Consider the following 72,089-nt stretch of genomic DNA (forward strand, 5'->3'; position numbering starts at 1 on the left):
GACAGAATTTTGCATGAGAAGAATAAAGCGAATGGACTGAGAGCTCAGTGTACTTGGAGTCATTCCCTCAGATTATTTCTTGCCCTTGGTGGCATCTCTTCTGGAAACCCTGGGAAAGGACTATTAGAGGCTGGGCCCCAATTAATAGTCTTTGATAATCTCCCTGACTAGTAATTCACAGGGAGGTATCCCTTGCCTTATTCTGCGATTTTCATCTAATAACCCACTTTCTGGGAGTGACATTGTCAGCCCATGCAGGGTGATACTGCTTGACCTATTTTTAAAAGCTGTATTTTGAAACTACTAACCAATGGGTATCTGTAAGACTTTTCATAGATCCTTGGTTTTGGTTAACCATCCACTATATGGCTTCTTTGTGGCTCATCATGCTCCCTTCCTTTGAGGTAGCCCTCCCCTTCACTCCCTGACTTCCCCCGAGTGCCCTTGACTGTCCCTGCTTATGTGTTTTGGCTCCCAGAATTCCACTTCCTTTAGTATGACCCCAAAGTTCCCTTTATACACTTACACTTATGCCTGTGGTTAAAAACACAAAGCTGGGGATCTGAAGCTAGGCTCTATGTGTGAGAGAGAATGTGCCATATTTGTCTGAGTTTTAGTTACCTTAATATAATTTTTTCTATTTCTGTCCATTCACCTACAAATTTCATTTTTCTTTAGAGCTGAGTAATATTTTATTGTGTATCTGTGCCATATTTTTTTTAATCTGTTCATCTGTCGATGAACATTATCCCAGCTTGTTTTTTGTCAACTTGACACAAGCTACAATCATTTGGGAAGAAAGACTCTCCATTGAGAAAATACCTACCTAAGATTGTCTGTGGGCAAATCTGCAGTGCATTTTCTTGATTATGGATTGATGGGGGAGGGCCCAGTCCACTGTGTGTGGAGCCACCCCTGTGCAGGTGGTCCTGTGGGTGTGTAAGATGTCAGACTGAACTAGCCATGAGAAGGAAACCAGTAAGCAGTGCTTCTCCATGGCCTCTGCTTCAGTTCCTGCCTCAACTTCCTTGGATAATGGTCTACAAGCTATAAGATGAAATGAACCCTTTACTCCCCAGGTTGCCTTTGGTCATGATGTTTTATCACAGCGATAGAAACCTGACTAAAACAGATACGATTGATTCCATTTCCCAACTATTATAAATAAAGCCTCAACGAATGTGGCTGTGCAAGTATCTCTGCACTCGGATGTAACGTCTGCTGAGCACACACTCAAAGTGGTGTGGCTGGCTCTTGTGGAAGTTCTATTTCTAGTCATCGAAGAAATCTCTAGACAGATTTCCAGTGTGGCTGCACTAGTCCACATTCTCACCAGCAGTCTGTGGACCTATTTTTTATGAAGGTTATCTTCTCTAACTGTTACACCCATGCAATTGTTACACTAGTATATATAAGCTTGCAGAAATGTGATCATTGCCTAGATTATTATGCAGTTGTGCCCTGTGAATTTGTAGTGTTTTAGATGCTTCTCAGACAAACCCCCTTTAAATTTAAATATGTATATTTCAAATAATCTTTAATTTTTTCTGTAATTGAGCTACTGGGATTTTAGATGGAACCAATTTTCATTTTTGGAAAATATGTAAGCATAGTTGTGGAGGTGTGGATTCTCTTTCCCTATAGACACCCTTTTGCAAGGAAAACCTGTGGGTTGACTCAAACAGTTAAGGTGATGCACCTCATTCCTCATGTCCCACTTTTGTTCACTTATGTTTTTATGCAGACTCCTCTTACTCCTTCCGGCATTTTGTTTTACCCCTCTGGCTTTCTTACATTAGAGATGATTGACAAGCATATATCCCCCTTAGATGGTACTGGATTTTGTTTTACCCCTCTGGCTTTCTTACATTAGAGATGATTGACAAGCATATATCACCCTTAGATGGTACTGGATTTTGTAATGTCTCCCTGTTAGCCAATGTCCCATCTTGCCCGAACTTAACAATTCTAATTGCTTTAGCCTCAGAATATGTTAGAATGATAATTCGAACACCTGCTAGGCCTGTGAAGGGCAGGTCTTCTACCCCATCAAGGAGACCCTCTTGTGATTGGGGTAGGCTGGGAATTGAGCCCAAACAGGTAACTCCATTCACGTCCATCAGAGCTACAATCATCACTCCATTCATGTCCATCAGAGCTACAATCACTCCATTCATGTCCATCAGAACTACAATCACTCCATTCACGTCCATCAGAGCTACAATCACTCCATTCATGTCCATCAGAGCTACAATCACTCCATTCACGTCCATCAGAACTACAATCATCACTCCATTCATGGCCATCAGAGCTACAATCACTCCATTCATGTCCATCAGAGCTACAATCACTCCATTCATGTCCATCAGAACTACAATCACTCCATTCACGTCCATCAGAACTACAATCACTCCATTCACGTCCATCAGAGCTACAATCACTCCATTCATGTCCATCAGAGCTACAATCATCACTCCATTCACGTCCATCAGAGCTACAATCACTCCATTCATGTCCATCAGAGCTACAATCACTCCATTCATGTCCATCAGAGCTACAATCACTCCATTCATGTCCATCAGAGCTACAATCACTCCATTCATGTCCATCAGAGCTACAATCACTCCCCACAAGCTACTTGAGCTTGTGAGGAGGCAGACGGAGACTTGCAGCACTCTGAGTGTGAGCATCTGGCTGCCTCCTCCTCTACACCACCTTTGTCTGTCTCTTCTTCACTTTTAGCCACAGCAGCAGTTGCCATTTATTAAGTGCCTCAATGTGGGGGGGCATCTTACACATCTTCTCCAATCTTATTAACACTCCTATTAATGGATTTTGAGACTGAATTGAGAATTAAATTAAAAGCCAGACAGCCAGCAAATGGCAGAGTAGAGGTTCCTACAGGGTCTGTGTGACAATCCCTCCTATATTCTGCTCTCCTTTAAGGTTGTCTGGAGATGTGGGAAAGCAGTAAGATTAGTTATTGTGCTAATACACACGTGAAGAACAAGGCTCAGCAGATAAGCCAGCTAAGAGAAAAGCAAGCCTCTTATCGAATAGATGCTATGTTTTAGAAACAACACTAGGTACTTTCACAGTAATCTAGTAAGGGAGACAGACTCTTAAGAAACTGAAGGCTAGAGAAATAAACAGTGTCCACAAGCCACACTAAGCTGTGAAGCTCTTGAACGTGAAACTTACTTGCTGGAAGTGTGGAAGGCGGCAATGCTTTCTTATCTGCTTTAGCGCTTCATGTTGGGTAGAGCGAGGAAGGAATGAGAACTGACAAGGAAGCCATATTCACATAGGTGCTAGGAATAGAGACAATTTAGCATAGAAGGAAGTCTGAGATAAGAGCAGAGAGGCAGGGCAGCAGCAGACAATAAGCCTTGCCTGGGTGCCAGGGCTAAAGATGGAGGGCGGGGGGGGGGGGGGAGGGAAGGCGCGCGCGGGGGGGGGGTGCTTAGCTACTCTGAGCATCAGTGTTTTTAATGTGTGAAAACCAAAACCAAAACCATGTGCTTTTAATCCTGGAACCATCTAAAATCCTTCTCATCCCTAAAGTTCTGTGCCTCTAAGTTGCCCCTCCCGCGCGAGGGGCACCAGCGGCGTTCCTCTTCTTCGAGGAGCGTTTGGTGATGATTCTGGACTGGACCTGCGTAATCCTCAGCATCCGGGATGTTGGTTGGGTTTGGTGCCAAGGACTAAAGCGGAGGATGCACTGGTGACGGCCTTGCTGCTCTTACTGGCTTCTCGGAGCGCCTGGTTGTTGAACTTGTGAAAACTGCCTCCCTCGGCCGGCGGGCTTATCGGCGGCAGCCGGAGCTGCGCTGCGGGCGGCTGGCGGCTCGCCCGGGTGGGCGGCAGCGCAGGCGCGCGCGCCCCTGGCGGCGAGGGCGACGCGTTGGTGGCGCCGGGGCCTGCAGAGCCAGCGGGCTTGCGGGAGCTCTCCTGCGGGCCCGGGCCCTCGCCCCCGCCGCTGCGGGAGGCGTCGCTGGCGCCGGACGCGTGTGGGAGGCGGGGACGAGCCTCGGCGAGCAAAGTCCAGGTCTGCACGCCACCCGCTGCTGCAGACACGCGCGCGAAGTCCAGGTGAGCGAGGCCGCGGCGGGAGACCCGGGGCGGCGGGAGGGCGGCTGCAGCGGGACCCGCCCGGCACCGGCTCCCACCCCTGCGCCCGGCTCTGCGCCCTCGGCTGGAGCATCCCGGAGGCTGGAGGCCCCCCTCTCCCGGGAGCTGGGCTGGGTGCACTTGGACCTGAGGCTGTGGTTTTTCCCTAGGCTGAGATGGATCTTGAGGCAGCAAGGAACGGAACAGCGCGGCGCCCCGGGACAGTGGAGGGTGACTTTGAACTAGGCAGCATCAGGTATACAGGGCCATGAAGCCACTAGCTTTTCCTTTATACCTGAGTCCTGGAAAGAAGTTGAGAAAATCGGTTGATGCCTCAGGTCTTTGGGAAGAAGTTCTAAGTGGTCTTGAGGAATGTCTCCAGGGCTCCGTTTGAAACCGGTCCAGAGAGAAGAGGCTGTCTTCAAAAGTGCTCCCTTCCTTGGGGGCACCGGTGATTCGATGAATATTGGTGTTGTATAACTTTCGTCGTAGTTTTATAAAGCAAACATTTGGAGATAACTCTGCTTAGCCATCATCTGGCTACAGCTGGTCGAGCTTCAGACACCTGCTGTTGACGGCTGTGCTTTTAAACTAGGGTAGTGAAGCAAGACCCCCTCCTCCCCTTATTTCTCTTCCTCTTTGTCCCAGTCCCCCCACCCCATGTGTAGACTGTTTTCCCCATTTCTCCTCTCTGGGGGCAGGGTGTAGTGTGTGTGTGTGTGTGTGTGTGTGTGTGTGTGTGTGTGTGTGTGTGTGTGAGAGAGAGAGAGAGAGAGAGAGAGAGAGAGAGAGAGAGAGAGAGAGAGAGAGAGAGATGGAAAGCGACCTCATTCTTCCCTAACTTCTGCTTCCAAATCAGTTTTTGTCTAAGTGCAAGAGAGGAAACCGTGACTCTTCCTCTGCCAGTGGGCCTTTCTTCTACCCTCTCGGGTTTGGTCCTCTTCCAGTCCCCAGCGAAGCACACATACAAGCTTTTGTCGGGCAGAAGGGCCCAGGCAAATGCGTGCGTGTTTCCTCTTTCATTGTGGGAATCGTGAATCATTCTTGTCTTTAGCTTCAAATAGTTTATGAGGCTATTACAGTCTCTTGAGTTCACGCTAGGCCACCCGGAACTAACTGACACGCATCATGGAGGTGTCACCTAGAGGGACAAATTTATCAGGTTCTGTAGTTGGTCTTCAAGCTGCAAGAGGTCTGATTAGCCAACCGAAAATATGCCTATCTGTTGCTTAAACTGAAGCACCACTTCTGTCTGTTATTTTGTTTGGACAGTGACATCGACCTGTTCATTCTAAGAATAATGGCATTTATTCACAGAAAAGTTAGGTTTGTCCATATAGAGTTAGAAAAACTTATGGATGGTGTTAATTTTAATAGAAAAATGTGGTTTTGTCGTCTGTCAGGCTGGGGATGACTGTGAGTCTATTAATAGCTGGCATTTTCACGAAGAAGGCTATTTATGTATTACACTAGCTGAGTGTACTGACTTTGCAGTCCCTGCAAGGGGTATATAGTAACACTCAGGATGGACCAGGGAAGTTCTCAGGAAAAGCTCACAGCCTGTGGAATGAAGGAAACAGTTCAAAACCGAAATGCAGAAGGTTAGGAATAACTTAATATTATAAGGTTGTAAGATGAATATGAGACTAATTCTTATATAGTTCTACCAAGGATTATACATTCAAGGAAAGCTAAGCCCACCTTCTGTTATGTAGATCAAATTGAGAGGCGTAATATGCTTCTTCCAAACATGCCCCATAGTCTGTGGCACATTGTTTTGTACATATTTAGTGGCAAATCTCTATGATGTATGATGAAAAATGAATAAAGATTGAGAAAATCAGGAGAACACAGCAGAAGTATTTGTCAATTTTAGGCAGGGTGGTTACAGTAGATCTTATTTTGAAGTAAATTATTGAGGAAAGAGTGGAAGGAAAGGAACAGAGAGAGCCGTGTGTATTTAGGAGCATCTTCCTGACAGCAGCTGTTCACAGCAAAAAGACCCTGAGCTTGAGACTGCATTTCCTGTATTCACAAAACAGCAGAGAAGCCAGGTCTGCCTCTTTGAGCAGACTAAGTAAGGCTAGGAGTGGGAGATGTGCTCATGAGTGGACTCACAGAGCCTGTGGACTCAGCAGCCAATACAAAGGTTTGGATTTCACGCTCAGAAAAAGTGCAGCCATTGTTCTTGCCTGAGTAGAGAAGTGGCTTGCGATTTTAAATGATTGTATTGTCTACAGGTTGCCAACACACTGAAGCAAAACTAAATGGAAATGGAGTGGGAAGGTTCGTAGGATGCTCCTCTAGTGGGAGAGCCGTGTTTGGATCTTAGATGTATCTTGAATGCAGAAAAGCAGTGCTTCCTAAAACGACTCCCATCACTCAGAAGAGTTCCCTCCCTCTAGACAAATTTGTACTCTTCTTAGGAAAAGAATGATTCAAATGATTTGGTAAACATTATTACGATGTTCATCTTCTCTCTGTTCATTAGCTATGTAAAGCTGGTGACACTTTCTCATTTACCCATGTCCTTGTGGTACCTTGGACAGTTACTTGATGGCAGCTTTGCGGAATTTGTGAAGCTGTATAATTTTGACAATGGTAGTCTTCTTGTATTTAAAAATGTTCTTATTCAAAACCATAACTACTAAGATTTATGTTTAATTGATTGTTCATAGCAGTTTTAAATTTGAACAATTATATTTTTACAGCAACCAAGGCAGGGATAAAAAGAAGAAAGTGAATTTAATTGGACCGTTGACACTGGTAAGCTGTGAAATATTAAATGGGAATAATCCTACCTTTCATTCAAATTTGGGAGCTTGAGTCAATAACCAACGAGCAAGTACTTTAAGTCCGTCTGTCTTAGGCTGCACTGGATTGTTCCTGCCGCACCTGTGCTGCATGGGATGGTTGAGTGTAAGCAGTGACCTCAAATCACAAGACAGGTGAAGACAAAGGCGGGGCAAGCTGGCTGTGAGCTCACTACCACGTAGGGAGATAAGCAAAATGAAGCGTTTTAGAAATACCATGGGAACTCACTGACTTCAGGGAACGTCTTGTTCATAAAACTCTATCTATACCCCCCAGAAAAATACTAGTTAAAAACAACATTTAAAACAAGAAACCTATAAGCACAATTAGCTTACAAGGAAGTTAGTTAAACTTGGCATAATGATTATGGATTCTGATTCTGTTTCAGGCCATTTCCAGGGTTTTCTGAGGGTACAAGGCAAGGCAACATGTGTTTGGAAGAAATCGAATCTGTTTTCATTTGTAATGCGTCTCAGAGAGGCAGGCCAGAAAAGTGGTTGCCTGCTTTGGGTAAATGTGATGTGTTCCAAACAGACAGCCTTTGACAGAGAGAAAGAAAGACAGAAAGAAAGAAAGAAAGAAAGAAAGAAAGAAAGAAAGAAAGAAAGAAAGAAAGAAAGAAAGGCAGAAAGAAAGAGAGAGGAAGAAATACAGAGAGAGAGAAAGAGAGAAGGAAGGAAGGAAGGAAGGAAGGAAGGAAGGAAGGAAGGAAGGAAGGAATTAAGTTCATGCCAGTTGAAACCACCAAGTTAGAAAGCAAATGGATGAAAAGACATCAAAACACCTTCAGGTCACTCCTGCTCACACACACACACACCCCACTTTGTTTTTGTTTAAAATCTTTCGGTGAGAGTAAATTTTTATTTAGCTTTTATCGTGTGTATGCTTATGCTATATTGACTTACTATGGACAATGGCCCAAGGTCCCACCATGGTGTGTGCCTGATGTGTCTAATGCAGGTGTACATGCCGCAGCACATGTGTGGAAGTCAAGGGACAGTTTTTGTGAATCAGTTCTCTTCTTCCAGACCTGTTGGTTTCAGGGATCAAACTCAGGTTGTCAGTCTTGACCGACATGTACTTTTACCCACTGAGCCATCTCTCCAGCATAGAAAAAATAATTTTATTTGGTGCTACAGAGAAGACATTGTGAAGCACCATGTATTTTAATTTCAGTTTAGAATCTGTTTCCTACAGAAAATAGAAAAATATATATTGCAAAGTAGAATAATTTTAGCTTAAACTGAATTTAAGTTTAATTAATCACTATCTTGCATCTGAATAGATGTTTTTGTGTGGAAAGACTTCAGGATGAAACTGGTGTAATCAGATTAGAAGTGCCTTGTTTTGTTGAAAAAGCTCACTGGATTTACTTAGGAAAGTTGCCTAACTTTAAATTTGACCTTAGAAGTTTAGATTCAATTCAACTAACATGAAAAGCATTAAAACCTTCTTCAGTGTCATGTAATGAGCACTAAAAAACAACACCACAGGCAATCTGACCTTGACCTGAAAGTCGGTTGAAGGATGCAAATGTTCTGTCTCCCTTCACTTAGAAACCACTAACAATGGGCCTTGGGGACACAGGTCTTTTGTAGTGATTGGATCCCATTTATGTTTGCTCCAGGTGTTTGTCACTGTCTTTGTTTTAGTCTAACTTTTCCTGGTTCTGAACCTTCCTTTCCTTTAGTTCTCCTGCTTGCTTTGTGTGTTTGATGGTGGAATCTGCCCCTGCTGCCCTTGGCCCCAGATGAACTCTGAAACTCTTAGAGAACAGTCTGCACGCATGCCCAGCCTCCACTGTGTGCTCCCAACCTCAGCATCATTGGGTATTGACCATGGTGACTCAGGCTCAACCCTCAAAGATGCCTCTCCACCACCCTGAGTCATTGTGTACTTTTACGATAACAGTTTTTTGTCTCCAAAAGGGAAGTTTGGTGGAGAATGAACAGAGTATAAAGGTTAAAAAAGAGAGGAGAAATGTGAGAGATGGAGAGGAAGCTAAAAATGTAAATGTACCAACAAAGCTATAGTCTAGAAGACAGAGGAGAAAGAACAAAGAGAAATTCATAGAAGAGCCAATCAAAAATCTTGAGCAAAAGGTGTAAATTGGAGAAGATTAAAAAGCCAGTGAGTCACTGTCTTCTGAAGTGGTATTTAATTAGTAACTAGTAATTGCATACTTGACTGTGATAATTGTTACCACACAGGCAGCACCAAATCCAAACATTCTGATGGTCTCTCCTCACCTGTAATGTCTCCTTCAGGAATTCCTCTGCGCTCTGTGTATTTCCAAGCCACCTTTCTTTGCAACCCCCAAATCCACAGTCCCTAATCTTTTCCAGTTGATTCTCTCTAATCTTCCAAGATTCGTGAACAAGACTTCCTTAAAGCCCACAGGCAGATAGTCCTTAAAGTTTTTTTTTTATGAGCTCTTCATTCCTGAACTGCCTTTACAGGCTAATTTTACCCTTTCAAAGGGATCTGTCCTCAAACTGATAAGGTCTGTTTGTTCCTATTTTCAATTCTACTGAAATGGTATTCTGGGCTTACACTGTTTTGAAGGATATGTTTATGTGTGTGAACTTAATGTCTATCCCCAGCTCGCCTTAATCACTACACACAACCTCTGAAAGATTAAACAGCAATGAATCCAAATCTTTATTCCCTTGATTATATTGTAATAATTCACCCAAGTTAAACATTAATTAAGTAGAAATAGATTGATTTTTTTCAGTACATAAATCATGAAATTACTCTGATAATTACCTGAATTTCGATAAGCACATTTGCAGCTTCGATAATAGAACTTACTTGAAGTAAAAGATCCCCAACCCATAGATTATTAAATGGAATCTTATTTTCTTTTTTCAGTTCCGTTACTCTGACTGGCAGGATAAATTGTTTATGCTCCTGGGCACCATCATGGCCATAGCTCATGGATCAGGTCTTCCCCTCATGATGATAGTCTTTGGAGAAATGACAGATAAGTTTGTAAATAATGCCGGAAACTTCTCCTTGCCAGGTAATTGTTTCTCTACCCTTTTTAAAATATATATATATATATATTGTATTTATCTAACTGGGTGAAAGGTATTAGAAACTGATTTTAATCTACGTCATCTGTTTATTTATTGATTTAGACATCTAGGTGACCCTAAATATCACAAAGGGTGTTGTGAAATTTTTGTAAAATTTCTTAAGCACTCATTTAAATCTCAGAAATTACATGTGTGATGTTTGACTTTTAAAACAATAAGCAAGTATAGGAAACTCTGCACCTAAATAAAGTGGGACTATGGTATCACCAAGCAAAGTCTGTCCTCCAGCGAAGACAGAAGGGTTTGAAATGTATCCCAGCACTTCTTAGATGCAGTAACTTTTGTAGGTTTTATCTTTTTCTTCCTTGCCTACTCTCATTTAAAAATATCTATTTTCTATGTTTGATTTTTTTTGGACCAACCAGATAAACCAGAATTGAATGTGACACTCTACTAATTATCAGTGACCTCAGTATAGATCTAAAGGAATGGAGTCACATGGGTCCATGTCACCTAAAGGGGGGTCTCAGCAACACCATTAGGGTAAGGAGCCAGTAGACACACTTGATTTCATATTAGTTAAATTTAATTTAGAAATATTCTCATGGCTTATCCCAAGCCCCAAAACCTTGTTCTTCCAAGAGACAATGAAGGTCTAGGTTGAGGAAAAAAAGTGAAGATTTATTGGTACATAGATGATAGAATAAAAAAATAATAAAGAAAAGCCAGTCTTCATTGCAAATGTAACTGAGTAAAATATACTCCATCATTTAGATGTTATTATATATACATTTTCATAGTTCACTGATTGAGAATTACATATTTAGTGCCATTAAAAGATATAAGTGCAATTATTTAAAGAAAATGTGATTGCTTGATTAATAAAGAAGATATGCTTACATTAACATTGATAAATATTAATGTGTTTCAGAAAGCCAGTGAAAGTGTCCATAGTATACTCTTGTTGAAATTATTAAGGCCACTCCTCATAGTTAAAAGGGAGGTTTATTTTGTGGCGTAACTTACAAATGAAGGGATAGGTGGATTATAGGGTCTGGCAAAGGTATGGCGCAGTCTGATGGTGTTCTCTGGAGAACTCTGCTCGGTCTATCTCCTGTGTCCAGGGTCCGGGCACCAAGAGATCCTTCTCCTTTGGATTCTGAGTCTTCAGCGTCCTCTCTCAGCAGCCCCGCCTTGTGGGCGTGACCATTACCAAAACCTCAATGAGGGTTGGAACTTCCAGGTCAAAGCTGGAATGACTACCCACTACATCTCCCCCTTTTGTCTAAATAAGAAGGTTCTAACCTAATACAAGACTATACACAAAGAGATGGTTATCAAATATTGTCCAGGAGTAATGAGGGATAATGACCTAGATAAGTTGGAATTACAATAAGTGCAAACAATATCAAGCAAGAAACACATACTAAAATCCAGGGAAGTCTAGAGTATGGGTAGGTGGTATGTTACAAAGATCATTCCAAAAGGTGTCCTATCCTAAAGAACCTGGAACATACCAACAAAAAGCTGTCTTCTATTTAGGGTTAAAAACCATCAAAATAATGTGAGGAATAAATACAATGAAATGTTACAGTCTTTCAAAGGGGGAATTTTGATGCATGATAAAACATGGATGTACTTTGAGGACGTTATGCTAAGTTAAACTAGTGGATGAATGGTGAATACTGTATGAATTATTCACTTGTATGTATTATCTAGAGTAGTAAAATTCATAGAAACATGAAGTAGAGCAGTACTTACCAGGGAGTGGGGGAGAGAGATATGGGGAGCTACTGTTTAATGATCATAGGATTTTAAACAGTTCAGAAGATTAGTTGGACAAACATATAAGACTATTTAACACTTTTAAACTGTATGTTTAAAATTGTCAAGATGGTAAATTTTATTCTCTCTATATATATTATTATAATTATATTTAAAAAAACAACCAGGTTAAAACAATGCAATTACTTATCATGAATGAATTTGCTTCTGGACCAACTATCATAGTCTTTTTTGTTTTTTGTTTTTTTCTAGAATAATTCAGCTACTTGTGTATTTGGAGCAGTTTCCTTTTTTTCTTTTTTAAACTTGTAGCTAATTATGCAATTCAGTGGCTTTGAAGTTGGCAGGTACTTTGTGCTAAGGGCCAAATTCAAGGTCTCTCTGGGGAACTGCAAGAGCAAGAGATTACTGGGTGGTGGACTCAAGAGCGTTAACAATTCTGTCATGGTATCCTCAGATTATAAATGCTGAGGTTCTGACCCTTGACTCTGAAACCATGTGGTCACAGGCCATATGGCCTGTCATGGAGGATTTTCAGTGGGATTTCCCATAAGTGATGAATTTCTAATCAGTAATTCATTTTGTTGTGAAAGTGATACACTTCATTCTCTTTGAAGAAAAATGAAGTCATCAATGAACTCACTCCAATTGCAGAGTGCCCATTGCTGTTTATCGATGAAGAACTGAGCTAAAAATCATTGGGGTTAGGCACTTAACTAAAATCTTAACTCATCAAAGAGAGGATTTTTGTTTGTTTGTTTGTTTTGTGTTCTTTAGTATGTTATTTAGAATTTTGTTGGACTCTTGGGCAACTAGACTTCCTGAAAGCCATGTGAGAATGGAGGAAAATCAGGATAATTAGAAGAAAGAAGGATTAGAGTACAAAAGGCACAGACGGTGACTAACTGTGAACAGAGCCCATGCTTGTCCGCAGAGTGAAGCTACTTCATGACAGGTTGTTCTCTCACAATGATTTGGTTGTGCACAAACTATGAACAAACGTTTTTTTCATCCAAAATAGAGTCATAGAAAACAGTTCATATGAGGAGTATCAAAGAATTTGTTATTGTTTAGGAAAGTTCTGTGTGACTATCACAATCTAGAAAATTCTGTGTGTGTGTGTAGAGGGGGGATTGCTGCAGCTTTCATGCTCCTGCATTGCTTTGTGGTAGAGAAGAAAAAGTATGTTTGAGCCCCGAGCTATATCAAAACTGTTCATAGCACCCAAGCTGCCCGAACAAACACCATCCATTTGTCTTAATACTGGACAGTTCATATGATAAAGGAATTCCCGGGCAGACTTTAGAAAAGAGAGTGTCAATTTACTCTGGATTCCAAATGTGATAATGAGGACATTTTCTCTATGCCTTAAAGCCTCTGTTTGGTATTCGGATCCTTCACTCAACAGCTGGTGACCATGGCCAATCACTTAACCACATAGTCTTTACTATTTTAAAATTAGGTTTGAATGATAATCATGGATTGACTAATGCTACTTATGTAAGGTGTCTAGATCACGGTATAGTCCAGAACTTGGAAATGAAGCCATCAGTTTAATTTTGTCTTACCATCTCTAGTGTGGGTGGATTTTACGGGATCTCTCTAAAATGAAAAGCAGCTTTAAGCGTTCTTCATTTTCTTGTTGTGAGAGGGATCGAGTGGAAGTTCTCCCTCCTGTCACAGTAGAACCAGCTGTAAGAAGACCTGTCACTCGAAATCTGTAATCAGGCGTGGATAAGATCTTGAAAGAATTTTGTTTTCAAAGTTCTCAGTAACTGTTACAAGACCAAACGAGGTGACCAACTGGGGCTGTTTATAAAACAGATGTTTTAAGTGTCCTCTGACAACACAGAGTCCAGGCTCTTTGCAAACTTCCAATCCCCTGACTCTTCTGGGACATGTGTCTGACTGTGTCCAGGCCCCTGGGACACCGGCCTTCCTGGAGGCCGAGTTCTCACCCAGAATTACATTACCCTTCTTGGTCCAGACTCTTAGGAAGGAGCAGGTAGGAACCGAAATGCCCATAGATTCACATTTCCTGGTGGGCGGAGAGTCCTCTTGAGCTGCATTATCCTTGAGGGGAGACTTTTAAAGGGAACAGATGAAAATATAAGATTTCGAAGTTGAGGGGGAGAAACACCTAGTGATTTCTACCAATACTGTGGCTTCAGATGACTTATCTGCCTCTCATTCCAAGCACAGTCCCAATTTCCCATGTTTTAAGTTCTCAGGAAAGAGAACGGCACAACTGGACTGACCTGATTAGAAGGGAAATAACATGGGGGCATTCCTCAGAGATTCAACAGTGATCAGAAGCCCTTCACATCAGTAGAAAAAGCATGCCATAATTGGGACGGCACTCAGACTGCACTTCTGACAACTGACCCTGGCACAGCTCAAGTTTAAAATACATGTGGACCTTTTATCTTCATTCAGAGAAAGATAATGAGTGCACACAGCTACACAACAGCAAGAGGGCACGACCCCTGGGCTATTTGCACGGGAGAAAGGGTAAAGGAAGCCTGCTTCCTCTCCTGGGACCCAGAAGAGTGGCAAGTGCCTGCCTTGTTCTTACATAACCATGTTTCAGGGATATTTTAGTCTGCTATTTCATAAAAGCCGTAAATAGATGGTTTACTTTTTTTCTTTGTTGTGGGTGTGTTTTAAGTGGAAATAAGCCATAGCCATCCAGATCAATGAGCAGAATGCAATGTGAGAGCAAAGGGCAGACTGCCTGGGCCCACAGCAGATTCGCTGCTCGCTGGCGTGTGTGGCTTTGGACGTGTTTATTTTCCCTGCTTCAGTCTCCTTTTCCATCAAATGATACTTTTTGAAACATTCTTACCTCATGAAGTTGTTATGAAAGTTAAATGAATGCATGTTAAGTATTCAGAACAGAGCCTGGCATGTAACAAATATTCAATGAATATTGTCATTTAAACATAACAACTAAGAAGGTCTTGTTGACATTTTTATCCCATTAGCTCACTTGACTTAGTCCAGTTCTTCTCAATTAAGGCTGCCTAAAACGCACTTATGCAGTATATCCAGTGCCGTTAATAAGCAATGAACTGTAGGGTTTGGCTAATTACCGGAGATCCAGTGGCTTATTTGGGGGCCGGTCTGTTGGGATTTCCTGGCAGTAGTATTCTTCTCTTGCAGTGGAAGCAATCTGGCCTTTCCCTTACTTTTGTCCCTGGGAAGTACGTAAGAAAAAAAGTATAAAAATAAGAATAACAAAAGCAAGTCTTTTGAATAGTGGTGTCCACCCAGTCTCACGGTTTCCGTTCCGAGCAGTTCTTTTTGCCTCCTCTGCCTTCCGTGTACTGTGTGACACCTCTGTGTCTCTACCTCTGATCAACCGTTCCGCCCGCCTTAGGAAGCTGCTTGGCCACAGGCAGTGTGAGGGAGGGGTAGAACCAGGAGGGGCTGTCTCCCCTCTGGACCTAAACACTTGGACCTGTGTTTCAGTGAACTGATTAGTACCCTTGGGTGTGAAAAAAAGTTTTCTTTGAGAAACTAAACCCCAGAATATATATCTTTTATATATCATTTACATAGTTACATTCTTAATAGATTTTTTTAATCTAGCAATTCCTATTAATAGTTCCTCTTTTTAAAATGTCTTTCTTTTTGTTTTTATTTAGTGAATTTTTCATTGTCAATGATAAATCCAGGAAGAATTCTGGAAGAAGAAATGACTAGGTAATTTATGTGTATGTATATATTACGCACGACTTTTAACATCCCATTAAAAATGGTCTCATACTACAGAGTTGTGAGAACACATACAGCTCCCGGTTCTTTCCCAAGTCCCGCCTCCTCTGATTGCTTGTGCCCAGCCCCCAGCCTCAGGACAGTGGCTTCCTTAGGACCCTCCACTTGCACGTGATTCCTAGCAGTAGATACGCTCTTACACAATCGCCGTGGTTCCCCTTCCGAACCACATTGATAAAGCCGTTATTGGCTGTCTCCATTACTGTTTTGTCACTTAGGTTCCAGTGCAGCCACGGTGGCATCCACACCCCTTCCAGTCTGCCTAACAGAGCTCAAAAGCCTGTCACACAATGCTTGCGTATGTTGCATATTAAATTGCTCTTACTAAGTAGGGGTTTCTGCATACTAAAGCAGGTCTGAAAGGCTAATTGAAAACAGTTTGTAAAATTAGATTAAAGATAGATTTTGGGTCATTGAGATGGAATTTATTATTTTTAAAGATGCTATCGATTCAAGTAGTTATACTTTTGTTTCAAATCAATTTGAATTTATTAATTTTTTATAAAATTAATTAAAAAAATAAAGCCTGCAAAATAGGATGATTTGGAGTTCTTTAAATTGGAACATGGAAAACCTCACACTAAGAAATGTTTTACATGTTTCGGATGTTTACTGCTGTTTGCTGTGTGAAAGGGGTAGGGATATTTTCAGAGTAAGTATACAAGTCCAGGCTACAGTTTTGGCAAACTGTCATCAATTTAAAACAAACCACTGACACAATTTTCATGTACTTAATCATGACAGTGTTTTCTTTGTATGGTATTTCAAGCAAACAAATTTGCTGTTACAGAGCATTCATCCTGCCATTTAAAAAGAGAGAAAAATTGGTACATGTTTGTGATAATGTCCTACATGTTTATGATCTATTTAGAAAACTGATTAATTTCCAATTCCGAAAGTTTTTCCTAAGAGCCTGTCTAGCTGGCATGGAGGTACATGCCTGATGTCTCAGCCCTCAGGAAACTGAGGCAGAAGGGTCAGAGGCCACTATGAGTCTGGGTTACAGAATGAGTTTAAGGCGACCCTGAACTACACAAGGAAACTCAAATCAAGCAAGAAATCAAAATCAAACAACAAGTAGATGCGGAGCCTTCCCAATTGTTTTTCAGATATGCATATTACTACTCGGGATTGGGTGGTGGAGTTCTTGTCGCTGCCTACATCCAAGTGTCATTCTGGACTTTAGCAGCTGGCCGACAAATAAGGAAAATCAGGCAAAACTTTTTTCATGCCATCCTCCGACAAGAAATGGGTTGGTTTGACATCCAGGGCACCACTGAACTCAATACGCGGCTGACAGAGTAAGTGTATTGTTAATGTCACATTTTGATGAAGAAATGGAGCACTTTGTGAAAACTGTCAAGGGAAGGAAGATTGGAAACTATAGTAAATTACGACATTATGCATCAGCTCTGAATTGAGTATATGTCCGATATCGTTTCGGGAAGCCTCTATAGCTTAGGCCACATTTCCCATTTATGTTCGGGTATGTTTTCCCCCTCTAATTATTTAATGAGTCTATTTGAGGACTGAGTGCGCGTTTTAGTCCATGTGGATGCTTCACTTATTTAACAAATGTTTGAGGGCCTGTTACATGCTAAGTGTCCTACTAGGGGCTTAGAACATGAGCAAACAAAGCAAGCTGCTCTGTCTCTTGGTGCTTTGCTCCAGGAGGGGGAATAGAGGATAAATGGCTTCTCACCGGGCATTCTGTCATACACACAGATGAGGTCAGAAAAGGAGAGCAGATCGAGGTGTTTAGGGCCTTCGCGCCTCACTCTGAAAGAAATGGTAGCCATGGGAAAGTGTGAGCTGGTGACGTTGTAAGACTTCCTTTCTTCAGACAGTCACACTCAGTCACACTGGCAGTGAGAACACAAGCAAGGACACACGCTGAACACCTCTTATTTGAAATGCTTGTAACCAGGAGTTGGTTCTGATGTGTGGACTTTCTTGGATTTTGGCATATCTGTGTACACTTTACTGATGGAGCACTCTTAAGGGAAAAATCTGAAATTGTTTTAGCATCAACACAGTGCTCATAAAAAGCTTCACGTGCTGGCTGTGGTGGTTCACAGCTCTGACCCCAGCATTCCAAGGGTGTGGGCAATGGGATGCTAAGAGAGAAGGGTAAGGATTCAAAGTGAGCCTTGGCTGCACAGCAAGACCTTGTCTCAAAAAGTGAGGAAAGGGAAAAGAAAGGAAGGGAAGGAGGGAGGGAGGGGAGGAATTTTTTTTTTTATTTTAGAGAAATGATGTTCAAATTAGAGTAGGACTTTTTTTTGTGAATGTCCTTTTACTGTTATAATGCCTTCCCTAATTCCTGCCTTTAAACAAATTGATTCATGTCCATGGTGTTAATGCTTCTGTAATAGGATTAACTAATTTTATAGTATCAGCTTCAGAGGCTTTAACTTCTTAGAAGCATGAGCTAATCCTGCGTTTCCTTTGTGTAGTATTTTCATGGGAAAATAGTCAAGAGGCTGAGAATTTACGAGAGGCTTGCAGTAGGATGGCCATGGATGTTCTTCTTGTCAATGTGTTGATTAAATGTCTACTTCACCTTCCTGATTGAAGACCTCCTGCCCGTAACCACTCAGGTGTGATCTTTTTTAGTGACATCTCCAAAATCAGTGAAGGAATTGGTGACAAGGTTGGAATGTTCTTTCAAGCAATAGCCACGTTTTTTGCAGGATTCATAGTGGGGTTCATCAGAGGATGGAAGCTCACACTGGTGATCATGGCCATCAGCCCCATCCTGGGGCTCTCTGCAGCTGTTTGGGCAAAGGTGTGTAAAACCCAGAGATTCTCATGTGTGCTAACCTACAGAGAGTTGCTTTGTATATCTAGAGTGTATATCTACTGCCCATTCAGACATGTGCTCAGTGGCAGTGGAAGCCATGTCCAGAAGTATGTCATTCACATAGAGCTTTTCTATAAAAATTAATGTTTAGTATGATTCCAAACACTACAGTTCTTGCCTTAATCACTGTTCTTGGTTTCACTGTTACATCTCTGAAATGTTTGAAATGACAGGTATGGTTGTATTTTTATTTAAGAAAACACAAGTTTAAAACATAGTCCTCCAGCCAGGCGGTGGTGGTGCACGCCTGTAATCCCAGCACTTGGGAGGCAGAGGCAGGTGGATCTCTGTGAGTTTGACTAGTCTACAGAGCTAGTCCAGGACAGGCACCAAAGCTACAGAGAAACCCTGTCTCGAAAAAACCAACCAAACAAACAAAAAACATAGTCCTCCAAATGATTGAATGAACATAGAAGTTTTAAACAGGGCAGGGGTAATGGTCCCCATGACATTTACATACCGTTTTGTCAATTTTGCCTTGTATGCATACACATAAAATCATATTTACTTGAACCAACATTTCAGAGTTGAGCAAATTTGCTGGCTATTTTTATACACTCTGAGATTGAGGATTCACTTAGTTAATTTCTTGTGTCTCTTTTGTTTTGATTTTTTCTTGTGTGCCATCTTATTTAACCATCCTATTATCTAGTTCTACTATCTAGAATTACCATTAATAAGTTGGAAAGTATCTTTTTGTTTGTTTGTTTGTTTGTTTTGTTTTTTGAGACAGGGTTTCTCTGTGTATCTTTGCGTCTTTCCTAGATCTCGCTCTGTAGACCAGGCTGGCCTTGAACTCACAGAGATCTGCCTGCCTCTGCCTCCCAAGTGCTGGGATTAAAGGCGTGCGCCACCACTGCTAGGCCAGAAAGTATCATTTTTATCCTACCTTGCAAGAATGAGGATTTGAGTTAACTCCCCAGAACCAAAAGTTTGAAGGAAAATTCCTGGGTTTGGTGTTACAAGTTAATAAGTTCAGCATTGGTAGAGACAGGTAGATCCATGGGGATGGCTGTTGAGCTGGCCTAGGACTAACTAGTGAGCTCCTGGCCTGGGGATGGCTGTTGAGCTAGCCTAGAATAACTAGTGAGCTTTAGGTCAATGAGAGACTATCTTTAAGAAACATGAATGCTCAACTTGGAATAAGATGTAGTATTTTTGTTATTAATACTCTTTTTACACATACAAATACATGCACATGTTACACACACACAAATTATGATAAAGGACATGATAGAGGAAAAATATAATTAATCTTTCCAAGAAGTAAGGTTTTATTTTATCTAACTTTACAGTTGATAGATAAAATGTATGAGAGGTATGAAATTTGGCACTGTTCCCAAAAACACTTTCCCTGATGACCCAGGTAGCTCAAATCTAGCCTTTATTAGGAAGCACTCTAGGAACCACTTTAAGACCTGACTTTAATGTTGTAAAGCATAGGGTTTGGGTGGGGAAATGGGAGTTAAAGCATTGTGCAGACTGCCTTTCATCCCCTCTCTCCATGCAGAAGTCATGACTGTTTCTCTTCTAAACAGATACTCTCAACATTCAGTGACAAAGAACTGGCTGCATATGCAAAAGCAGGTGCCGTGGCTGAAGAGGCTCTGGGAGCCATCAGGACCGTGATAGCTTTCGGGGGCCAGAACAAAGAGCTAGAAAGGTCAGGAAGTTTCTTTGTCTGGTGGTTCAAAGAATCCACTTTTACACGGTTCCATTCATTCTTTTGTGGTATGTGTTTACTGCCTTCTCTCTCCTGATATTAACCTTCCCCCACATGATACCAGCACCTCTCCCTACTGGATGTGGTTAGTCAGGCTCAAACTGGGGGTTCGCAACCTTATGTGTCTACAGACTCTACTTGAGGCCTGATGATGCCGAGGGAGCTTGCCTCCAGGAATAAAGTTTTTAAATACATAAGAGGAAATACTCAGGGCTACAAAGGATACCAATACATAGAGGTGTCGTTATCGAGGTACTTTGTACTTCTCCACCCCCTTAGTGGCTTTGAACTGGAATACAGAAAAGAAAAATCTGAGACGTGGATCTCCTAGTCACAACCCAGGATTTTCTGTGGGGTTGTCAGAAGTGGACACAACTCCCCACCTCGCATCTGACTTTCTGCCCTTCTCCATGGCTGTGTGCTGGAGGATATGGTCAATTGCTTAAAACACACAACAACACAAACAAACAGAAGTGATTTCATTGACATAGAATTGAAAAGGGCTCTACATATTTAGTATGTATATCTTGATGGATTTGGAGATAAATATACATGTATATAAATCATTAATGTTTTTATTAAAATAATTTCCCCTAATATAGTTGAAATATGACCCCATGTAAATATCTTCTTTATGTGAGACTTTTGATACTCACAGCTCTTTGAATACAGTGTCTGAAAATTCTCTATCAAGTTTCCAGTATTAAATGCAAAGCTTCTCCATTCCCTTCCATTTCATTTTCTATTTTTCTGTCCTTTATCCCTCTTCAAAGCCAACCTGTTTCTGGTTCTCTAACCTCTTCCTTTTCTCTTTCTCACTGCGGCTTCCTGTACACAATAGTCCACACAGAGCACACTAACCCTCAGTCGGACCTCAGGATGTCAGTGTAATCATGCCGCTCCATTACCCAATGAAGGTAACTACAGCATGCCCACTCTCACTGGAGCAATCGTGTTACCCTGGGGCACACGTCAGTCGTGGGGCTGCATGCAGCTGGAGGCTCTGCCACCCAGCAGTCATCACAGTGTTGGATATGGTGCCCTGGCCTCCTCCTCAAACACAGCTCTGCTTGATGAACGCAGCACTCACAGTGGAGGAAAGTACTTGAAAGAGCTGGGTGCTTAAAGGCATTTAGAAAAGCCTTTTTGTGAGGCAGCATACATTAAAAAAAATGACTAATGAATTCCCACGCCTCATTTGGTTGAACTAAAAATGTAATGATGTTGCTGGGGAGTTTTGATAAAAAGAAATACTCTAATTTATACCATGTTTTCCCTCTGAGTTTCATTGTAAACCCATTAGATTAGGGAGCCAACATTAAAATTTCTACACTGTTTGAATCTAGCATGAATGAGTAGAGTTAATTTAACTTGATGTAAAAAATATTTTAATTTGTTAAAATCATTCTGAAGATTTGAATATATATATATATATATATATATATATATATATATATATATATCTCGCCAGCAATATGAACTTAAAATATTCAAATACTAAAATATTACTCAAAAATAAAATGATAATAATATGAAAAATATAAAAAGAGGTGATATTCTCGTATGAGAGAATCAACAGGAACAAGAATTACCAAGTTTGCCATCAACTATATGCTCGTCAATATACTAACTACACTTCGTAATTATCCACCAGCCTCATGATTATCTTCCTAAGTAGGCATTGCTTAGTAGAGTTCTTTTATCCATTTTCCAGACAATGAAACTAAAACAAACAAAAAAAAAAATGGAGAAAGACCCATATGCCTTGTAGGAACCACTTTTTAACCTTATGCCTAGCTTGGCAACTGAAGACCGATTGAATTATAAAGATGAAAGCAAGAAGCCGTGGCTTATGTATAAGAATATGCAGAATTTCTGACCCTTACCCAAAAGAGCAATCTAGGGAAGAGAGGAAAACATAAGCCTGAGTTAAGAATGTAACCATTAAAGAGTCTAGAACAGCCATCTGGGGTTGGGTTGATTTTTCCTTCTTCTTCCTTAATCCTGACTGGTGATGTTGGCCATGAAGAAAACAGGGAGAGTCTTTGTACCCCAGGAGTGAGACTTCAATTCTGGGAAAGCCGTGGGGCACTAGTTGGCAGTAGAGTTTGAGGGAGATGAGGCAGGCCCTGTCAGGAGCAGTCTAGGTCTGTTATAGTGAGCACTGATCCTGAACAGGACCAGTTCCCAGGATGCTGAACTCCCCAAGAGTTTATTACCTCCATGGCTTTCATCTTTAAACCCCTTGCTGAATGAAAGGTGATTATGGTTCAGGCTGTAAATTGTTATTCTCATCATAACATTCCCCCTCTTCATTTTCTGGTAGGTATCAGAAACATTTAGAAAATGCCAAAAAAATTGGAATTAAAAAGGCTATCTCAGCAAACATATCCATGGGCATTGCCTTCTTGTTAATATATGCATCCTATGCGCTGGCCTTCTGGTATGGATCCACTCTAGTTATATCAAAAGAATATACTATTGGAAATGCAATGACAGTAAGTAGCACCTCTGATGTTTATGAGGAATCTGGGTTCATTTTCCACCCATCTTCTCTTTCTTGTTTAAAGATTTATTTTTAGTATTATTTTAAGGTGTGTGTGTGTGTGTGTGTGTGTGTGTGTGTGCGCGCGCGCGTGTGCATGTGTGTGTACATGTGCGTGTGTGATATGAGTGCAGATACCTGTGGAGGTGTAGGATCCCCCTAGACCTGGAGTTACAGAAAGTTGTGAGCCACCTGCCATAGGTACAATGACCCAAACGTGGTCCTTGCAAGAGCAGTATGCATTCTTAACCCTGAGCCATCTATCCAGCCCCTACCTACTTTTTTTCCTTTTTCCTTCTTCCTTCTTTTGGAAGAATAAGTTGTGATTGTAGGTTTTATCTTTGCTGTCGTGTGGGTAGAGCTGGCTTTCTGGAACATCCAAGTCAAGTCCTAATGATGAATGGGGACAAGATAATAGCATGTGGTTTGACCACTGGGGAAATACATATGCACACAAAGGGAAATGAAAATGGAAAGAATTTATAAATGGAACAGTATGTACTGGAATTACCCTTGTTCTTCTGTTGAGTTTAACTTGGGGATACAGTATACATTTATTATTATAGATAGGTCATTGTTCAAAAGAGCATTCAATTCACATGACATGTACTCGCTTCTTAAAATATAAAAGAAAACTTATGTTAGTTCATTTGTCTATGTGAAAATGAAGATACCCTCATGACATCATTATGAAAATAATATATTCTAATTATACTAAAGATTAAAATGAAAAATTACTAAATGAAAAATTTAGATTACTTACAATTTACGAATTCATGTATATTTGATGGTGAATTTTGGTATGTATTTTTCAGATATATATGCTTTTCTCTTCCTAAACTGAGGCTATAATATGTAGATCTTTGGTAATTTTTTTCTATAAACCAGTGATATTTTATGACCATCTTCCCATATTAGAGTTGGTCAGTACAAAATCATTTAAATAGAAATGTTTCAAAACTTGTTTCTTGCTTGTTTCCTGAAATGCAAATCCCAAGTATAATTTAATCCTTTTCTCCATATGGAAACTTGAATCTCACAATGGGCCCCACACTGGCATTACCAGGCCTTGGTGAAGTTGAGGGCATTAGTAACAGCTGAATCTCCTCAGCCCCCCTCATCTCTGGCTGGCACGTGGCAGTTCTCATTTTTTCTCTTCCTTATTTCCTCCTGACGTTTTATAAGGAAGGGTTGTGTCTTGACTTGGCCATTAACCTTGTGTGATGAATTTGTCCACACTTGTGGCATGAGGACAATAATACCTGTGTCACAGGGCTGAAAGTGACTTCTAAGATAAAGGGAACCTGCCACCCCCACATAAAGGAAGGGCTGAGACTATTGCATTAACGTCTTAACATCTACTTTGGTGGAGATTTTTTTCTCACTGGTCCTTATCTATATTGAGATAAGAGATAGTTAAATGCATTTGGGTTTTGTAAACACGTATATCACTGTTGTTTCAGAGAAAATCAGCTATGTGTAGAAGTTTTACCATGCCTGGAGAGAAAGAAGATATTTCTCTTCTCCTATATTTTTCTTAAATTATGTATACTATTAATCTGGTTTCCTGAAACTATATTCTTGGATTTGTATATCAGTTTATTCTCCACTGAAAAAAACAAGAGAAAATGTATTGTTTTGTGTGCTGAAGAACAGAATAGCCAGAGTAATTTTGTGTCCTATAAATGAGTGAATTGAATAGGAATGGCCATGCACACTTTTAATCTCAGTACACTGGAGATTGGGGCCAGAGAATAGGAGTTCTTATGAGTTCCAGGTCATGCTGGGCTACATAAAGAGTTCCAGACCATCTTGGGCTACAGGAAGATATCTTTTTTAAAATACAAAGTGAAATGTTAAACATTTTGCATAAAATTTTATTCATATGTCCATATATAAAGCTATAATAGCCTTTTAAAGGAGAATTCCATGGGATCAAAATCTGTAATGTTTGCTATTGAACATTTGTACAGTTCCTTGCAGATTTAGAGAAAATGGCCAATAACTGAATAATAACACTAATGGGAAAATACTTTGGTGGCATTAGCTCCAGCACTGATGAAATGGGTTTCAGAAGTCTTTATTACTAATAATTATACAATCAGGAAAATGCAACAAATAGTTTGGCAGACTAAACAAAACTTGTTTTGATGCTGAAACAACAGTTAGGTAATGAAATGCCATATTGATTTTTATAAATTTTGTCCCTTGCTGATGCAGTTTATTTTTTTAAATAACATGATGGAAGTGTTATCACACTAATTATATACACGTATCAAACTATCACAATGTGCCATAAAGATGCACAAATACTATTTCTCAATATGAAGTAAAAGTTACTAAGTATTCAATAAACCCTAAATCCACTCCTTTGTATATTATATTTCAAGCAAGCTATACCTTGGACGGTGACGTTCTGCCCCTAACGGTTCCCTCCCTCTCGCTCAGGTGTTCTTCTCCATTCTCATCGGAGCTTTCAGTGTGGGGCAGGCTGCCCCCTGTATTGACGCCTTCGCCAATGCAAGAGGAGCAGCCTATGTGATCTTTGACATTATTGATAATGTGAGTCCTTTGTTATCTGAAAGCTGAGGGAGTCATTGTGGTGTTGATAATTATGGCTGATGAGTATGACTATAGGCTACACGTTTTGAATCACGCCTACTGAGTTCATTAGTAAATACACTGTAACAATGGGAAACTATTGTCCCCTCCATAGTAACAAATGCAACAAGAGGCTCCACACGTTTATCTGATGAGATAATAGCACTAAGCTCACCTGAGTGTATCTATCTATATTAGTTCATTCCTATAGTATAGGATAAAGATGACTTGTTTCTGATTTATCTCCTTTTTTTCATTTAGCAGATGGAAAATATGATTTCTAGGTAGAATAGAGTGTATGGAGATAAATTGTTTATAGGACCAAATTAACAGTGAGTTTTGCTATGAGGTTTTTTTTTTTTCTCACTGAATTGTCCATTTTGACCTTAAATCAACTATATTAAATAAATTGAAATTAGTACATCAAAAATGGAAAATCTTTACATACTAAAGTATATAATTGCATTTACACAGTTAAAGTTGATAACTAAAATTAGAGAATTAGATCTCATTTTGAATTCTAAATGTATTGAAAGTTTATATAGTTCCTAAATAATACTATGCTCATCATTCAATTGGTCTTCTTGACCCATTCTGTTCTATTTATTATTTAGGAAGAAATACGTTTCAATAAAGGCAGAAATACTTGGATGTACCAAATATGTTGTTATTTGTATAAATGTGCATGTCTGACCACTTAGAAAGATCTAAAAATATATGCCAAAAACTGGAAGTGAAGTATTGCATAAAATAAAATGAATATTCCCTATACACTTTTCAGGAAAGAAAGGTTTCATAAATTGCACCCACATTTATACATACATGTACGCAATACACACACATGCTCACACATTTACCACAATACACACAAGCACATGCACATACATGTACACACATATACACGTACACATACACATATACAAATAGGCGACATGCATGTGCACACCCACATGCACACATGCACACCACACCTTCACTGTGTGTTTGCTCACATGAAGGGGCTTATGCTACCCTGGGTTCTATTTTTAGAATTTGATGAACCCTATTCCTTAAAATTACAATTGCTTGTTCTTTGATAAAATAGTCACTGAATTTTGTTTTATTTAGAATCCTAAAATTGACAGTTTTTCAGAGAGAGGACACAAGCCAGACAGCATCAAAGGGAATTTGGAGTTCAGCGGTGTTCACTTTTCCTATCCATCGCGGGCTAATATCAAGGTACCGTCAGCAGTACTGGAATTCACAGCTTATGTTGATCTCTGCCCATCGTACCGTAGTCTAATTCCTGGGATTTTTATGTACTTTGTCCTGTTGGAGTTAAGCTCTTGGTTGATACCTTTCTTCCAATTCTAAACAGAACTGAGCTATTCCTTCCTTGGAGCTGTGTTGTGACATGTTCTCTGCCTTGCTTCTCTTGCAGATCTTGAAGGGTCTCAACCTGAAGGTGCAGAGTGGACAGACAGTGGCCCTGGTTGGCAACAGTGGCTGTGGGAAAAGCACCACTGTCCAGCTGCTGCAGAGGCTGTACGACCCCACAGAGGGTACGGTAAGTGGGAAGAACCCAGGCCCCAGCTCAGAAGCTGGACATAAAGAGGCCCTAAATATTGGTGGGTTTTTTGTTTGTTTTGTTTTTTTAACAAACAAATCTGTGTGTGCATTTGATCCTGGCAAGAGCACATCTGGACAGAACACATATTTTGGGGCAGGGGGACAAATGCTTTCCATGAAAGCGGCAAAAAGACAGAAGCTACACAGGACTCTTCTGTCATCCCAATACTGAGACGATTGCTCCCAAGTGAGTCTGATTTGACCAAACAAATTCCACATGGTTATTCTTGACAGCCTGGTAATTTGGGCAACAAATATCTTAAAACAGCAATTAAATTCAGCAAAAACGGTTGTTTTCTTTAGCTCTGCGCATAGCAGAGAGAACTCTGAATCTCTTAATGGAACATGGAGGGTAAAAACAGGTTAGACTATTCTATTTGGCAGGCAACATACATATCCTTCACCTAGATCTACTAATTATCTTTATTTTGACCCACTTACTTTATTCTCCTTTTTTGTGTATGTATGCTGAATTATCGGATATGATGTACTTGAGAATATATTTCCTAAGAGGGATATTCTCTTGTAGGGAATGATGACCAGAACTATTGCAACCCTAAGTTGACAACACTAACTCAGTTTATATTCCTCTTCAGTTGTCCCGGCTTAAGTTTCTCAATATTAAAATGTTAGTCAACAATTATGAAACACAAGTTTGCAAAGGTCTGAGCTCTCTTTCTTTTGTCTTGGCAAACACCATGGCTAAAAGCAACTGAGGGTAGGAAAAGGTTTATTTGGTTTATACTTAGGGGTTACCAGGTCATCATTAAGTCAGGACAGGAACTCATGCAGGATCTTGGAGCAGAGGTCATGGAGGAAGTAAGTTTGCTTGCTGGCTCTCTCTGGATCATGCTGAACTACATTCTATAGCCCATGACTACCTTCTCAGGGAATGGAACTATCTACAGTGTGCTGGGCACTCTTATATCACTTAACAGTTTAGTATTTTAAAAAAATTAAGGTGAATCTATGAACAGCAACCCTGCTCATTTTAGGATATGAACAAACAAATGATTTGAAAGTAAGTATAGAGAGCTATTTTCTTTAGGGACCCTGGTAGGTCTACCACACTATAGTGCATGACCACATCCAAGAGTATATAGTCAACAGAGTATATATATATATATATATATTGTTTTTTATATATGAGAGTTTGTGGATATGGAAGGGGAGGTAGATCTTGGAAAAGTTGGGGCAAGGGGGTGAATATATCAAAATATAATGTATGAAATTCTTAAACTAGCTTTAAAAAAGAAGATAAATACAGATTTACACAATATTTTTGAGAAATGGTCAATTTAAATTATTAGCTGTGGTGGATTCTGGGAGAAGGACAATCATTTCTTTACTTGTATACTCCTGCCCCCATGAGCCCTCCAGGCTCTAATAGGTAGTTCCATAGGCACATAGATGGCCTTGGTTAACCTCAGTGGGTCAAAACACACAACAAAAAGACGTGAACTGAAGAAAAGACTCGTAGGGAGGAGGGAGAGTTGACAGGGATGGGAGGAAGATAAGAGAGGATTAGGAGTGAAAATAAACAGAATGCGTTGTATACATGCATATATATTAAATTGCTAAAGAACCAATAATTAAAAAATGGTCAGCAATGGGTCCCAGTACTAGTAAGGTATAATGAGACACACAGATGTATTATATATTTCTGCTAATGCTGCCCATTATTAAATTACTTACAAAGAGTTGTTTATTTAGCTTTTATTCGTCAAGGAATAAATGCCAGGCAGACAACAGTAAAGCAATTGCTATTAAGAAAGAAAAAAATCATTCTTCTCAGCTTAGTAATTCTTTGCTTTTATAACAACTTTTGAATAAAGAAATGTTCAAAAGTTAAGAAATGATAAAGTAAATTATGGTGTGTTAAGCATAGCAAAATGCCAAAATACCACATAAATATATGTTGGCTAGTTAGGTAAGGGGGCATTTTAACTTAAATTTATCATTGGTAATTAAAAACAGTGCCATGCCTAAACCATTCCTGGCTGGACCTTTGATGCAGAGGGAGGGCCTTTGCCTGCACATGTAGAAGGCCTTGGGCTGATTTGTTCAGCAGTATGACAAATACCTATATACCCAAATTTCCTATGGGGAATAACTAATAATCCATTCTTGGAAAAAATCTCTATATATGAAAATATCAGGAGAAAGTATGGATGCTTTATTTTGTTCCTGCACATTACTGTTTATTGTTATATCTAACTTTTGAGTGAATTCAATACTAAGACTTTCTCACAGTAAGGAGCCCTTGTGCTTTAGGAACTGTGTTGTTTAAAACACCAAATAGGGAATCTTTCTTCCTTTCAGATTAGCATTGATGGGCTGGACATCCGGGACTTCAACGTCAGGTATCTGCGGGAAATCATTGGAGTGGTGAGTCAGGAGCCAGTACTGTTTTCTACCACGATTGCTGAGAACATTCGCTATGGCCGTGGAAATGTAACCATGGATGAGATAAAGAAAGCCGTCAAAGAAGCCAACGCTTATGAGTTCATCATGAAATTACCACAGGTAAAGCCTCCCTTCAACTGAAACATGAGGGACCGAGTTCTTGCTTTGAAGGCTAAGCTAAAGTTTGTGTCACAATATTGTTCAACCTGGCTTGGTAAATCCCTTGAATTATTCAGTTAAAGGTGACAGACTATATTTTGTATGTAAATGATATAAAAACATATAGGATATGTGTTAGTAATTTTTACAATTCAGTGTTCATTTATTGTAATTTATGATACATATGACAGTCAAAGCTTTAGTTGTCTTCATCTATACTTTGGTATTTAAAACATTTTAAGAAGGCTGACATGGGCTGGAGAGATGGCTCAGTAGTTAAGAACACTGGCTGCTCTTCGAGAGGACCCAGGCTCAATTCCCAGCACCCACATGGCAGCTCACAACTGTCTGTAACTCCTGTTCCAGGGGATCCAACACCCTCACACAGATATACATGCAGGCAAAGAAGGCTGACATAAAGCTCAGTGGTGGACAGCTTGCCTAGATACTCAAGGCCCTGCCCAACACTGTAAAATTGATTGAATGAGTATGTTTCAGAGCTTTTCTGGTTTTTTGTTGTTGTTGTTGTTGTTGTTGTTGTTTAGAAATTCGACACCCTTGTTGGTGAGAGAGGGGCACAGCTGAGTGGTGGGCAGAAACAGAGAATCGCTATTGCCCGGGCCCTGGTCCGCAACCCCAAGATCCTACTGCTAGACGAGGCCACCTCAGCCTTGGACACTGAAAGTGAAGCAGAGGTACAAGCCGCTCTGGATAAGGTCAGTGTGGGGGAATAAATACCCAGGGTTGGAGCAAGAAGCAAATTGGAATGTTTTGCAAATTTTTGTCGGTTCTTTGGGAATCTAGGTTGAGCAACAAACCCGTAGGGTGAATAGGGTCATCTCTTGGGATTTATTGATTCTCCTGGCCTGCTGTATTTTCTGCAGAGAAAGGTCAAGGATCTTGGCTGGCATCCACCATGGGGCAGTGAACCTGGATACAGGCTTGTAGGAGGAACCCGATAGTTTTGCTTTCTTGCATATGATTTTGTTTGACAAAAACACTTAAGCTAAATTATGTGAAGAAATTAATTTTAAATATGTATAACTTCCAAGTATTTTTCTATAACAATTTTTAGTGGTAGCATAGTGTTCTTTTCTTTGGTGTACTGTACTTTATCCTAAATTTTAAGCTATTTTTTGTGGATTTATTAATTTTGTTAAATCAGTAAAAAGACAAATCCATTGAAATATATATGAAATAGATATAAATAAACATGTGAATATATATGTATTTATATGTGCATATACATATGAATTACGTTAACATTAGACTTTGGAGAAAGCTGTGACTTTATAATGACCTCCCTAAAATGTTTCTGCTGGAGTGTCCAGTGCACCATACAGCTCAGAGGTAGGGCCCATCTGACAAATGTGAAGACCCTTATCAGGGCAAATTCTTAACTTTCCTGAGTATCAGATACCACCATGGGCTTCCAGAGTGATCTGCCCTCATATGGAAAGGGTTGGCTGGCCCCGGCCAAGTCTGGAACTCAAATGTGACTTTTATCTTTTATAAAAAGAGTGGTGCCTACACTTTACACACACCGAAATAATACAAGATGTCTCTCTCATCTACATCAGACAGCATCGACCTGAGGCTTGATGGTCCTGCTGATTGACAGGGTGTTTGTACTGTAATCTCAGTGTACCACAGATTTGTCCCTTTCCCCACTAGGCCAGAGAAGGCCGAACCACGATCGTGATAGCTCACCGCTTGTCGACAGTTCGCAACGCTGACGTCATTGCTGGCTTTGAAGATGGAGTCATTGTGGAACAAGGAAGCCATAGCGAGCTGATGAAGAAGGAAGGGGTTTACTTCAAACTTGTTAACATGCAGGTATCGGCTGTCAAGGGTGGCTCTTCTCTGCTGTATGGGTTGCTGATATGGTAGTCTTTAAATCATTAAAATAGATTACAGCTAAACTTCATACAAGGAAATAATGACCAGGATGAGGCATTAAAATTAGGTAAAACTGGAGGCTTAATTCAGAACCTGATATGCAAATGCAAAATTCACAGTTAAAGTATTCATTAGGGCAATGATTATTGATTGTCTGGGGCATGTGTGCAAACTAACAGATCCTTCCCAGTGGACTGAGAAGGGATCTTCAGTATTTGAGGAAGGGGTACAATTTACAAATACTTTGTAGACAAACTTGATGAAGCAAGTGGCGGCATCCATAGCTTTAGGAAGTGAATAGTTGGTTTTAAAAATTGCTTGCTCTAGTCACAAAACATTGTTGGTTTGTCTCATACTGTGCACTATCACTTAGCAACCTTGCAGAATAAGTAACCTAAATCTTCCCGATGACTATAGTTCATAAATTTTAAACTACATGTATTGGCTTTAGCATTATAATAAGCTCATACATGTGTATTTCAGATTTTCCCCTTGACATTCCAGATATGCATAATGAAATATTACTGTTTCAGTTACTCAGCAGTAGTTATAAGAAATGTATGAAACTATTAGTTTCTGTAAAGTTGAACACTTAGCTTGTTTCAGTTTTTTGTTTTCTATTTAAACCTTGCAGTACTAGCACAAATTACAGCAATGCTAACAATTCCCTCAGTTTCCTGACAATTCCCAGCTCTGCTGAGCATCAGTCCCACATTTGGATTAGCAAACCTATTGTGAGTCATTGCCATACATCGAAGTACTTGGCACTAAAATATGAGAGCTCGGATGTTGCTCTTATAGAAGAAGAAAATAGAATGATGGTTTGTAGAGACTGAGGAGTGACAGGGAATGTCAGAGAGATGATTGAAAGGTTCAGAAGATGCAGACAGAGGGGAGAAATAGCCAATGTTCTAGAGCACAGTAGGGTAGCGATGATTGACAGCAGTGAATCATACATGTCACAATAGCTGGGAGAGATCATTTCCTTTTCAGTTGTGAGGCCTGAAATCAGGGCCTTATGTGAGGTAAACATTCTACCACTATGTTCCTAGCACAAGGAGAGAGGACTTAGAATCTCTCCAATAAAGATGATCATGTTTAGGTAACCAATATGCCAATCACACTTACCAATCATGGTGATTAGATACATGTTTTGAAAAAGTGCACCGGTGTCTGGGGATGGTAGCTCAGCCAGTAACATGCTCATCTTCTAAAGACCTAAGTTTGTTTTTTAAAGGATGGATTATTATTTGGATCATATCTCATTGAGCTGTTATTGTTTTTTTAAAGAACTTGACACAGAGTAGTTACTGAAATTTTTTTATCCCCCAAAGAGTGAAATGGCAGATAGTTTTATAATTCAGTTTTATATGAACCCTCTTTATCACTTTCTCTATTAAAATATATGTAATTATAATGGGTAATGTTGTCACCTTGACAGAATCTCGACCCACAAGGAAATGGGCCTCTGAAGCATGCCATCTTGATTTCATTAATGACATGGGAAGACCCATCTTAACTGTGGGTGGAACCGTTCCCTGGGCAGATGATCCCGGACTCCGAAGTGTCATTGAGTTATTACTCTCTGCTTCCTGACTGTGGGTGCACTGTAGCTGCTTCCCCAGCTTTGGCGGGGTGGACTGTAACCTGAGATTGTCAGCCCAGTCAAGCCATTCTTCCTCTCTTAATTTGCTCTTGTCCAGCTCTTGTACCACACAGCAATTGGGAGAGAAGCAGACAGTAATGGTGTTTGAAATCTATTTTAGTTTTCATTGTGACTTGATTATTAGCAAGGTGATGTGATGACATGTGGGAGTCTCAATTAAATGACCTTGTGTCCTTACCTGTCCCACTTCACTTTCACCCATAAGAATGACCTCACACTGCTACAAGGACTTTGGCTGGGATACGATCAGATTGCTCTAATCTCTTTGTATCATATCCTCTTGACCTTCTTTCTCAAGAAAACGTGTACATTTTCAAACTAAATGGTGGCCCACAGTGATTAAATGAAAATAATATGGAACTACTTGGCAATAGTGCTGCCAAATTTCACCAAATTGGGCCTTGCTGTTATCCCCTGTTAAGTGAATAGGGCTTACACTGCCGTTGCCTCTGCTGTGTCTGCCAGTTCTGGGGCTCTCAGGGCTGGAGAGTGTTTCTCCCTTGGTTCCCTCACCATGTCTGCTTTTGAGTTTTGTCTTGTTCTCCCAGTTCCTTGCTGGTCCATTTGTAGAGATGGAGGATGGAACCATGGTGACCCTGAGGGTTCACTGGATACGCAATTTACTGATGTTTCTTTGCTCTCAAACCTCAACCTGGTTTTAACTCAACTTAATATGCAGAGTTGCTTTATTATTCTAAACTTGTAGATTTTATTCATTTGGATATGCATACACGATACACACACACACACACACACACACACACACACACACACACACACACACAATTTAATGTCTTATCTATCATACAGACATCAGGAAGCCAGAGCCTGTCAGAAGAATTTGAAGTTGAACTAAGTGAAGAAAAGGCTGCTAGTGGTATGGCTCCCAATGGCTGGAAAACGCACATATTTAGGAATTCTACGAAAAAAAGTCTTAAAAGTTCACGAGCTCATCAACACAGGCTAGATGTAGATGCCAATGAACTCGTAAGTTGTTTCCTATTCTAATAAAGCCTTTGCCTTAGAGTTTTGCTCTTGAAATTCTTAGCCTTGAAGAATATGTGGTTCTTACCATGGGCTGCATGCTTCTCAAAAGAAAAGGAAATCCAATTTTTAAATGTATTTGACAGTGAATTAAACAAATGGCAATTAAAATGGATTTCCCAGGGAAAAACAGATAAAATATAGCCTTTGTGCTGAGATGTTTAATCTTAAACCCAAATACTACATTCATCTTTGTAGTCCAGAGAAAATAGAGGCAGTCCTAAGTAAGTCCTGGCATCAGCTTATGATAATGAGAAAGGGGTTGTGATTAATTTGGCAGTACTGGGCAGAGTAAGGAGGCCAAGCCCATGTCCTTTGATTATTGATAATGATGCTGTTCTGCATTTGAGAGGACATGGACCCATCTGTTCATGTCTGTGGCCTCATTTGATCTGATAGCATCACTGTTAGAGAGGCTGGGCTATAGCATCATACACAGATGGGAAAAGTACAGCTCAGCTCATGGGCCCAGCCATGACTGTCACAAGGACCCAGAGCTGAAACTTTGTTCCTGCTGTATCATAGCTGCAGACCAGAGACAGCTAGCCACACCATGGAAATTTCACCTGTGTGTGAGGTTCATGCTCACCCCTGTGTCATCAGCAGGTACTGTCCTTTATTCTCTAGTCAAGGATGGGATGTTTTTGTATTTAGTCTGCATAATACTTGAGGGTAATAGTCATGCCTCCTCTTTGTCTTTGACACCAAATGGCAGTGTTACCACTTTGTGTCTGCAGCACCAAATGGTGGTGTCACCAGCTTGTTCTGATATTTATATGTTCCAGGATGCAAATGTGCCACCAGTGTCTTTTCTGAAAGTCTTGAAACTGAATCAAACGGAGTGGCCCTACTTTGTGGTGGGAACAGTCTGTGCCATTGTCAACGGGGCCCTCCAGCCAGCGATCTCCATCATCTTGTCAGAGATGATAGCTGTAAGTTTAAAACTCCTCATGGCAACCTGAGCGAAAACAGCTTATCAGCTACTGCTCAGCTCAGCCTCACCAATTCTGGGGCTAAGTAGCTTCAAATTAAACTAAGCCAAAGCCCTTAACTCCCTTTTAAAGTCAAGCTTATTATAAGAGAAAATGAGTAGCCTTTGAAGCATCTTGACACAACATTAGTGAACTTACAAAGTATAAAGTTAGTGGAGAAGACACTCTAATTGTCATCACATGGGTAAAACCTGTGTCAAGCAGTAGCTCGCATTTATTCATAGAGAGAGGCTGGTGCTTGGCTCACAGAAATACAGGCCTGGAGGGGTCAGGATGGAGGAGAAGGTGAGTTCATGTCCTAGTCCACTGAGAGCCCAGGTTCTAGGCACAGACTGGCCTCCACATTGGTGGATGACACTAGGCATATACTTTCCATCTGCACTGTTGGTTCTTCAGCTATGAAAAGAAACCTGTTTCAATGAGCATTTGAGGGTTGAAGCACATAGGTGACCATGCAGGGGCACTTCAGAGTGTCGCAGGTTCAAATCCAACCATCAAATCCAGCCTCAACTCCACTGAGGGGTGTGTGTACAAAGTCATCCAAAATGTCTGTCTTCGTGTTGTGTGAACACCTTAGCCACCCTCTGTTATTGGGGGGACTTGTTGGATAAGAAAAATTTGTCCTCCAACATGCTGAAATGTATTAGTCTCATGATGTTGGGCACTGATCTACATTAAGGCCACAAACAAACAACAAAAAAATCAGAAAGGACCCTCTGAATCTTACTAAATTTCAGTATAAAGCAATCCTTGGCTTTCTTGCAGTTTGTGAGATGCATGGCTCGCAGGCACATTTCTTAGGATCCAAGTACTAGAAAGACAGTTCACAAAATAAACTAAGTTGTGCCTATGACAGCCACCTTCTTTTGGGATCACACACACAACACACAAATAAAAATACAGCTTTATAATGTGTCAAATACTAATAAGTGTTTTTAAAGCCGAGCATGGGGACAAGGGAGAGGAGAAGGCTGGTCCAAGTAAGCTCCAGAAGGGGAAGGTTGAGGACTGGGGCTAGGGGGACAGAGGAAGAGGAAGGGGCATCTCACAGCTCACTGCTGTGCTCAACCTACCTATGACCCATAATCTCCAAAGTCACAGATGGCTCCAGGGCCTACGTGGAAGAAGAACAAGGAATTGTTCATTGGGATCATGAAACATTATTGATGAAATTATTAAGGCCACTCCATGTAGTTAAAAGGGAGGTTTATTTTGTGGTGTAACTTACAAGTAAAGAGATCAGTAGGTTGCAGGGTCTGGGAAAGGCGCAGTCCGGCGGTATTTTCTGGAGAACTCTGCTCAGTCTACCTCCAGCATCCAGGGTCCAGGAACCAAGAGAGCCCCGGCATCCAGAACTCAGGTCTTCCGCGTCCTCTCTCAGCCCCACCTTGTAGACATGACCATTACCGAAGCCTCAATGGGGGTTGGAACTTCCAGGTCAAAGCTGGAATGTCTACCCACTACAAAACATGCTGGCAATGAAGGGGAAGAAACACTATATCACAATAGGCATATATGTAACACCACTGAACTATACATTTAGTAATGGTTAAAATGGTCAGTCTTAGGCTAGTTGTATTTTACTGCAATTTGGAAACGCCACATATTCAAAAGCTACTTTCACAGATGTGACCTTCAAGCCATTGTCTAGGGCAGGAGTGAGAAGTTGGATCCAGCCATTTTACGTGGGTGTTTTGATGCTCTCCTCCAGATCTTTGGCCCCGGGGATGATGCTGTAAAACAGCAGAAGTGTAACATGTTCTCACTGCTCTTCCTGGGCCTGGGAGTCCTTTCTTTCTTCACTTTCTTCCTTCAGGTAAGCAGGGACGGTTGCTTTTCAAGTTGGTAAATTGAAAATTAATAAAGACCTAACCAAACTTCCAGATCCTCACACTAAAATGAGTTGAAGAGCCAGTGGGGGCAAGACGCATTAGGAGGCACACTCCCTCACCAGGAAGCTGCAAGTGTGCAAGCTACAAGTGTGTCTTTGGCAAAAAGTCATTACCGCAGCCAAAGACTTGGGCTCATTTGCTGCAAACTGAAAGCAAACAATAGAATAACACCCTCTGTTTTTGTTATTACTTTTCTCAATATCAAATAACTTTGAGTTCTTTTCCTTTCTAATTGATGAACTATTAGAACATACATTTACATTCCTACAATATAGACCTGGCCAGAAAAAGCTAGTCAAACCAGGCAGGTGGTACATATCTATAATCCCAGCACACAGGAAGCTGAGACAGAAGAATCACAAATTAGAGGTTGGCCTGGACTACACAGTGAGGTCCTGACTCAAACAAATAAACAAGAATTTGGTGCCTGTTTTTCTTTTCTACCTAATTAAGCTTTCCCCAAGCTATGCTCAGTTCAGTGGGCATGACAGGCTTCTCAAAGACAATCCAGAGTGCCAGCAGAATGTAACTAGTCATGTCCAGTGTGCTTCTCCTTTTTCATTATGGAGCCAGAGGCAACAGTAAGATGAGATTTTTATCTGGAAATCATTGCCTTGTTAGAAGGGCCTTGGAGGACTGATGCTCCTCTAAGCCCGGGTTCATTGGGAGTGGAATTCTGGAAGCTGTAGGAGCAGGTGAGGACGGGCCTGTCCTACATAAGGAACCCACGAGGCTGCTGCATCCTGCACAGCCATTCCTGGCTTAGTCAAGAGTTTAACAGTGTACACTCACAAGTGCCTGCCACGGCCTGCCCCAGCACTCACGGCATACTAGAGCGCAACCATCCCACGTGCTCCAGAAGCAAGCCCAGCTCTGGACGTCTGGGCTGCTCTCCAGCTTGGACACAATTGTTAGGGAGAGGGAAATGGTCTGGCAAGGAGGCTTGGAGAGGAAGTGAAACCTAACTGTTGGCTAATCCCAGAGCAGGTGGGGCTGTGCCAGTGGGAGGAGGGATGTCCTCTTTCTACAGCACAGCAGCCCAAGTGTGTCTCTGTAGAATTTTGTTTCTTGTTTTCATTATGTTGAAAGTGTTAGGAACATGCCAAGCATTCCAGTTCAGCACGGTATCTCGGTTACTGATGCTGCCCTCGAAAGTTGTTGAAATAAGAGAGAAGCTGAAATGGGACACTTACAGGTTTTCAGTGTTACAGTTCCAACACACACCATTGACTCAGCAGCGCCTGCATTTTAAGTTGGCCTTTGTTATTTGAATAGTCGATCAACATATAGATAATGTAAAATCAATGTGAACACATGTGGTTGGGTCAGGACGGTGATGAGAATCAAAAGGAACCTGAGCCTTTTTCTCTCCCGCAGGGCTTTACATTTGGGAAAGCTGGCGAGATCCTCACCACAAGGCTGCGGTCCATGGCCTTTAAAGCGATGCTACGACAGGTGAGTGCCTGGACATGGCACCTGGTGCTTGGATGGAAGACTGCCTGCTGCAGTTGGCATGCTAAGGATGACCGGGGTCCTACAAGTTACCCTAGTCCTGCAATAGCCAATGACCTCCCAGGGTCTCCATGGGAGCAGGCTTTTCAAGAGTGTTTTGGCTTATTCTGCAAACGTCTGTCTCCATGTGGACACTCTCATTTCCCTAGATTCTGAGCATACATTGGTCAGTCTTTGGTGTCTGTAGGGTGCCTTTGTTCAAAGGAGGTGCTTGGTAGCACCCGTGTTCGTGTGCCACAGTGGACCTTCTAAACAGGCTTTCCCAAATGCTAGAAGTTGGGCTATGTTTTGCTTTGATCTCTGTTTTCACATTGATTCACTTGTTAATTCATCAAAACGTGACTTATTACGTAAGTTCACATTCTGGGATGGGGTGTGTGGAAACAGGAAAACTTATGTTCATCTTCAGAGAAAAGATCCTGGAGCCAGTTGACTTGAATTGGTCACATCCCTGCTCACACAACATCACTGGGCACACAACAGGCATCATATTTTGAGCAATCTGAATTGATGAGTTCTTTTGGGGACCTTTCAAACTCTTGCTATTTGGGGAAATAACTTTATATGAAAGTAAAAGATTTTATACACACACACACACACATATGTATAATTCATGTCACATCTAAGATACTCTTAAAATCCTTGTTTAGACAACATAAATCAAAAGTATAGTAAAAAGCCAACATTTAATTTCCTTGTTTACAATTTATAAGGAAGGCCTGTCTCTTAATGAGAAAGAGCACCCTACAAGGCAGAGGTGTCCACAGTGCAAGTTGTGACAACTTGGTAGATGGAACATCCACAGGAGTCCAGCCTTAGGTGGAGCTGACAGGTGAATCTGTTCCTTACCTCTGACTAGAGTCCCTTCCTATTATGGGGGGCAGTCAGGACATGTGGCCTAGTGCATAATGGAGTGGGGTTCTCAAGGTTGCACCTGGACCACCACTGTGTGCAGAAGGTCTCCCCTGAATTTTAATAGCCATGTTGAGTGTGGCTATTTCTCCTCACTGAAGCTGAGAGGTCATTTTATTTCTGTTGGTTTTCATTGTGGGCTAATTTAAAGGTGTTTAATCCCACAGGACATGAGCTGGTTTGATGATTACAGAAACAGTACTGGAGCACTTTCTACAAGACTCGCCACAGATGCTGCTCAAGTTCAAGGAGTATGTAGGCTGCATTCTGCTGGTCTGTTCCTTAATAAAGCAAGCATGCTTGCTCCATCTACTGAGATGCTTTCAGCAGGGGTGTGGGGGATATCTCAGTGGTGGACAGCTTGCCTGAAATGTACAGAGCCCTAAAAATTTTTTAAAGAACTTTCAGTTGGAAATATCAGAACATCCAGTTGAAACTGACCTGAACAGCAAGGGGAAAGTTCAGACATCAGAGTAGATTGATCCACTGGCTCAGAAATGTCATCAGAGACCCATGTCTCTGTTTGCTGAGTTGTCTCCTCAGCATTGGCTTTATGAGGCTCATTTCCTGGTTGGCAATTGATAGCAATTAGAACTAGAAGCGTCTTTGTTTCCCATCTATGGAAAGGATGTATATGTGTACCTCATCCATCAAATGAAAGCCCTTTCCGTAACGCTAGTTCTAGCTCATAAGTCTCACACGCAAGCTTGAGCCAATTGCTGTCTCAAGAGAAGGCTGTTTCCTGGCCAGCTTCCCTACCCTGTGAAGTTCACACAAAAAAGAAGGGGCACACCAGAGAGGTGACAGCAATGTCCATGACAGTGGTCCTGGTTTTCTGAACTGTACAAACAACTAATTCAACCTTAGTATGTTTTGTGGTTAATGGTCTTATAGGAGGTGAATACTTGGTAACATGGTTTCTAGAAGAGTGTACACTTCTGCCTGAACAATTGAACCAAAATTTTATTTAAATTACTGGGATTGGGGTTAGGTTCCCCTTTCGAAAGGTGTGTGACCTCACAGCTTATCCATACAGTCGGTGAGCCCATGGGCTGGAGGGATGAGAGTGAAATCTGTTGAGCCTTATGAGTTAGGTACAAGTGTGGAGTTACCGAGAGAGTGAGACTCTTCCCATTCTGAGTAGGAAGACTAAGACAGGAACCCACGGTTGGAACGTCACCCAGCTGCCTTACTCTTTCTCTCAAAGGCCACGGGAACCAGGCTGGCTTTAATTGCACAGAACACAGCCAACCTTGGAACCGGTGTCTTTATATCGTTTATCTACGGTTGGCAATTGACACTTTTGCTGCTGTCGGTGGTTCCATTCATTGCTGTATCGGGAATTGTTGAAATGAAAATGTTGGCTGGAAATGCCAAGAGAGATAAAAAAGAACTGGAAGCTGCTGGAAAGGTGAGCTAAGTGGCTTTCAGCTAACACAAGGGCTGCTTGTAGACATGCCTTGCTTGAATGATCACATTTACTGTGTCACAACTGAAATTTTCAACCTCTGCAGAACGCTTTACTGTGTTGACAATGCCTAGGACTTGAAAATGAGGTAGATCATGTAAAACTTTCAGCTTCCAGACAGAACTTGTTATAAAGATCTTCCAAATTTTCCCAGATGCATTTCATCTTGACTACATATCCTGGTGTCATTGATAGAACAAATGTCGCTATTTTATAGATAAGAGTTTAAGGCAGAGGATAGAAGTGATTCACGATCAGTCTCTTTGCCCATACTTGCCCCCAACCCATTATTTTTTATTGTTAAAGTTAGTTGCCACCAGGTGGCAGTAATTCTTTATTTTGTGGTTCTAATGTGTAGTGAAAATTGAGACTGTGTGACAATCACACTACATACTTCACAGTCATCCTGTAAGGCAGTTGATAATGCTACCATGTGTATGTGTGCCCACGCATACACACATGAGTTCCAAGTGTGCAAGACCATAGAAGCACATTGAGTGTGCTCCTTTATTGCTTTCTGCCTAGTTGCTGATAGGTGGTCCCATCATTTTGCTTAGAGGGGTTGGCCAGTGAACTCCTAGGATCTGCCTGCCTCTGCCTCCACACACTGGAGTGACAGGCTTCTTATATAGATGCTGCATATTAGAACTGAGGTCCTTGTGCTTTCAGAGCAAGAACTCTGACTGCTGAGCCAGACCCTTCAGTTTTGCAGATGTAGAGGTGTGGACAGGAAGCAAGTCCAAGCCAAAGCTCTCACCACCTCACTCTGTATAGGTATTTAAGTATGTCTGAATCTACACATAGACATTTGATTTGTAATGCACACACATTCAAATGGTAAGGTGTAGATTGTGTTCATGGACATATCTGTTCTTGTGGGTGTAAACACCATTGTTTAATGAAAACAGGGGGGAAAGCAGATGGTTAGTGTAAACTGATGGTTCCTACAGCACCAGCCTTAACATTCTCTCACAAGCGTCACTTTGAACACCTTCATTACAGCTGTGTGTGGTGGGAAAGTCAGTGTCTCTACCTGAAGGGGAGACAGGTTTGATGTTGAGTGATTATCTATGAGTGGCTAATAGAAAGGGTAAGATTAATGCTGGTCGCAGTGGCCCATGCCTGTATGCTCATCACTCAAGAGTTAGAGGCAAGAGAATTGCCATTAGTCCGAGGCCATTCTGGGCCTCGTGGTAATACACTAGTACAAAGTAAAACAAGCAAATAACAACAACAACAAACCCTGAGCCTAGGGTTGCAGTGGGACACGTTGCCACTAAACAGGTTCTGTGCACAGAGATCTACCCTCCTCCTGTACTGGCCGTGGGCCACTCCAGGGGTCTGTGTTCGCTGGCTTCTTCATTCAGAACACTTGTCATTTGCACATGATCTTGCCCTGGAACCAGAGTTTCCTGGGAACATGTGTGTTGTGGGTCCTGGACTTCATTCTTGAGTGTCTTCAGGGGCTGAACACTCTCTTGTGTGCTACCTTTAGGTGCTGTAGGGTACCATTTTCTTTACTCTGTGGGCCGTGGCTAACCCCCAAAAAACAAACTAACTAACTAAAAACAAAAAGTAGTTTGTTTGTTCCCCTTTCCCACCATCTTGGAGTTCATCATCATTCCTCAAGAGAAAATTATCAGAATGAAAATAGATTTTGCTTAGACAAATCACACAAATAAAACATCTTGAAATCTACCAAACATAGTAATTATGACTCTGTTGAGAGAGTTAATATTTTGATAACAATGAAAATTACCAAAATGTTGGCAGAAGTAAGGCATTGATTGGTGTTTTGGACAGACAAAACCTTTCAGTTCTTAGTCTTGGCCTTCTGTTCATACTGTATTGGCTGGAGAAAAGATCTAGTTCCAGCAGCCTTTCTACATTGATGAAATGAGACTCTATAAGTAAACTGCAAAAACTCTGGGTTTGGTGCCCCAGGTTTTGGCACCAAATGTAAGTAAATTGCAAAAACTCTGGGGTTGGTGTCCCGGGTTTCGGCTCCAAAATGTTAGTAAATTGATGGCTGAAACTGCAAGGAGACAGTTCAGCCCTGGAGAGCGAGGTGTCCCGGACACCTCAAGCTACTCAGAACAAGAGCTCTGCCCTGAAGGTGTCCCGGACACCTGGAGCTGTTTAGCACAGCTGTGATGGCTGGGACTGTGAAGAAACAGCCCAACCTTGGAAAGGAAATTTTTCTGACTTCTCGGGAGAGTCAGGCCTGGAATTGCTTCAGCAAGGAAGGGTATCCTGACTTTTTGGGAAAGTCAGGGTACACCTGGTGTGATGGGGCATGCTCTCCCTGCAGGACACAGCAATCCTGCTCCTCTCCTGGAGAGCCACAATCTCTGGTGTGGTGTTATCAGCTCTCTCTTGCTCAGTCCACTGTGGGATGTCCCAGCAAGGTTCTTCTGCTCAGCAGTCAATGAAGGTCTTCACTCAGTACTCTTTTGAGAAAGGTTTATTTGGGAAGGAGGAGTCCAGGAGAGTAGCTGCCTCTACCAGGGAGGACAGAACAGCTCACAACTGACCCGGCAGGGCGGTTTATATAGGGTGTCTAGGGGACAGAGTCAACTGTGATTGGTTAGTTTATTTTCTGCCCAGGGATTGGCCAGTTTTGTGAGCAAGGGGCAGAGATGGCCCTGATTTCAGTGCCAAACTGTGTTTCTTTCGCTGGCCTTTCTTGGCTTTTTGACACTACCTCTGAGGCCAGGGCACATTTCTTTCACTGACTCTGATTCTAGGGGCCAAGAGTGTTATTTTAGTACTAGTTTCAGAGTCAGGGCATATTTCCTGGGTTCTGGGTTTGGGGATAAAGTGTTCTTTTCTCTGGCTCAGGTCCCAAACACAGGCTGTGTTTCTTTCCCTGGTCCTGGGCCCTAGGGCCAGGATTCTGCTGTCCTGCTCTGTGATTGGTTGATTTCACAAGTCAGTTGGACAGTGGCAGAGATGGCTCTGCTCTGATGTGAGCTAGACTGTGTTTCTCTCACTGGCTTTCTCTGAGCCATCCTTCCCTAATTCTGGGCTCCAGGGTCAGGGTCGGTTTCTCTGGCCAGCCCCTTTCCCCACAGACTCCATGAATGATGCTGTCCAGATTTCTTCATAAACTTCCTAAAGCTGTCATCCTGGGGATCAGATGAATGGCTTGCAATATAATCTAGTGATAGGTGTGAGAAATGTGAGAGATTAAAACTGTTTTCCTCTCCGAAAATGCAGTCAAGGTTTTGTTTTCTCCACCAACTATTGACTCACACTGAGAGCACTGGGGTGAGAAGGAAGTTTCCAGTGTGGTGCGGTCACACACAATCCTGGTGCTTGGAAGGCAGATGGAGGAGGATGGCTGCCAGTGTGGTCCACATTGAGTTCCAGCCTAGTGGAGTGCCATCATGAGATTGGGATCAAAGAAGAGAGCGGGAGCCTGGGTGATCTCCTTCCCATCACCTGTTCAAAAAAAAAATGCTCTTTTACTTGGGTACAAATTTTTATTAGTGGATAAAATATATTAGGAATTGGGATAGTCCCATTTCAATTTTCCAAGGAAAGCTTAGGATATTTGTTGCTGTGCAGTAGGGGGAGGAGGCAAAATAAGATTATAGCCACAAATCATATTTATACCTGTAATGCAATCCTCTAAATATAACATTAATATATTGCACATATTCTACTAATTAGTTCCACCAGCATGTCCCTTGTAAGCCAAATAGTGAGTTTATATCATGGGTGTCTTGACTAGATCCCTTTTACTGAACTCAGGAACTCAGAAGCTAGACTACAAAGTTAATCCATGACCAGAAAATCAACAGTTGATGGTAAACTTGTTTACAACTGGTTTCTCCTTGTGCAAATCTCAAAGTAGATAGAGCAGTACAGTGCGATTGGCTGAGAGCAGACTTGGCATCTGGTGACCTGGCAGTCCTCACGCCCTGAGTTAATTCTCTGGCTTCAGGTCTGTGGGGAACCATCTCTGCTCCTTCCTCATCTGTCAGAACAGGAGTAACACTATCCCACAGGGTTGTCCTGAGGCTAACAGATTGTGTCCTTCAGTGTGGCAACATTTTGGCTGCTTTACTATCTGTTAGATTATTTATCATTTAAAAAGATAGAGCTTTTTAGCCTAAGGTAACAAATGTCTTTCACAACTTGCAATGGAAAGCTGAAATACAAATGTTAAAGCTGAGGAAACAAACCACAAAATCAAAGATCTGATACTCCTGGTGTTGATGGTATATTTACGTAACATGCCTATAGAACCATGATTTAGACTCAGTAGCTAATCACAGACAATACTCAAGGGTACCTTGGCTATAAGACTTGAAAACAAAACCTTTGGTTGGCTTGGGTTAAAGTGGTTTGACATAAAGGAGGTATTTCCAGTGCAGGCAACAGTGTTCAGCTCTGTCTCAGGTTCACAGTCTGTGTTCTCTGTCTCTGTCTCTGTCTCTGTCTCTCAGGTCCACAGGCTCTGTTCTCTGTCTCTGTCTCTCAGGTCCACAGGCTGTGTTCTCTCTGTCTCTGTCTCTCAGGTCCACAGGCTGTGTTCTCTGTCTCTCAGGTTCACAGGCTGTGTTCTCTGTCTCTGTCTCTCAGGTCCACAGGCTCTGTTCTCTGTCTCTGTCTCTGTCTCTCAGGTTTACACTCTGTGTTCTCTCTGTCTCTGCCTCTCAGGTCCACAGGCTGTGTTCTCTCTGTCTCTGTCTCTCAGGTCCACAGGCTCTGTTCTCTGTCTCTCAGGTTTACACTCTGTGTTCTCTCTGTCTCTGCCTCTCAGGTCCACAGGCTGTGTTCTCTCTGTCTCTGTCTCTCAGGTCCACAGGCTGTGTTCTCTGTCTCTCAGGTCCACACACTGTGTTCTCTGTCTCTGTCTCTCAGGTCCACACACTGTGTTCTCTCTGTCTCTGTCTCTCAGGTCCACACACTGTTGTTCTCTGTCTCTGTCTCTGAGGTCCACACACTGTGTTCTCTGTCTCTGTCTATCAGGTCAACAGGCTGCATTCTCTCTGTCTCTGTCTCTCGTGTCAACAAGTTGTATTTTCTGTAAGCTGCCCTGCACATCTGTTTCATTCCTCAAACATCTACATTCAGATCTGCTTCACAAATGATGACTCCCGTTCTAAATCCACAGGGCCCCCCAACAGGTACTTGCCTCCAGTTCCAGGAAACCAAGTATGATTAAGAAAGATCAGGCCTGGTTCCTTCATTTAAACAGCAGTTTAAAGCAGGGCCATATATCCAGTTGGAGTCTCATTCCTGCTTGTGTGTAGACAGCTTGTCTAAGAAGTACTGTGCCCAAGTGAAAATGACCACCATTTCCAATGGACCCCTAGAAACCATTGCTTAATCATGTCTTGTAGACCCCAAAGTCACTAAAGGGCTATGACTGAAGTCTGTCATGTGACTGCCTGGTGACAGGGCTCTATGTTCCATTCTGGCCCTCAGCTGTTAGCCTCCATGAGAATCCAGAGAGAGCTGCTTTATTGTTTACAACCCCAAAACTGGTTTTCTTGGAGATTTAGTCTTAAAGAACTTCGGCCTTTTGCTTTTATTTGATGAAATCTAAGACTCATTGACTTGACCCCCAGAGTATATCTGACAGATATTTTTCATCTCAGAAGTAAAAGTAGCATTTCTAATGGAGAACTTTCTGTTATAGATTGCAACAGAGGCAATAGAAAATATCCGGACCGTTGTATCCTTGACCCAGGAAAGAAAATTTGAATCAATGTATGTTGAAAAATTACATGGACCCTACAGGTAATAAACACATAATTGCTGCATAACTACAGCTTTCTCAGGACTATGCTGCTGTCCCCTAAAAATATTAAAAATTTCTGATCTGAATAATAATGACCTTTCTCTAATAATTATCTCATCAAGTTCCAGGACTCAATTTTCATTTCTCTTGTGAACATAATGGGGTTAAGTCTCTAAAGCCAAGAGTCTGCACAAAACCTTGGTCATTAGCGAGTGGCTCAGGATGAACATTATCTGAAGAAGTTGTCCAAACCTTTATTCTCTTGAGTATATAGGCTGATTTAAGTATGAGTTCTATTTGCTGTGTTCCAGAGGACAGTATCTCACTTGCCTTCTAAACACAGACCAGCTCCAACCTGTGCCCTGAAGAAAAAGACATGTAGCCTCTTCCATTGGTTTATAGTTGGCTCATTTGAGAACACCCTATGTTCTATTTCTACCTGTCTCCATCATGGCCTGATTTGTAAACAAATCACCTTCACACTGACAAAATTGAGCACAGTGGGTGGACTGGAACATCAGTGGATAGCCTTCCCTCCCTCATCTCTCTCTCTTTCCATCTCTCTATGTCTCTGTCTCTCTCTCTCAGGATTTTACCATGTAGCCCAGGCTAACCTACAATTTGCTATACAATCCAGGCTAACTTTGAACTCATGATCCTTCTACACAGCCTACCACATGCTGGTTTTATAAGGATGTGCCACCATACCTGCCTTATGGAATCAGTAGTTTTGAACATGCATATCTGAACAAGAGTCATTGAAATTATCAACATGATCTGGTTCTTTACTTGTGTATACTTCCATAATGCTAAAGAGCACACAGCTACCATTTTCTATCTATTTGATATTTGATGTGTATGTGCATCATTACCCTATTGTCTTATGGTATATTTTTAACTTCAAAGGATGAAAAGTTGAATTATTAATTTGATGATAACTTAAAATTATGGCTCCATAGTGTTAAGTGTAACACTGTAATCACAGTATTCAAGTTAATGCCCAAATAAGCATAACACCATGGTCACAGTATGCAAGTGACACCTCCCAAATCAGTACAACACCATGGTCACAGTAAGTGACACTACCCAAATCAGCCTAACACCACGGTCACAGTCTACAGGTTACACTAACTAAATCAGGATAACACCATGGTCACAATATACCAGTGACACAACCCAAATCAGCAGTACAGTGAATTTCCTCCACCAGATACTTCATGGTTTAAGAGTAAGGAAATTACCAGGGGTGGATTTAGAAATCTTATAAAGTATAGCAACAGTTCTAATTAGAAATAGTGTAAAACAAATTGTGTACAGGGCTGGCAGGATCTAGCTTGGAGAACTTTGGATGTATATCTATACAAACATCAACTGTCCAACTTGTGTGAAATTGAAAGGCGTCTAACATGAGACTGTTGCTGTGACAGGACCCATGATAAGAATATGTGAATAAGTTGTTTTTAGAGAGTTACAATGCTATTTCTAATATTGGCATCCTAGGTATTTTTGACATAATTATTACATTATATGGTTTGAATATCTGAATTATTAAATAACGTATAATAGCAGTTATCATTTCAAAAGCACCATGTGCTAGGCATGTTGTTTACTGCATTTGGTTGTCTAAACAACTTTTCATGATAGAGACTATTTCATTGTGTAAGTCAGAAATACATTGAATTACCTACTTAATCTAATACCCTAGAAGGCAGAAGTGTAGCCCAGGCTGACCAGGCTAAGCTGTGCTCTTTCAGCTAGACAGGGAGGAAGGGTGGATAATGGTCATGAACATTAATTGTGAATAAATGAATTTGCCTTTCAGGAATTCGGTGCGGATGGCACACATCTACGGCATCACTTTTAGCATCTCACAAGCCTTTATGTATTTTTCCTATGCCGGCTGTTTTAGATTTGGTGCTTACCTTATTGTGAATGGACATATGCGCTTCAAAGATGTCATTCTGTAAGTAGCTTTGAAAAATATTAAGATTTATACTGGTCCTATAATATGGTTTTGACAGGCTTGTGTAAAGGTGTGGCACAGGAAAAATTACTGTCCAAAGATGTGATCAAGGGGTTAGTTTTCTAGAACTGTCACCCTAGTAGGCACAGAAATATGACCTTGTCACTACACCAAGCAGAGTTTCATCATCGAGTGCTCTAAAATTCATCAAGCTTGTGAAGTTGATTGCAAAACATGAGCGTCTTTGGGATAGAATGTAAGCAGAGAAAAGTTGTATGAATGTAACTAGAAAATAGTTAATGCTCACAGACTCAGAACAGGGTTAGATTAAGTAGCTTGCTACTTCTCTATAGCCCAGACATGGCCTTGACTGTGGAATGGGAATGTCTGACTAAAGTCTGGCAAACCTGCTCCTTCCCCTAAGTAGGTGAGAGGCGGGTGTCGAGTGTCTGTCTTCTGTGTGTGGTCACCAGGGTTGCCCGCATCATTTATTATGAGGGCTGCCCTTTTTCTAGTGTCTGTTTTAGGCTTTTTTGAGAAACTACTTGTTATAGATGCATGCGTTTATTTCTAGGATGTCTGTTGTATCTCTTGGTTTATGGGTCTGCTTATGCTTTATTCCTTTTGCTCAACTGTATTCTAGTATGTATGGTTCCATGTGTTCTAAAGACTTTTTATAGTTCTGTGAATAATGTCATTAGTATTTTGGTGGCAATTGACAGCATTAAATCTGTAGATTGCTTTGAGTGATATGAGCATTACACAACACACTTCTGATCCATGAACATGGAAGAATTTTCCTTTTCTTATTCTCTTCAATTTCCAAAACCAGTGTTTTCATTACAGTGGCTTTCCATTCTTTGGCCAAGTTTATTCCAATGTTATTTACTTATTTATTTTGTAGCTATTGAAAATGAGATCCATTTGTAGTTTCTTATCTCTGACTATACTTATGGGGGTCTTCTATTTTTTTCCTGGTTAATCTAGTTCAAGGGTTTTTTTTCCCTTTAATTTTCTTGAAGGACCAACTCTGTTTCATTTATTATTTGTGCTAATTTTATTTCCCATTTATTGTTTTCTGATCTTCTAATTTTTGCTTTGTTTTGTTCATGATTTCCCTTTTTATTTATTTTATTATTATTGTGTAGTATATGTATATGTGAGGAGAGACAGAGACAATGTGAGGATGTATTATGTATTCAGCACAGCACAAGTATGGAAGCCAGAGGATAATTTTTGGAAGTCTGTTCTTTCCTATAGGCTTGTGTGGAACATGATTTTTTTTTCCCCAGAGAGCCATGCTCTAGGCTTTAATTCTTGCTTTTCTAAGTCTTGGGATGATTTCTAGGTTGTTTATTTGAAGCCTTTCTTCTTTTGATGCTGACACTCACTGATAAAGTTTCTTCCTAGGATTAGTATTCTGCAACTTACAAGTTGTAACAGGCTGTGTTTGGACTTGCATCTGTTTCGGAACTATTTCCTTTCTGACTTCCTCAGTAACAACTGCTCATTTACGAGCATTTGTTCAGTCTCTAGGCATTTATAAATTTCCTAAAGTGTCTTTTGTTGTTGGCATCTCCATTCGCTCCTTTGTGATCAGGAAAGACAGGAGATTTCAGTTCTTTTGAATGTAAGTCTGGTCCATTTCAGAGTGAGCTCCATGAACTCCTAAGAGTGTATATCTTGCATCTGTTAGATAAAATGGTCTGTAGATGTATGTCTAATGAAAAATATTGATGTCAGTGATTATTATCACATGTGGTGCAGGATTGTCAAATCCAGAAACTGGGATGCAGCACTCAGTGTCACTCAGTCTGACACTTGTTGAGCCCATTGGAACTCTGGGCTTCAGGTTTTCAGTCTTATAAAGGGCGTTCCTGGCCACTAAAGTGAGTTGAGATCACAGATGAGATTCTATTATAAGCCACTCCAGGAAAGTGAAAACCCATGCAAGGTCACATTAGCTCTCAGAGCCAAAGTCCTTACAGCTGGAAGGTGAACAGAGAAAACAGACTGAAACAGTGGGTCTTGCCTCCCTTCTAGATTTTGCTGTTTTTACTGGAATCTCACAGAAGTGCGTGCAGGCTTGGGGATATGACAGCTGAAGGGCAGATATGCAGATATTAGTTAAGAGTTTGTCTTTGGACTTTGCATGCCATGGAGCTAATTTTAACACCTCTGCTTCCATCCAGGGTGTTCTCAGCAATTGTGTTTGGCGCAGTGGCGCTCGGACATGCCAGTTCATTTGCTCCAGACTATGCAAAAGCCAAGCTGTCTGCCGCACACTTATTCAGCCTGTTTGAAAGACAGCCTCTGATTGACAGCTACAGTGGAGAAGGACTGTGGCCTGTAAGTTTCCTCTGGTCAGATGACAGAGCTTCATCCGAAAGGCTTTCTTCCTGCTGGATCACAACTACATGATCTGTCAAATATGCAACATAGTTGTGATATTTATGTGGCTACTATCTCACCAACTTTTTTGGCCTTTTAAAATTTTAACACAACTTTACATAAGAAAAACGAGGATATACTGAAATGAAATAATTTTGACAAAAGCTTAGTCATTTCTACAAGAAGGTCTATGCATATAATCCACTTGAGACACTACTGCTGCTTTCTTAAGCCCTTGGCTCAGTGTTTACTTTTCACAAATTAGAAACTGTGTTTTGACAGCCTGTCTTTTGGTAACTTTGGTCTAGCCTTCACTCATCTTCTGTTTCTATTATAATGCACTTGCTCTCACAGCATGATCTGGTGCCATCACTATACTGAATAGGCATTTCATGTTTCACTATTATTGTCTTTGGTAAACTTTCCTTGAAATACTACTTTTATTTCCAATGATTGTGAGATTAGTTTAATAAAAAAATATTGTAAAAAATTTTAGGATAGGTTTGAAGGAAGTGTGACGTTTAATGAAGTCGTGTTCAACTATCCCACCCGGGCCAATGTGCCAGTGCTTCAGGGGCTGAGCCTGGAGGTGAAGAAGGGCCAGACGCTGGCCCTGGTGGGCAGCAGCGGCTGTGGGAAGAGCACAGTGGTCCAGCTGCTGGAGCGCTTCTACGACCCCATGGCCGGCACACTGGTGAGTGAGCACACTTTCTTAGTAAATTGATTCAACGTTGTATTTTATGTGATCAGGCTAACGGTTAAGTGAAGGTCCCAAATCCTACCTGGTGTAATGCCCACAGCCTGTAAACTCTAAACTAGCACCTGTATCAAATAAATAGGTCCATTGGGGAAGAAAATCAGAAATGTAAGGGTTGCATGCACTGTGAATACTGGTACAGGGTTGATATCTGGCCTCCAATGGACCATTTGTCACAGTCTAATCTTCTTAAGCAAAACTGAGCTAACTTCTGGAGGCAGGAAAGAGGCCACATCCTCCACACACAGCAAGCAAAGCAGGAACAAAACTCCCAGCAGAACTCACTCTCCTAAAGGCTTTGCTCTCCGCAGCGCTTCCTCTTCCATGACCTCCTCTTTGCTTTCCATTGGATTCTTATCCTGTGTTGGGAGAAAAGAGAAGGGGGAGTTGAAAGCCGGCAACTCTCAGAGAGAGAAGAGTAAACCCAAAGTCAACCACAGATCTGATGAGCTTCACACAGACTCGTAGAACCGAGACGTGCCTACCTTTCTTGCCCCACTGCCTTCTACTTTGCCTCATTACTCTAACCTTGAACTGTAGGCTCTCTGACGTTGACTCTTAAACTCCAGGTCATTCACATTTGGCTTTTATCATAGATTTATGGCCCTTGGTGTCTTCCCCAGGTGACAGTCTGTCTCTAACTGATATGGTCATCACATGTAGAAGTTGGCACTAGACTGATGGCTCAGTAGGTAACATGCTTGCTCTTCAAGTATGAGGACTTACATTCAATCCTCAGAACGTGCCTCACACCCAGAAGTACTTGGCCAACACAAAACAGATTCTGTGCTTTTTGCTTTCTTTATATATGCACATTTTGTTTTATCTTACTGGGTGTTTTGATCCTCATTTTCTGTTGCTTATTTTTTGAGAGAGAGATTGCACACTTGTGTGCACATAAAGTTGGATATTTAGGGAGATGGGCTGGTTGGGAGGAGTTGGGGAAGGGAAAGAATATGATCAAAATACATTGTATGCAAAAAATTAATAAAATAATAAATTTTAAAAGTTTGGCATAGAGGTGTTTGTCTGCAATCCCACACTAGGGAGGCAGAGAGGAGTGGACCTCTGAAGCTCACTGGCCAGCCAGTCTAGCCACATTGGTGAGCTCCAGGCTCAGCATGGGACCCTGGCTCAAAAAATAAGGTGGAAAATGGTTGAGAAAGATACCCAGCATCAACTTCTAGCACATGCATGTGCAGACATCTACATATGTGTATAGACACATGATCATGAACATATACACATGTGTACACAAAAATATGGGAGAAGTTTAAGACTGGTAGCTTTCACAGAATAAGAGGAACAGGGACCAACTTCCAGAATCTAGGGTTATATTACTGATCTACTCTTCTTTTTCTAGGGGAGCAAGGAGAGTCATCTTGACAGAGTAAGGTTATGCTAGGGACAGGAGATCTGAGTGTCACATTTTGATGCAGACATCCTAAAGGCAGATGGCAGAGATGCTTAGTGGAGGGCAGATAGAGGCAAGACAAAAGACACATGGCTAAGTGGGTTTCATTTTACCTTGTAGACCACAGCAAGACAGGCCTGTCATAAGAGTCCCTCTGCTAACCATGCTGTCCTTCAGCATGTTGACATTTCACAGCTGCTGGTGCACACTGCAACAACCCTCTGCATGATTCAGTTGCTTGCTATTTAGGATTGTTTCCTTTTTCTTTTAAAACTCTAATAGTTTGTGGATTTCTGTTTTTTGTTTTGTTTTGTTTTTTGTTTTTTTTCTTTTGGTTTTGTTTGTTTATTTGTTTTTAGCTCCTAGATGGCAAAGAAATAAAGCAACTGAATGTCCAGTGGCTCCGAGCCCAGCTTGGCATCGTGTCCCAGGAGCCCATCCTGTTTGACTACAGCATCGCAGAGAACATTGCCTATGGAGACAACAGCCGGGTGGTGTCCCAGGATGAGATCGTGAAGGCGGCCAAGGAGGCCAACATCCACCAATTCATCGAGACACTGCCCCAAGTAAGTTAACTCAGAACTGCTGAGCTGAAATCAAGGTAGGCTTAATTTTGTTCCAGAAGAAATCCCCAAAGATCTTTCAACAGACTCATAAGGAATAGGCTGATGTGTCGACATGATCACTTTGGGGACCACACTGACCTTGATGATAGGATGTTTCCTCCCCCTTGTGTAGTGAGAAATCAGTGAGGTAAGATTAAGTTCAGAGTGCTCTCCATCAGGTCTCATACTAGTAGTCTGGACTACATGTGAACTATGGTTTGGTGTAGTCCATATGCTACTTTCCCCCCAAATTTAAGCTGTTGACTTTGAGAATCTTATAGATTCACACACAGTGGCACAGAATACAGTGATTTCCTGTCTTCTTTATCTAGTCTCCTCTAATGACAACTGTAGCTGGAGTTTTCTCCAGTCCTGCCTGGGCCCGCAGCTGCTCAGACCCAAGTAAACACACAGAAACTTATATTACATAAACTGTATGGCCATGGCAGGCTTCTTGCTATCTAGTTCTATTAATCCATAAGTTGCCAAGTGGCTTGTGGCTTACCAATACTTTTACATCTTGCTTCCTCTGTGTCTCACTGGTGACTCCTGACTCAACCTTCCTCTTCCCAGTATCCTCCTCTCTGCTTATCTCACCTATACTATATACTTCCTGCCTGGCTACTGGCCAATCAGTGTTTTATTTATCAACCAATCAGATCAACACATTCACAGCATACAGAAAGACATCCCCAGCAGACAACCTCTTTCAAAACTATAATACCACAGTAACCAGGATGCTGACATTGGTACTGTATTATAGATGTCATCCAGACCAGGTTACTCAGTGTGTGTGTGTGTGTGTGTGTGTGTGTGTGTGTGTGTGTGTGTGTGTGTGCAGCTGCAGTGCAGGTATGCGTCATGTGCAGCGGCAGTACAGATTTTGTGAAGCTGCAGGGTGGGTGCACATCTTATACTAACTCTGAAGATAACAGAGCATTTCTATCACATGAAGCTCCCTCATTCTGCCATCTTTCCATTCATGTACCACTCCCTCCCACTCTAGTCTCCACAGCTCTGGCAGTGCTCATCTGTTCTGAGCTTGCACCACTTTCATTGTAGGGACATTATAGACACACAGAGTGTCAACTTTTGGGGCCAGGTCCTCACTCAGCACCTATCTGAAGCATTTATCAGCCACTCCCTTTTGTTTGCTAAGTGGCATTTCATGCATGGCTGAATGGCAGGTTTACCTTTCTCCTGAAGAAGCTTACCACAGTTAATCTAAATGTGAGCTTATAAATTCCTGAGTATTGATATATGAACCTAGGTTCTAATACTTCTGGAATAAACACCCAGGAGTACAATTGTTGACACGTATGATAATTGCATGTTTGGCTTACAAAACAATACACAAAGCAGTTTCCTGTAACTACCCTTTACAGCCCTTCCAGTTATGTATGAGGGTTGCAAGTTCTAAAGACTTGCCAGCACTTAGTATGGCTATGAGATTTTTTATAGATTGTATAGATTCTCTGTGGATTTCCCATCATGTGTCCCAATCCCACTCATCTCCCAGTCCCCTCACTTCCCCCCTGAAAAAAGAACTCCAGAACATTTAAAAGTAAAAACAAAAGCAAATTAAAAAAAAAAAAATCTCAGCATGGAAGCTGTAGTGTGGCCCAGTGAGTCACACAGTACACCCCTTAGTCCACACATCTTTACTTGTAAGTTTTCATTGCAATGAGTCATTGGTCTGGCTTCTGCTGTACCCTTGATACTGGGCCTCAGTGGGACTCTTCTTGGACATCCCGTTGTTGCCTTGTGTCATGGAGATCCTGTTGATTTGGATCTGGAGATCTGGCCCCATACTTCAGCAATTCATAGATGAGGTGGATGTTGGGGTGGGATACCTCATAGTTCTGGTTCTGGGCCTGGGTGGTAGCTGGGTTGGTCAGCCTGCCAGCTTTCCCTCATTGTCATAACCTGAATGAGCTCTCCAGCACTGCCTCAGCTAGCTCACCCAATGTAGCAGACAGCAAGGAGAGGGGCCAGTTTTCCTGCTCTCACACCCATGGGGCCAGCTCACCTGCACTCATATCACCAGGGCCAGATCTACTGTATTGCCCAGGCGAAGTGCAAAGCCTGCTCTCCAGATTGCTGCACTTGGCGAGGGGCAGAGCCAGCTCTCCTGTTTTCATGCACACACCCCACCCAAGATTGGCTGTCCCATCTGTCACAGGTTGCAAGGGGCTGGGGAGGGCATATTTCCCGTACCTTTGCCATCCCATGGCATACAAGGGAGGGGGAAGGGGCAGATCTGCTGCTCTCAGGCCCACAGACCTGGCTCACCTGAGCCCCCACCAGCAGGGTCAGCTCTAATGTGCTGCCCAGGTGAGATACTATGCCCATTCTCCCATGTGCTGCAGCTGGAGAGGGGGCATGAGATTTTTATTTGCAACATTTTGAGAGGAATGTAAAACATATCATGGTAGTCCTCACATATGTTTGGCAAAGGAACAGTGAGGTTTCCTGTCATTTTATATATATATATATATATATATATATATATATATATATATATATATATATATATATATATCTGTAGCTATAGCACCTCTTTGAAAAAATGTCTCTTTATACTTTTTTTTTTTTACAAATTTCTATTTTTTAACTGTTGGGCTTTGAGTCTTTTATTTATTCTAATTACCTTTAGATATGTGTTTTATAAATATTTTCCTCAGCCTGTAATTTGGTTTTCTATTATTTTAAACAGACACTTTACAGAACAGAATTGTCGTCCCCTTCTCCCCTCCTCCCCCAGCCCCATCCACTCCTCCTCCACTGGTTTCCTTCAGACTCAGGCAGGCCTCCCATGGATATCAGCCAGCATGGTATATCAAGTTGCAGTGAGACTAGGCACCTCCTCTACAGAACAGGATTTTTAATTTTAGTGAGGTTGAATTTGTTTTCCATTCATGCATCTCGCTTCTGTGAGGAAACTGCACATCCCTGTCTTGGAAGATGTTTTCCGGCTTTGGACACTTTTACATCTTACCTTCAGGGTGTGGTCTGCTCTGGTTGCATTTTGTTTGCACGGTATTAGAATTGTGACAAGATAACTTCCATTGGGGTGATGGTAGATGCAGTACATTGTGAATTCATCCAGAACTCCAACTGCAGAAGAGCTTAATCTTTCCATTCTGTTCTGCTGGGAATTAGACATGAGTCACACAAATGACTTTAAGACTCTCTGTGATGACTTTCTTAGCAACCTTTGGTGCCCAGACCCTGACCTTGATCCAGTAGTGGTGACTGTAGATAGGGAAACTCTAAACCTTCACCTTCTAACCTGGTTTTGACACTGGGTCTTGGGAGATTAATTTGCATGGCGTGCATCACCCTGAGCTTTGCAAAGATGCCAACTAAACATGCACCTGTCACCATGCACTCTCCCCAGCCTGCGAGCTTCCCTAAAGCCAGGCTCCCACTGTATGCAAATATTTCTTTTCTTTATCTCCTCTTTTTAAAAAGAAAATCTTCCTTCCATCTGATCCCCCATTCCTCTCTTCTCTTTTGTATTGTGTAATATAATACTTAATAAACATTTAAGCTATTAAAAGAGAATAAACTAGTGTATACATGGGTCATCTGGTTACTTCAAATTGCAAAATAAAAAAAAAGTCTAAGCTGTGTAAGACTAAGACTTTATAAGTCTAAGCTGTGATTCCACTGAAATCAGATAAAATGGTACTAATATTAGTGAATGGCAGGAATTTGAAATACCTCAAATTCTTGTGACAGAATACCATTAAAAACTAAAGACACTGTGTTCTAGTTCAGTTTTGAAAGCAAACATTCTCTGGAGCTGAAAATGCATTATTAAAAACACAAACATCTGACTATAGAAATGTCCATTGACTTAAATTATTTTCCTTGTAAAAAGAACTGGCTTAGAACTGTGTTGCCCTTATTGATGACAAACTTGCAGAAATACAGAACGAGAGTCGGAGACAAGGGGACTCAGCTCTCAGGAGGCCAGAAACAGAGGATTGCAATCGCACGCGCCCTCATCAGACAGCCTCGGGTCCTGCTGCTGGATGAAGCCACATCGGCTCTAGATACCGAGAGTGAAAAGGTCTGCCTCCACCTGTCCTAAGAACCTAGTGAAAGGAGGGATGAGAAAAGCAGACACGGGGAAACAAACACTAGATTTAGATGGGATTGTTTTGAAGTAATAGGATTATGGTTCCATTTTTTCTAAAAATGTACAACTATTTCCTAAACATAAACCAAGCATTCCAAAAGGAAAAAGCTGTAAAAGTCACAATTTTGGTACATTAGCTGTAATGAAAAACTGAAAAGGGAAAAAAAAAAAGGAGCCAAATAAGTTGATATGGCAATTAGTCAGAAAGTTTAAAAATTGCAAGGGTCATTTGTATCGTGAAAGCCTGTTTCTGTTATAATTACAAGGTCAAACACAACAATGTAGATTACAATGGCAGCTCTATACACATGCATAAAGCCAAGTTCAAAGAGATTAGAAAAAGGATTGTGACAGTTGATGTTACCAGGATATTCACACTTGTTGCTGCAGTTATCAGTACAAAGAGCTCTCTTGACCTTTCAACAGGTTGTCCAGGAAGCCCTGGACAAAGCCAGGGAGGGCCGCACCTGCATTGTGATCGCTCACCGCCTGTCCACCATCCAGAACGCAGACTTGATCGTGGTGATTCAGAACGGCAAGGTCAAGGAGCATGGCACCCACCAGCAGCTGCTGGCACAGAAAGGCATCTATTTCTCAATGGTTAACATTCAGGCTGGCGCACAGAACTTATGAACTCTTGTTATAGTGTATTTTTAAAATAAATTCAAATCATTTTACACTTTATGATGTGTAAAAGAAGTTTCTCATTGAAGCTATAAAATATAGATCTACCTTATTCCACATCAGTTTCAAGCATCAGCCTTGAGGCTTGTGTTACAGCATCTGACACTGGAGAGTTGGAAGCAACATCTATCTGCCTTGCCAAAAATGATATCTACCAACTACGGTGTGCCTCTTTCTCTCTGAGCCATCAGCATCATGCAGAGAGACCAGCAAAACTCAGGCTGTGCATGAGAAGGATTAATAGAAACCCCAAACTAGGACAAGTTCCCATGGGTCTGAATAGGTAGGTATGGGACAGGATGGTTTGGGAGCAAGTTTCTGAGTGCAAAGGGAAGTTAAATCTACCGCTGGAATTACATACTGTGGGACAGGAAGTGTTGGTTGTTATGACCATATTGAGTGTTCATTTTTATTAGCACATTCCATCCTACATATTAGCAGGGTGCCACCCTTGCCCATCCCTCACAAACCCTTCCCAATCTCCAGTAATCCCTACTCTATGTGCAGGTGGTCAGGGTTAGCTTCACAAAAGTGAGGACATGCAGCAATCATATTTCTGTTGGGCTTATCTCACTTAATATCCACCCAGTTGTCCATTTTGCTGCAAACAATGGCCTTATTTTCTTGGTGTTTTTTAATTCTTATGCTACTGGACATCAAACTTAGGTTAGGCATACATTCTGGCACTATGCTACATACCTAAATTTCTCTCATTCTTCTTTATAACTGAATAATATTCCACTATTAAATATAGCACATTTCTTTATGCATTTTTCTATTGACTGACATCTAGGCTGACTGTAGCACAGCTTAGGTCTTATGAATACTCCGGAATGAAGCATGGACACACGCGTGGGGAAATACTTTGTATGCTGTCTCATTTACTTTTCTGTTGATGTTCTGAAACACCGACCATAACCAACTTGTGAGAGACAGGGGTTGTTTTGGCGTGCAGGTTTTAGTCCATCATCAAGGAAAGCCAAGACAGGAATGAAACAGCCATGGAGGAGTGCTGCTTACTGGTTAGCTTTCCATGGCTTGCTCATCCTGTTCTCTTATACAACTCAGGCCCACCTTCCTAGGGGCAGCCCCACCCACACTGGCCCTCCCACATCCATCACGAATCACGAAAATGTCCCCATAGACATGCCCATTCATCAGTTGATGGAGGCAATTCCCCAGCTGAGGTTCCTCCTCCAAGGTGTGTCAGTTGGCAACCAAGATTAGCCAACCACACTTGCTGCTTTCATGTCCTTTGGACATACACTTGGAAGTGGATTAGCTGGATCATATGATGATTCTAGTTTCAGCTTTTTGAGGACTAGCTATCCTGTTCTCCATAATCCTAATAGTAAAATGTATTCCTACCAACAGTGCATAACAGTTCCCTTTTCATCTGCATTTGTAAATTTTTGTTTTTCTTTATGTTCACAGGCACAGCGGGGTGCTGCATTAGCGGCTTCTCTATTGCTGTGATAAACTACTGTGGTTCTTGGCTTCTCTCCATTCAGGCTTTCCTTCTTTCATTTCCCATACATGCAATGACCTTCTGCCTGCTATGGACTCCTTCCTCTCCTTTCACAATCTCCACTTTCCGTTTTCATAAGCTACACACATAGATACACCTGCCTAGATTCTGCATGTGTGATACAGGATTACCCTGTAAGCCAAACTGCCACTATCTACAGGTCTCTGCCTCGGCTGCTTCCAGTCTTCCCAGCTGGGGCTTTGCCTGTTCATCTTCCTTCTGATGGAAGGTGTCTAAGCTATTGCTGTTAGAAAACACCATGACTAACTTGGGAGGGAAGGGTTTATTTCAAGCTTATGTTTCTACATCACAACCTATCACCAAAGGGACTCAGGGCAGGAACCTGGAGGCAGGAACTGAAGCAGAGCCATGGTGGATGCTATTTATTGGCTCGCTCTTTGTGGCTTGCTCAGCCTGCTTCCTTGTAGCAACCAGGACTACTTGCCGAGGGGTGGAACTGCCCACAGTGACCTGGGCCATCCCACATCAATTATCAATCAAGAAAATGAACCACAGTCTTGTCCACAGGCCAATCTGGTGGGAGCATTTTCTCAACAGAGGTACTTCTTTTATGACTCTAAACTGTATTGAGTTAACGCTGAAAGCTAGCCAGCACTGAATGGCTGAGAAGGACCATGAGACCCTTACCTAAGTATCCAGCCTTCCAGCAGAGTTGTATGCAACTATGCCTTAATTTCCTATTTTTCATGGGGGAGGATGAAAGGAGGGGGTTCCACCTACACAGCCACAGGGAAACCATCATCCCTGCTGGGTGCAAACCTCCCAGTGGGGCAGCTTTATGGTCAACTATGCACCTGCCTGGAATCCCTCATCCATTGCTCTAATAAATTTATTGGTTCTCCTGGATGAACTTTGATGGAAACATATCTTATTTTGTAGATCTTTGGAGGGGGAGTAGATGTTATTTATGTTTTCCCCCAGAGAAGAAGTTTTAGTAACAGTATGTGAGAGAATGCAAGCAATATTTCTTTTACAGCTTCCTTCTTCTTTCTTAAAATACTAATTAGTTAATTTTCAGCCCCATCACAGTTTCCTCTCCCTCCCTTTCTCCTCCCAGTCCCTCCTCCAGCTTCCCCCAATCCACTCCTCCTTTCTCTTCATAAAAAGGCAGGCCTCCCATGTATATCAGCTAGCCATGGTATATCAAGTTACAGTAAGACTAGGCACCTCCTATCCTATTAAGGCTGGGTGAGGCGACCCAGTAGGAGGGAAGGGTTCTAAGCACAGGGAACAGAGTCAGAGACACTGTTAAGTGTCTCACAAGAAGACCAAGCTACACAACTGTCACACATCTAGATCTGTTCATTTCCCTACAGATGGCACCATTTTATTCTTTTTACAGCTGAATACAATTTCATTGTGTATATGCACCATGATTTTCTTTGTCCATTCACTTGTTGAAGAACCTCTACAATGATTTCATGTCTCAGCCAAGTGAAGAGTATGACTCTGACTATGGATGTGGTATTTCTGTGGTATGCTGTTTGTAGACTTAGACTCTCTGGGTGTGTGCCCAGGGGTGGTATTTCTGGATTGCACTGCAGCTCTACTTTTGGCTACATGAGAACCATGCATCCTCATTTCTGTTGTGGCTGTATCAGTGGACATCCCCACCAGCAATGTACCAGGGTCCTTCTTTCTCTGGATCTTTGCCATCGTTTATTGTTTGCCTTCCTGGTGACTGCCCACTGACTGGGGTGAGATGGCATATTGATGTAGTTTAGTTTGTTTTTGAGGCAGGGTCTCATGTAGTCTAGGCTGGACTTGACCTCTTAATCCTCCAGAATGCTGGGAGTAGAGGTGTGTACCACAACATGCACGTTCAGTGTAGCAGTTTGTTTTGGGTATGTTTGTTTGTTTGTTTGTTTGTTTTGAGGCAGAGTCTCACTGTGTAGCCCTCACTGGCCTGAAATCCACAAAGATCCACTTGCCTCTGCCTCGTGGTGCTTGGATTAAAGGTATATCCCACCACACTTAACTCTTCAATGTAGTTTTAATTTATATTTCCCTGACAACTAAAGATGTTGAATGGTTTTCAAATATGTATTGGTTGTTTGTGTTTCTTCCTTTAGAACTGTCATTAGCTCATTGATTGATTGGGGAGTTTTACAGTGTTTGGTTTGGGGAATTGTATGTAGATGATAGATATTAGTCCCCTGTCTGATATGTAAGTTGGCATTTTGTAGGCTGTCTTCCTACACTCCTAATTGTTTCCTTCATTCTGCATGAGTTTTTTAATTTCATGTAATCCTATTTATCAATTCCTGGAATTATTTCCTATGCTGGTGGAGTCTTTTTAAAAAAGTCATTATTGGTGTCTATGGCTTAAAGTGAATAGTATCATTGGCATTGTGTTGGGGACCACACTAAAATATATTAATTTGGATGGTGTAGATATTTTTTATGTTTTTATAATTCATGAAGGTGGGCAGTCCAACTGTTTCAAAATTTCTTTGGCACACTTTTTATTTCATTTGTTAAGTTTATTTTTTATGAAGCTTTTGTCAAAGAGATTTCTTTCCGAAATATTCATTCTTCACACATAGAAAACGTATTGAATTTTGTATGTTGATATTGTTCCCTGACTCTTTACTGAATTCATTTGTCAGTTCTAACAGGCTTTTGATAAACCTTTAGGTTTTTCTTTTTTTTATTAAACTATTATAATAAATAAACTCTATTCATTTTACACACCAAGCACAGATCCCCCTCTCCTGTCCCCCAGTCTTCCCTCCCCTTCCCACTGCCCATTCCCACCTCCTCCACGCCAGGGTCTCCCATGAAGAGTCAGCAGAGCCTGGTACATTCAGTTGGGGCAGATCCAAGCCCCTCCCTGCTGCACCAAGTCTGCGTAAGGTGGCTCACCATCGGAACTCGACTCCAAAAAGCCTGCTCATGCACCAGGGACGTATCCCAATCCCACTGCCCCGAACAGTTCAAGCTAAACAACTGTCTCACCTATCCAAAGGGCCTAGGCCAGTCCCATGGGTACTCCACAGATGTTGGTCCACAGTTCATGGGTTTCCACTAGTGTGGCTGGTCATCTCTGCACATTTTCCCATCATGATCTCAATGTTGCTTGCTCATAGAATCCCTCCTCTCATCAATTGGACTCCCTGGAGCTCGGCCTGTTGCCTGGCCATGGCTCTCTGCATCTGCTTCCATCAGTAACTGGATGAAGGCTCTATGATGACAGTTAGGATATTCACTAATCTGATTACTGGAGTAGGCAAGTTCAGGTACCCTCTTGACCTGCTAATAGTCTAAGATGGGATCATCCTTGTGGATTCCTGGCAACTTCCCTAGCACCCTGTTTCTCCCTATTCCTGTGATGTCTTAATTTATCATGGTATCTCTTTCCTTGCTCTCCCTCTCTGTCCCTGTTCTAACTATAACCTCCCATTCCCTTATGTTCTCGTCCCCCATTCCTTGCCCTCCATTGTCCCCCATGCCCAGTTTGCTTATATAGACCTCTATTTCTCCTTCACTGGGCTATCTATGTGTCCCTCTTAGGGGACACAATGATGCTATGAACAACTGTCCTTGTGGTGTAATTGAGCATTCCTTGGGTATATGCCCAAGAGTGGTATAGCTGGGTCTTGAGGTAGATTGATTCCCAATTTTCTGAGAAAAACCACCTTACTGATTTCCAAAGTGGCTGTACAAGTTTGCATTCCCACCAACAGTTTAGGAGTATTCCCCTTGCTCTACATCCTCTCCCACATAAGCTGTCTTCAGTGTTTTTGATCTTAGCCATTCTGATAGGTGTAAGGTGGTATCTCAGAGTTGTTTTGATTTTCATTTCCCTGATGACTAAGGATGTTGAACATTTCTTTAAATGTATCTCAGCCATTTGAGATTCATCTGTTGAGAATTCTCTGTTTAGCTCTGTAGCCCATTTTTTTAATTGGATTGTTCAGTATTTTGATGTCTAGTTTCTTGAATTCTTTACATATTTTGGAGATCAGCCCTCGTCCCATGTGGGGTTGGTGAAGATCTTCTCTCATTCTATAGGCTGCCATTTTTTCTTATTGACTGTGTCCTTTGCCCTACAAAAGTTTCTCAGTTTGTTTTATTTATTTATTTATTTATTTATTTATTTATTTATTTATTTATTTGCTTTTGTTTTGGTTTTTTTTGGAGACAAAGTTTCTCTGTGTAGCTTCGAAGCCTGTCCTGGAACTCACTCTGTAGCCCAGGCTGGCCTCAAACTCACAGAGTTCCACCTGGCTTTGCTTCCCAAGTGCTGAGATTAAAGGCGTGCACCACCACTGCCTGGTGAGGTCCTGTTTATTCATTGCTGTTCTCAGTGTCTGCTACCGGTGTTATATTTAGGAAGTGATCTCCTGTGCCAATGCATTCAAGACTACTTCCTACTTTCTCTTCTATCAGGTTCAGAGAAACTGGATTTATGTTGAGGTCTTTGATCCACTTGGACTTGAGTTTTGTGCATGGTGACAGATGTGGATCTATTTGCATTCTTCTACATGTTGACATCCAGTTATGCCAGCACCATTTGTTGAAGATGCTGTCCTTTTTCCATTGTGTGGTTTTGGCTTCTTTGTCAAAAATCAGGTGTTCATAAGTATGCAGATTAATGTCAGCATCTTCAATTCGATTCCATTGGTCCACATGTTGGTTTTTATGTCAGTACCAAGCTGTTTTTATTACTGTAGCTCTATAGTAGAGCTTGAGGTCAGGGATTGTGATGCCTCCAGAGGTTGCTTTATTTTACAGGGTTGTTTTAGGTATCCTGGGTTTTTTGTTTTTCCATATGAAGTTGAGTATTGTTCTTTCCAAGTCTGTGAAGAATTGTGTTGGGATTTTGATAGGGATTGCATTGAATCTGTAGATTGTGTTTGATAAGATTGTCATTCTTACTATGTTAATCCTAACTATCCATGAACATGGGGGATCTTTCCATTTTCTGATATCTTCTTCAGTTTCTTCAGAGACTTAAAGTTCTTATCATACAGGTCTTTCAGTTGCTTAGTTAGAGTTACCCCAAAGCATTTTATATTATTTGTGGCTATTGTAAAGGATGATGTTTCTCTTCTTTCTTCCTAAGCCCATTTATCATTTGTGTATAGGAAGGCTACTGGGTTTTGTTTTTTTTTTGTTTTTTTTTTTTTAGTTAATCTTGTATCCTGCCACATTTCTGAAAGTTTATCAGTTTATCAGCTGTAAGAGTTCCCTGGTAGAATTTTGGGGGTCACTTATGTATACTATCATATTGTCTGCAAGTAGGGAAAGTTTGACTTCTTTTCCAATTTGTATCCTCTTGATCTCCTTTTGTTGTCTTATAGCTCTTGCTAGAACTTCAAGTACTATATTGAATAAATATGGGGAGAGTGGACAGCTTTATCTTGTTCCTGATTTCAGTGGAATCACTTTGAGTTTCTCTCCATTTAATTTGATGTTGGCTGTCAGCTTGCTATAAATTGCTTTTATTATGTTAAGGTATGTTCCTTGTATTAATGATCTCTCTAAGACCTTTATCATGAAGAGGTGTTGGATTTTGTCAAAGGCTTTTTCAGCATCTAATGAGATGATCATGTGTTTGTTTTTTTTTTCCTTTCAGTCTGTTTATATGGTGTATTACATTGACAGATTTTCATATGTTGAACCATCCTTGCATCATTGGGATAAAGCCTACTTAGTCATGGTGGACATTTTTTTTTTATGTGTTCTTGAATTTGGTTTGCCAATATTTTATTGAGTATTTTTGCATCAATGTGCATCTTTGTTGCATCTTTGTGTGCTTTGGGTATCAGGGTAACTGTAGCCTAATAAAAAGAGTTTGGTAATGTTCCTTTTGTTTCTATTGTGTGGAAGGATTTGAAGAGTATTAACTCTTCTTTGAAAATCTGGTAGAATTTGCATTGAAACCATGTGGTCCTGGGCTTTTTTCTTTTTCTTTTTCTTTTTTTTTGGTTAGGAGACTTTTAATGACCATTTCTATTTTGTTAGGGGTTATTGGTCTATTTAAATAGTTTTCTGGTCTTGATTTAACTTTGGTACATGGTGCCTACCCAGAAAATTGTCCATTTCTTTTAGATTTTCCAATTTTGTGGAGTACTGGTGAGTAAAGTATGACCTGATGATTCTCTGGATTTCCTTGTTGTCTGTTGTTATGTCTCCCTTTCAATTCTGATTTTATTAAGTTGGATGCTCTCTCTGCCTTTTGGTAAATTTGGATAAGGGCTTGTCTTTCTTGTTGATTTTTTTTCACAGAACCAACTCTATGTTTCATTGATTATTTGTATTTTCTCTTTGTTTCTATTTTGTTGATTTCAGCCCTGAATTCGATTATTTCCTGGCGTCTATTCTTCCTGGGTGAGTTTGCTTCTTATTCTAGAGCTTTCAGGTGTGCTGTTAAGTCACTAGTGTGAGATTTCCCCAACTTCTTTATGTGGGCATTTAGTGCTATGAATTTCTTTCTTAGCACTGCTTTCATGGTGTCCCATAAGTTTGGGTATGTTGTACTTTCATTTTCATTGAATTCTAGGCAATCTTTAATTTCTTTCCTCATTTCTTCCTTGACCCATTGGTGATTTAGTTGGGAATTATTCAATTTCCATGAGATTGTAGGCTTTCTGTAATTTTTGTTGTTGTTGAAATCAAACTTTAAGTCACAGTGGTCTGATAAAATACAGGAGATTATCCCAATTTTTATTTTGTATCTGTTGAGATTTTCTTTGTGACTTAGCATGTGGTCAATTTTAGAGAAGGTTTCATGGGGTGCTGAGAAGAAGGTATATTCTTTTGTGTTATGTTGGAATATGCTATAGATATCTATTAAGTCCACTTGAGTCACATTGTCTGTTAGTTCCCTTATTTCTCTGTTAAGTTTCTGTCTGGCAGATCTGTCCATTGGTGAAAGTGGGGTGTTGAAGTCTCCCACTACTAGTTTATAGGGTTTGATGTGTGATTTAAGCTTTAGTAATGTTTCTTTTACAAATGTGGGTGCCCTTGTATTTGGGGCATAAATGTTCAGAACTGAGACTTCATTTTGATGGATTTTTCCTGTGGTGAATATGTAATGTCCTTCTTGATCCCTTTCAATTGATTTTAGTTTGAAGTCTGTTTTATTAGATATTGGGATAGCTACACCAGCTTGCTTCTTAAGTCCATTTGATTGGAAAGTCTCTTCCCAGCCTTTTACTCTGAGGTAATGTCTGTCTTTGAAGTTGAGGTGTGTTTCTTCTGCTGGATCCTATTTTCACATCCATTCTGTTAGCCTGTGTCTTTTTATAGGCAAATTGAAACCATTGATATTAAGGGATATTAATGACCAGTGACTGCTAATTCCTGTTATTTTTTTGGTGTTAGTGTTGTATGTTTCCCTTCTTTGGTATTTGTTGATGTGGGATTATCTATTGCCTGTTTTCATGGGTGCATCTAACTTCCTTCGGTTGGAGTTTTCCTTCAAGTGCTTTCTGGATCTGTGGATAGGCAATGTTTATATCTTATTTTATCATAGACTATTTTGTTTACTTCATCTATGGTGATTGAGAGTTTTGCTGGATATAATAGTCTGGGTTGGCATCCATGGTCTCTTAGTGTCTGGGTAACATCTGTCCAGGACCTTTTGGCTTTCATAGTCTCTATTGAGAATTCAGGTGTTATTCTTAGGGGTCTGCCTTTATATGTTACTTGACTTTTCTTATTCTGTATGTTTAGTGGTTTGATTACTGTATGGTGGGGGGAACTTTTTTTTTTTTTTTTTTTGATCCAGTCTATTTAGTGTTCTGTAAGCTTCTTGTAGCTTCATAGCCATTTCCTTCTTTAGGTTGGGAAAGTTTTCCTCTGTGATTTTGTTGAATATATTTTCTGTGCCTTTGAGTTGGTATTCTTCTCCTTATTCTATCCTTATTATTCTTAGGTTTGGGCTTTTCATGGTGTCCCAAATTTCCTGGATGTTTGGTGTTATGATTTTTTTTTTTTTTTTTTTTTTTTTGGCTTTAGTGTTTTCTTTGACAGATGAATCTCTTTCCTCTATTATATAGTTGTAGCTAGAGTTTTCCTGCCTGGCCCACAGTCAGGACAAATCTCTCTCACCCACCAGGCCCATAGACACTCAGACCCAACCATGTAAACACACAGAAACTTATATTGCTTACAAACTGTATGACCATGGCAGGCTTCTTGTTATCTAGTTCTTATATCTTAAATTAATCCATTTCTGTTAGTCTATAAGTTGCCACATGGCTTATGGCTTACCAGTACCTTACATCTCGCTTGTCATGGCAGCGGCTGGCATTATCTCTCTTCTCCAGCCTTTACTTACCAGAATTCTCTTCTCTGCTTGTTCCGCCTATATACTTCCTGCCTGGCTACTGGCCAATCAGCATTTTATTTATATAGAGCGGGTTGGTATTCTTCTTCTTCTATCCCTATTATTCTTAGGTTTTGGTCTTTTCATGGTGTCCCAAATTTCCTGGATGTTTTGTGTTATTATTTTTTTGGGGGGGGGGGGCTTCAGTGTTTTCTTTGACAGATGAATCTATTTCCTCTATTATATAGTCAACGCCAGAGATTCTCTCTTCCATCTCTTGTATTCTGTTGGTTATGCTTGCATCTGTAGTTCCTGTTTGTTTACTTAGATTTTCCATTTCCAGCATTTCCTCAGTTTTTGTCTTCTTCATTGTTTTCAAATCTTGAACTGTTTTCTTCACCTGTTTAACTGCTTTTTCTTGGCTTTCTTTAAGGTATTTATTGATTTCTTCCAATTTTTTTGTTTGTTTCTTCCTTGATTTCTTTAAGGGAATTTTTCATTTCCTCTTTAAGGGCCTCTATCATCTTATTAAAGTTATTTTTAAGGCTGATTTCTTCTTCTTCTTCTGTGTTGGGATGTTCAGGTCTTGCTGATAAGAACCACTAGGTTTTGATGGTGCCATATTAGTCTTTATGTTGTTGACTATATTTTTGCACCGGGGCCTTCCCATCTCTTCCTCCACTTTGTGCAAGTGGTGTCTGTGTCTGAAGGAGCCCCTCTTGGTCCAATTGATACTCTTGATCCATTGGGAGCTCTTGGTCTAATTGGGGCTCTTGATCTAATCGGTGCTGATGGACTCTTTGTCTCAGGGAGCAGCTCTTAATCCAATCAGTGCTGGTGGGTTCTGTCTCAGGGAGCATTTGCAGTCTCAGAAGGTTGGTCTTGTTTCATCTCTGATGAATTCAAAGCCATCCGTCCTAGTAAGCCTGATGCTTATGGATCCCCCTCATGTCTCTGGCTTGCCAAATCCTTAGCTGATCCTGCTTTCACGAATCCTCAGACTGAAAGCTTCTGAGTCCTTACCCCTGAGGTTCTCAGTTGAATTGCTTAAAAGGCTAAAAGCTTAAAAGCCGGGTTTTTCTCTGTATAGATTCTATTACCTGCCAATAGGATAATTTAACTTCCCCAGTTCCTATTTTTAAATGTATTTTTATTCATCTTTGAGAATGTCAATATACTTTGGTCAAACTAACTGCCCACTCCTTTACCTAATTCCTCCCAGACCCATCTCCACCTCCCTACACACTGCTAACTTTCTGCCCTGCTTTTTAATACCTCATCAAGTTCGAGTTGTGCTGCTCCTGATTAGCCAGCCATGAGGGTCTAATCAACCCCCCATACTCCCAAAAAAACCGAGTCTACGTTTTCCAGAAGGCACCAACTGTCCAAGATTTCTTCCTCAGTTGGGGGTGGGGTGGCTCATAAACTCATTTCCTATCCATGTTATTTTTTTAATTTTGAAAAATTCTTTAATATTTTTATCTTTATAATTCTATGAAATGTATCAATTAAAAATTTTTACAGCCTAACCACAGTTTCCCCCTCTCTCATCTCCTCTCCTCCAGTCCCTCCCCCACTTTACTCCCTCCATACCTCCTTCACTTCTATTCAGAAAAGGGCAGGACTCCCATGGATATGAACCAGCCCTGGCATATCAAGTTGCAGCAAGTCTAGGTACCTCCTCTCCTATTAAGGCCAGGTGAGGCAACCCAGTAGGAGGAAAGGCAGGCAACGGAGTCAGAGAGAACTCTTGCCCACTGTTAGATGTCCCATAAGAAGACCGAGTTACACAGCTGTAACATGTGTGCAGAGTGCCTAGGTCAGTCCCATACAGTCTCCCTGGTTGTAGGTTCAGTCTCTGTGAGACCCTATAGGCCCAGATTAGTTGATTCTGTGGGTTTTCTTGTGATGTCCTTTACCCCTCTGGATCCTACAATCCTTTCTCCCTTGTAGTCAGACTTCTTTTCTGCTGCCAGCCCCAAATAATGACACAGAGACTTATTATTAATAATGAAAGCTTGGCCTTTAGCTTAGGCTTGTTACTGACTAGCTCTTATAACTCAAGTTAACCTGTTTTTATTGATCTATGTTTTGCAATGTGGCTCTTTATTTTTCCTCCATAATGTATGTCTGTCTTCTTCAGTGTCTTGCTGGCATCTCCTGTACACCTAGATTCATCCTGAGTTCCTCTCTCTCCCAGGAAGTCCCACCTATTCTCTCATTTCTACTATTGGCCATTCAGCTCTTTATTAAACCAATCATAATGACATATCTTCACACAGTGTGAACAAATATCCTGCAACACCCTGCCTCTTCTGCAGGATTCTCCAAGCTTCACCCAATGTTTTGCTGTGGGTCACTATATCTGTTTTCATAAGCTGCTGGGATAAGCATCTCTGATGATGATTGGTCTATGAGTATAGTAGAGTATCATTAGAAATCATTTCATTGACTTTTTTTTTTTTTTTTTTTTGCCAGTCCTGTTTGGTTCTATCCTAGGTCTTAGGAGGGTCCAGCCTCTGGGTCCTGACCCTCCAGGCAGTGTCAGGGGAGGGATCCCTTTTGTGGTATGGATCTCAAGCTGGGCCAGTCACTGGCTGGCCACTCCTACAATTTCTGTGCTACCTTTACCCCAGCACATCTTTTAGGCAGGGCAGATTGTAGGTTGCACATTATGTGGCTAGGTGGGTGTCCGATCCCTCCATTGAAGGTCTTGCCTGGTTATGGGAGATGGCTAGTTCAGGCTCCATATCCCCCATTGCTAGGAGTCTTAGCTAGGGTCAGCTTCATAGATTCCTGGGAGTTTCCATTGCACTAAGTTTCTGGCTCTTCCCAGAGACCCCCTGTTGCTTGATTCTAATGACTCCCTTGGGGTGGGGGGTGAGAAGGTGCAGCAGCAATGGCATACACACTGGAGTCAATTGAGGGCAAACAACAAACTTGTTTATTCAATAACAGGGAAGGCCTTATACATCTTCCTCCCAGCACCCAGGCTGTGTCACAATCTGGTGGCCTTGTGTGGTCTTCCCTCATTAGCTGGGCATGATCAGGAACTCTGATAGTGATCAGAAACTCTAACAGCAACCAGGAACTCTTGACAGCACTTGTTGCTAGGCCTTCAGGCAGACTTTAGGTTGGCTCATAAGGAAGTATGTTATGTGCATGCCTTGGCAACTGGTTTAAGCCAATTTCCTTGATCCTATGGGCCTGTCCTACTACAGATCCCCAATTCCAGTTGTCTTTCCCAGTACTCTCTCCTTCCCCCCTCCTCTGTCTGATGCTTCCTGTTCCCATCCCCACCCACCCCTATCCAGACCCCTTCCCCATCCACCATCAATGTCTATTCCATTTTCCCTTCACAATGAGATTCACATACACCCCACCCCTCACCCCATTTGAGCCCTCCTTGTTACTTAGCTTCTCTGGGTCTGTGGATTGTAGCATGATTCTCCTTTAATTTATGGCTAGTATTCAATTATGAACAAGTACCTGCCATGTTGATTTTCTGGATCTGGGTTTCCTCACTCAGAGTGATCTTTTCTAGTTCCTTCTATTTGACAGCAAATTTCATTATGTCATTGTTTTTAATAGCTGATGGACATCTAGGTTGTTTCCAGTTTTTGGCTATGATGAATAAAGCTGCCATAGTTGAGCAAGTGTCTTTAGGGTATGGTGGAGCATACTTTGGGTGTATACCCAGGAGTGGCACAGCTAAGTCTTGAGATAGAT

At 41.3% G+C, this 72,089-nt stretch overlaps 1 protein-coding gene across 7 annotated transcripts; it reads left to right on the forward strand.

Annotated features, from left to right (window-relative positions):
* Positions 1-3,901: 3,901 nt before the first annotated feature.
* Positions 3,902-58,533, forward strand: LOC118579506 (phosphatidylcholine translocator ABCB4). Of its 7 annotated transcripts, XM_036180794.1 has the most exons (28): positions 3,902-4,092; positions 4,281-4,366; positions 6,822-6,876; positions 9,799-9,949; positions 15,398-15,455; positions 16,637-16,828; positions 18,144-18,315; positions 19,929-20,053; positions 22,440-22,611; positions 25,107-25,220; positions 26,367-26,477; positions 26,680-26,805; positions 29,190-29,393; positions 29,978-30,148; positions 31,107-31,268; positions 33,808-33,984; positions 34,827-34,973; positions 36,745-36,849; positions 38,303-38,380; positions 39,517-39,600; positions 40,557-40,760; positions 46,471-46,571; positions 48,395-48,535; positions 50,728-50,884; positions 51,423-51,620; positions 53,457-53,663; positions 57,634-57,780; positions 58,276-58,533. In XM_036180794.1, the coding sequence occupies exons 2-28, from the start codon at positions 4,287-4,289 to the stop codon at positions 58,480-58,482; spliced, it is 3,846 nt and encodes a 1,281-aa protein (XP_036036687.1). In that variant the 5' UTR covers positions 3,902-4,092; positions 4,281-4,286; the 3' UTR covers positions 58,483-58,533. The 7 variants fall into 7 exon arrangements, with proteins under 7 accessions (XP_036036687.1, XP_036036689.1, XP_036036688.1 ...); XM_036180796.1 differs by lacking the exon at positions 40,557-40,760; XM_036180795.1 differs by lacking the exon at positions 4,281-4,366.
* The last annotated feature ends 13,556 nt before the right edge of the window (positions 58,534-72,089 follow it).

The sequence above is a fragment of the Onychomys torridus genome, chromosome 3 (assembly GCF_903995425.1).
Source record: "Onychomys torridus chromosome 3, mOncTor1.1, whole genome shotgun sequence".
NCBI classification, from domain to species: Eukaryota; Metazoa; Chordata; class Mammalia; order Rodentia; family Cricetidae; genus Onychomys; species Onychomys torridus.

Excerpts from the sequence above, each read along its gene's own strand:
- LOC118579506 (XM_036180794.1), top strand. The coding sequence starts at position 4,287 with ATGGATCTTGAGGCAGCAAGGAACGGAACAGCGCGGCGCCCCGGGACA. Across the intron at positions 40,761-46,470 it reads AACTGGAAGCTGCTGGAAAG|ATTGCAACAGAGGCAATAGA; the intron begins GTGAGCTAAGTG and ends TTTCTGTTATAG. Across the intron at positions 48,536-50,727 it reads CGCTTCAAAGATGTCATTCT|GGTGTTCTCAGCAATTGTGT; the intron begins GTAAGTAGCTTT and ends GCTTCCATCCAG.